The 72,089-nt window shown below is 33.6% G+C and overlaps 2 protein-coding genes across 15 annotated transcripts in view; both read left to right on the top strand.

Annotated features, from left to right (window-relative positions):
- Positions 1-14,318, top strand: part of LOC131928897 (zinc finger protein 346) — a 14,674-nt gene extending 356 nt beyond the window's left edge. For 3 of the 8 annotated variants that reach the window (XM_059285054.1, XM_059285055.1, XM_059285053.1), the window contains exons 2-9: positions 6,151-6,238; positions 6,995-7,143; positions 8,407-8,575; positions 10,102-10,145; positions 10,449-10,542; positions 10,673-11,058; positions 11,609-11,678; positions 12,041-14,318. In XM_059285054.1, coding sequence (XP_059141037.1) covers positions 6,157-6,238; positions 6,995-7,143; positions 8,407-8,575; positions 10,102-10,145; positions 10,449-10,542; positions 10,673-11,058; positions 11,609-11,678; positions 12,041-12,354 — 1,308 coding nt within the window. In that variant the 5' untranslated portion in view covers positions 6,151-6,156 and the 3' untranslated portion in view covers positions 12,355-14,318. Of the gene's footprint in view, positions 1-3,546; positions 3,576-6,150; positions 6,243-6,994; positions 7,144-8,406; positions 8,576-10,101; positions 10,146-10,448; positions 10,543-10,672; positions 11,059-11,608; positions 11,679-12,040 lie in introns of those variants that run through there. The other 5 variants (XM_059285059.1, XM_059285058.1, XM_059285060.1 and 2 more) reach the window with 3 other exon arrangements.
- A 5,673-nt stretch (positions 14,319-19,991) lies between these two features.
- LOC131928898 (SWI/SNF-related matrix-associated actin-dependent regulator of chromatin subfamily E member 1) lies at positions 19,992-47,749 on the top strand. 7 transcript variants are annotated; one of them, XM_059285063.1, is made up of 17 exons: positions 19,992-20,063; positions 31,694-31,811; positions 32,066-32,109; positions 32,211-32,294; positions 32,578-32,598; positions 32,733-32,819; positions 35,495-35,626; positions 35,955-36,024; positions 36,127-36,200; positions 36,397-36,502; positions 36,832-37,004; positions 37,119-37,220; positions 37,881-38,141; positions 38,325-38,369; positions 38,499-38,640; positions 43,730-43,816; positions 44,375-47,749. In XM_059285063.1, exons 2-17 carry the CDS (start codon positions 31,760-31,762, stop codon positions 44,644-44,646), a joined length of 1,752 nt encoding a protein of 583 aa, XP_059141046.1. In that variant the 5' UTR covers positions 19,992-20,063; positions 31,694-31,759; the 3' UTR covers positions 44,647-47,749. The 7 variants fall into 7 exon arrangements, with proteins under 7 accessions (XP_059141046.1, XP_059141048.1, XP_059141051.1 ...); XM_059285065.1 differs by having other exon boundaries at positions 19,994-20,143; positions 32,733-32,807; XM_059285068.1 differs by having other exon boundaries at positions 19,994-20,143; positions 36,448-36,502; positions 43,730-43,810.
- Positions 47,750-72,089: the final 24,340 nt, after the last annotated feature.

The raw sequence follows: 72,089 nt of genomic DNA, 5'->3' as shown, positions 1-72,089 counted from the left end.
TTTAGACCGTAAAAAAAAATAAAAAATAAAAACTTAAGCCTAAAATTAATTTAGAAATTTTATATTTTTAGAATAAATGCTATAAAAGTTGCAAATCCAGAGAACTTGAAAATAATTTGTTGAGTTTAAGGCTACATTTCTATTTATTATTTATTTTCATCAAGCCTAAGTTATAACCGGATGTTTCACTTTCGTAAGACAAATATTGATTGGCTGTACAGTAACTTAGTGATCGATAACTATTTGTTTACAAAACTTTGCAGATCAAGTTTTTAAATAACAATGCAAATTTAAAACCCCATGACCTAGTTTTCTATTTTTAGCTTACAATGTGTACAATAAAATCAATGGCGGCCTATCCAATAGCAGGATGCCATTGTTTATGTCGCCATTACACGTGAAAACCAAATTGTTTTTGCTTTTTTTTAAAATTTTTATTTAGTTACAGAAAATATTATAAACATCAAATACATCCAATCTTTAATAAAGTCCGAAAAAACCAGACAGACAGGATTTTATAACCATATTAATTGTAACTACGCTGTGCATGATTTTTAAATGAATTTATACACCTCTCAAATACCTTTGAGACTTTTCTCGCTGGTGTCCATTTGGTATCGTTTTACAGTTTTAGCGTAATCAATTCGGGTAATCTATCGGTAATCTAATTGTAACTACGCTGTGCATGATTTTTAAATGAATTTATACACCTCTCAAATACCTTTGAGACTTTTCTCACTGGTGTCCATTTGGTATCGTTTTACAGTTTTAGCGTAATCAATTCGGGTAATCTATCGGTAATCTATCGTTTTAGGTACGTAAAATCGCCCGCGACTAGTAATGTGAAAAACAGGTGACTCCTTACATTTTAATAATTATTTCACATTTTGTGGAGGATTTATGTTTTGAAAAATACAAAAATGTTTCCTTGATTCATTTATGTACCTGTTTATAATATAAACTAGTTAATCTCCTTACCAAAACTGGAAGTCAGAGCCTGACCCTGAAACGTCATGCTCTTTTGGTTTTCGCATTTTAAGTGTTTTTTTTTTGGGGGGGGGGGGGGGGGGGGCCTATATACAAAAATGGAAAAACTGCTAATCTAGCAATATCTCATCATTATTTTAATGCGAAATGCTAAAGAAAAATTTGCGAAATATGTAGTTATAATTAATACAAGCATTGCTTGTTGAGCACTCTTAGGAGAAACTGAACTTCAACGAAAAACGACCGACCACCGGGCAACAGCGCTCGACAGCTCCTAGATAAATATATATTTGAGATATTTACCATGATTAATTACATTGATGATGTTTCCCCTTTCCAAAATCCAATTCACCATAGAAATACCATGCCTCTGCTATTTTTAGTTACATTACGTCATTGTTACGCTAGTTGTCAGATAGAAACAACTAATTTTTGTTTTTTGCGGAATGCACTGTTAAGTCTAGTATTTTAATTATAATTCAGTTGTAGCGTGTGTAGAAATTGTGGACATTATTATTGTATTAAAGTATTAGTAATTTTATAAGTATATTGATTTTTTTTCTTCACTGCAAGCCAAGTAGGCCGACTGCACTGTTAGTTTTATTGAACATAATTCGTGACCGGTCGTTAACCTTGTAAATACTAGATCTAAATACTTCGTGGCCTACCCGACTGCATAATTTATATGAAATTATATGTAGTTTTTAATTAGGCCTTAGTATTGTATTTTAAACAATGCTCATTCCGAGCCTTTTTTGTGCTAAATCTAATTAGGCCTACTGGCAATTTTTTATTTATTTTTAGACTTAGTCAACCTCGTTAATGCTGTTGTGTTACTTAAACATATAGGAATTGTGTGTAAAATTTACGCAGTTACTCAGTTACTAGTAGTACGATATCAAAAAATAAAGTAGTATTTATTTCCTTTTAGCAATCTTTTGATACAAAATGTCTAATATTTTATTTTCCAATACATCGTGGTGTGTGGCAGAGTAAACAGAACAGTGCGGTAGGTGACCTAGAATCTCCGAGTTTGAATCCGGAGTAAATCAGTTGTGCTTTATTTTATTGTTTCACATAGGAAATGCCACGAGCGGCTTTATTTTCTTTCTTTTTTAAAAATATTTTTTTGATCGAAATAATATTTTATAAAATAATTATTCAAGATTTTCCAAACATCGTCGCTCGCGAGATCGGCTGCTTACATTTTCTTGTCTGCGGGAGAAAAATGTTGACACGGTCGAGGGTTCACCGTCAGTTCAGCAGGCCTACCATACATACGTCACAGCATTGCTGTTAGAGATCGTCGGTGGGCAATCCCACCCCTTCCCTCATAAAACAAGCAAATTGTAAAACAACTTACGGTCATTTTAAGTTCATGCAAGCTTACACTTACAGGACTATAGATTTACTACGCATAGCTGGTTAAAAAAATAAATAAATAAATAAAATTCGCCTACCTAATGCTACTGCAGAAGAGAAAAATAATTATAGAGTATTTATTTTAAAGTTTTTAAAAAAGTTGATTTATCATCTTACCTAATACTGTATGGTCTTTACAGTTAGAATGCCTAGATCTAGATTTCTGTCAGATCTTTTTTTAGTTTTGGATATTAATTTTATTATCATCTTCATGGGTATTGATTGTTCAATTCATCATGGAAGGCCTAATGTCTTAAATTGTACATTATATATAGAACTTATAATAAATATGTCTGATATTTCTTTAATAAACATAATGAATATAAAGTTTTATTTCCAACAAAATGTTTTGGTTTTTTTTTGTAACTAAAATACCCAATGTTGTCGTAATTGCTATGACATCATGCCACGAATGGAAAACACAAACCAACGTAACTTTTTGAGCTTTTTGATGGCGAAAAAGAGTTTCGCATTTTAAGAAGTTAATTGGTCATTTTGTTTTTGTTTGTTTTCTTGGCCCCTAATTAAGCTAGACCATTAAATTTGGTCTCAAATTAACCAGTAAGTGATATAGTTTGTAATGATATATCATAAGTGACAGACAATTTTAATTAAAGAATTTAATAAGAAAACCTAATATAAACAATTGAATTAAAACTTTTCAGTAATAAATGAACACCAGCGATGTTTCCAACAGATGCAACCATGCTCATTTACTATAGCAGACATCTTGTTAGTTTTATTTTTATAGACTTATAGCGCGAGATTCAGGCCGAAGTCACTCTATTTTACAAATGGCTGCTGTTTATAATATATTATATAGATCTAGTATTTTTTATATAGCAAATCTTGCTTGCAGACACTGCTGTTTAAAGTCAATTTCTGGCCTATATTGATATATTTAGCCATTGATTTAGGTTCATTATTCATTTATCTATAATATTTGACACAAACATATCACAATATACTTCTATTACAGCCTTGATAATGAGGTAACGTTTTTGTACATTAATAGCCGCGGGCGATTTTACGTACCCAAAACAATAGAATAGATTACCAATCTATCTATCGTTTTACAAAATATAACAGATAATTGATTTAAAATAACGGGAGAATGTTTACACCGGTGTCTGATAATGGAATCTCCTTTTAAAAAGGGGTGTTAGGTTACTGGTAGTTAACTAAATAGTTAAGTAAATAAACACATGGCTGGCTAATGTCAATGCTAACCCTGTCCCTAACCCAAACCCTGGTCCAACCATACGCCTAACCCTAATTTCTAACCATAAAATTAGTCGAGATTACAATACTACTAACAACCCAACACCCCTATTTTAAAGATGATTCCATTATCGGACACTGGTATCTATAATCATCCAACAATCAGTAACGAAAACAATTTAAAACAACATGAAACTAACTTTAAACTAGGTGTTTGAGATAAATATTAGTAGAAAAAAACAGCGGCCATCTTTTCAAATAAAATTTAGAGTAGTTTCCCTTGATAAAAATGTCTATTCGTATGTATATTGTGTTGAATTTGTTGTTTAATATACATACCTGTCTTGCTTAATACAAGTAGGACAGAGGGCCGTCTTCTTGTACTTCTTATCTTTAATTTCAAGTGAAATGAAGGCTATGTATGTATGTAAATCCAAGATCTCACAAAATTATGGGAGGTCCAATATTTATTAAACCCTTTTGTACTGATTAACTTGTCAATTATTAGGTCGTCCATATTCCTCATAAATGACGTTGGACTCAAAATATGGACGGTGTAAAATATTTTTTTGAAAATGATGAAGAATATATTCGTTTTCGTTAGAAATTGTGATTAAGGGTTCAGGTATAGTAGAACTGCAATATGATATTAGATCATCATCTTGCTTGTCGTGATGATTGGGGGAGAGGGAAATCATCGGGAAAAGTATGACGTCATTTATGGGTGATCCATTTAATCCTAGTTGTTTATTTTGTCTGTAGACATTAGTCTTAAGCCTAGGGGTCGTCCATAAATGACGTCACACTCGTAGAGGGGAGGGCTCAGATGGTGCGAGGTCACACTTTTGCATAATAAAAAAGCAATGTTAGAAAACGAATTTTAGACGTTATATAGCGTTTTAGAAAACTGATTTAAGAAATTGTAATAGGAATTGATTAAAATACTCTATTTTGACAGATTTTAGAAAAATATCGATGTTTAAAAAAAATTCAACTGCAATTTTGAGGGGGGGGGGGTTGTGGGCTGAGGTGTGACGTCATTTTAGAGGGGGGGTCTGGCTTTTTGTGACAGAGGGGAGGGGGAGGTGAAAATGGTTAAAAAAAACATGAAGTCATGTATGGATGACCCCCCCCCCCCCCCCTTAGACTTTTTCTAAATTAAGATTATTGTGTTTATGAAAATAGGTTTAAATTTTAATTTAGTTGCATTTGAATAACTGTCTTGGACTCTTGTTGAATATTGTTGCCAGGAGCAACTTGGTCTGAGCCTTATTGTCAGAAGTTATTTCATTTGGAGTCAATATAGTGCGGGCCGGCTCGTTACTAAATAATACTCAATTTTAGTGGTAATCTATCGTTTTGGGTACGTAAAATCGCCCGCTGCTATTAATGTACGAAAACGTTACCTCATTGTCAAGGCTGTAATAGAAGTATAATGTATATTCAATATTATGATATGTTTGTGTCAAATATTAGGCCAATAGATAATTGAATAATAAACCTAAATAAATGGAAATATATCAATATAGATCTAGGCAGGAAATTAACTTTAAACAGCAGTGTCTGCAAGCAAGATTTGCTATATAAACAGCAGCCATTTGTAAAATAGAGTGACTTCCCCCTGAATCTCGCGCTATAAGTCTATAAAAATAAAACTTTAACAAGATGGCTGCTATAGTAAATGAGCATGGTTGCATCTGTTGGAAACATCGCTGGTGTTCATTTATTACTGAAAAGTTTTAATTCAATTGTTTAAAAACAGGTACATAAATGAAACATTTGTATTTTTCAAAACACAAATCCTCCTCAAAATGTGAAATAATTATTAAAATGTAAGGAGTCACCTGTTTTTTACATTACAAGTTGCGGGCGATTTTACATACCTAAAACGATAGATTACCATTTTAGTAAATAGCCTACTAAATACTAAATATTTTAAAATATAGAATCTAGATCTAAATCTGTGTATATTTCTAGATTCTATTTCCATATGAATTTTTGGTTTAGTTTGTTTAAATAAATTTTGTCAAAACTTGAGAAAAATCCAAAATTTGGAATATTGAATCATGAATGTGTACAGACAGTTAAGTACAGTACTACAGTACTAGATTTCTAGGTCTATTATTCTAGATCTAGATTTAACTTTTTTCTTGGAAATATGTTCCTGTGAGTTAAGATTTTCATGGCAATGGTCAATGATGGGAAAGTAGAAACGCATAATTGCAAGGCATGATACTAATACTATAAATTTATATTAAATTAACTTACATGAACTCACAATGACCCTAAGCTATGACGAATGTGAACTCACGGTGAAGCCTTGACCATGTAGGGATATTTCTCATGCCGACAATCACACGCTATTTAATTGGAACTGTAATACAGTAATACTAATTTTAATTTATATTTATATTTTTTACCTTTTCTAATTAAAACACATTCTTAATAAAATTAGTAGATCTATATATTATATATATCATCTAATGATTATATAATCCTAGTGTTTTCCTAACATTTTAGTGTGTTATGGTTGTGTTTATAATAAAATACGCTCAAACGGAGGTGAATGTGAAGCAGCGAAAAAAATACGCTAAAATGGAGTTTTACCGTGAGTAGGTATTGTAGTAATATTTTTTTTAATTGTCATCTCGGGGGAATTTTTATACCAGTGTCTGATAATACAATCTTTAAAAAATAGTTGTTAGGTAATTACCGGTAGTTAACTAAATGCACACATGGCTGGCTAATGTCAATGCTAACCCTAACCCCAATCCTAGTCCTACCATACACCTAACTCTAATTTCTAACCATAAAATATGATAAAATTAGTCGAGATTACACAACCCAATTCACATATTTTATGGAAGGGTCTATTATTGGACATCGGTATCTAAAATGATCCTTCATCTCGACTAGTTCTATGGTTAGAAGTCGAAATTATTATGCGTATGGTAGTTATTGTAGGGTTGGGGTTGGATAGGGTTAGTGACGGCTTATTTTAATTTTAGTTAAGTACCAGTAACCTAACACCCCTTTTTTTAAGACGATTCTATTATCTGACACTCTTAACAAATCCCCCAATCTATTTCAATTTTTTACTTCACAAGTTAGACTACTACTACTAGTAGTAACTATCTCACTATGACTGAGTCTATAGGTTAACTACTAACTAGAGTATAGTTATACTCTGTTATACTATAGTAACTATAAGTTCGTTCAATGTATTAGTTGTACTATTTTTATCTAAGGTGATGTATTAAAACCTATTTAATTTAAATTTTCATCGTTATTATTCATTATAATAATCATTAAATTAGCTTATTCAAGGTTATTTTTCTCAAAGCTTAAATATTCAATTCCTCAGTTAAGATGGAGGAAACTGCAGCAGATTTAGCATACAAAGAGTGTCTTGTAAGGAACATCAGAGAACTGTTTATATCATCAATTGTCCCAGAAAATTTTCTTTATAGAGTTCACAAGCACGACAAGAACGTATTAACATCTGATGATATTGTAAGTAATTTTATGTACCTATTGTTTTAGAAAACGTTGCAGGGTTATCAAAACATGTGATAAAAAACACTTGAATGTGTAGTTTTTGTATTAATTTTCTTCTTGGTTGTTATTAATATTTTTGTAACCAAAAAAAAAATAGAAAATCTGTATTCAAAACAAAAACGGTCATGTTGACATTTAATTATATAAATGATAAGGAATTGACAAAAATGCATGCACAGTAGACAGTATTGGTTATTGATTTGTTTGTAAATGTTACACCACCAAAATTTACAGTAATATTAATAGTCTATACTTATAGACCTGGTCGGTTACTTAAAGCTCATGGCTGCTAAACCGAAAAGTCCCAAATTAGAACCCTAGGCAGATGAGGCTGAAGAGCTGGGTACAGCAAGCCATCTAGGAGCAAAAACTCCAATATCAAACAACTGCTACCTTTTAGTTTGATGGATAAAAGTCCAAACAGAATAGCATCTGAAATCAGAGTCAACAGCCCATATGTCGCATAACAAATGCCAGATAACTTAAATTTGTTGGAGAAAATCCTGTCCAAAATTACTATTAAGAACAAAAAAAAAAAGAAAGAAATCTCAATAGCTAACATGTAATATTGAATTGATTTCATGTTTCAATGATAATTCATGTTGAAATGAAAAAATAAACTATATTTTAACATGTAAATTATCTATAGAAAATAATAAAATAGTCAATGGCCTTGTGGTACATAACAGGTTGACACTTATACTTTATTGTATTTGGAAAATTCCCGTCCAACCATTAAAATCAAGAGTGAAGAAGAATAGTCAAAGTTAATCTTATAAAAGTGAAGCATCAGGGTAACATGTCAGGCTGGTAGATCTAGATCTTTATGTAATGAGAAATGTTACTTCAACTTCAAGTCAACAAATATTTACATTATTGTAATCAAGTACACATTTACAATCAGATACATCTAGTCAATGGGTCCACTGTTAATCTGACCAGTCTCTAATTAAGACTAAATTTTCAAGATAAATGCAAATCTTTTAAATAATTATAACATTATTAACTTATTGGACTAACATCCCTTTTTCTTAATCATACCAATGGATGTGAGAGGAAATAGGAAAAAAGCTACAAAAACATGTCTGCACAGAGCTATCAAATCATTTTTAAAAATTCTGCCATCCATTCATTGATCCAAAACAACAGAATCATCAGCTTATATTATATATGAATATCTAAAATTAAAAATTTCTTTATTGTATAAAAAAATTAAAGGCTCGGTTCCTCAAGAAATGTACCAGTGGTCTTTATGAGAAAGACATAAATATGGAGCTACTAGATCGATTGTCAAAGTATGATAATTGGTTTGAATGCATACTGAAGATGCTTCAAGATCCAGAATTAAAGCAAGCACATCTTGTCAAAGGCTTTGAAGAACTAAAAAGTGAGTTGTTTTTATTACAAAATGTTAGTTAAAGTTACCTTATTCTGTTTTATTTAAACCTGAAATGGTATTTAAACGAATGAGAAAACTATTTGGATAATTTATGATAAAGAAGTTGTTATTATTACAAGCAAAGAAACTATTTTACATTTACAGTGCAGTTCTCATATTACAAAAAGACATTCATAATGTTTTTTGACAAAACAGGACAAAGGGTGTATAACTAATATTGAGTGTCACACATTTTATGTTGAATTTTTAAAAAATGTTGCATTTCATATGTTATTAAATTTTGGTTTAGTGTTTTGATGAATTCATTGTGAAAGTGGACACAACACTAAAACAAAATATATAAAAATATTTATAATAACAAGATTTTTTATGGACTAATAAAAGAAATGAACATTCATTTTCTTAAGCTCTAGAGTACTAGTAGTAAAAATACAATTGTTGGTCACTCCAGAAATCCTTTCAATACATTTTATGAACAAAGCTTTTATTATTCCTTTCAACACTAAAGAAAAGGCATTTTTTTATTTTCTTATTTTTAGTGCACTTTAAAGCTTGTCTTCTTCTTAGTTTTTAGTGTTGGAAGGGATTGAGACTCGAGACTTTTTCAAATTTTAACAACCATGAGCTTTTTGCTGACTCGACCATTAAGTATATGTGTCAACTGGTTATGTGCCATTGAGGCATTGACTCTGATTTCAGCCTGCTTTCTTTTTGGATTTGCTTCCATAGCCTTTGTCCAAACAAGAACAAATTACAAGGCAGCAGTTGTTTGATTTTGGAGTTGTCTCTCCTAGAAGAGTGGCTGTCACCAGCTAAGGAGCCTCATTTGCCCAAGGGTTCGAACTTGAGACTTTTCGTTTTAGCAACCATGAGATTTACCGACTCGACCAAGCAGACCCCTTGTTATTTACAATTGTCTTATTTTCTACTTTTTTAGTAATTAGATATTGTTGTAAAGATTTAGGAATAAGTCAATTTTTAAGTTTAAAAAATAGTTAATACATTCTTTTATTCCAATAAGTTCATTCTTCAACACCCCACCTTACTAGCATATTTGCATTAGAGCCCCAGAATTATCTGTCCTTTAGCGTCCTCGTTCTACTATCTGATTTTTAACATCAATGAATACTAACTCACCTAACATATAGAGTGATTGCTATTTCTTAACAATATTAATAATATCTGCCATTTTTTTTTATTTAATGTAGTCATTTTCAAAAATGTATTATTTAAATGATGAATGTAATACCTAATTAGGTTGAAATTAAGATATTTTTGCAATGTCATCAAAACTGAACTTGTCCTGAGTTTGAAAGAAATCACTGCATTAGAAATGGGTAAAAATTGAGCTACAAGATTTGACACACACAGCCCACAGTCAGACATCTAGACATTGATAAAAGCTTGTAAAAAAGTTGAGGTAATAAGATGAAAAGAATGTTTTAGTGAAAGAGTTATTAGACTCAATATAAAAACTAAAAAAATTGTTTTAAAATGGTTTTCATTTCATTAAGGAAAAACAGATTTAGAAATGGGGATACAAGTTGCTCGACCAGAGGTATGTTCTTGAGTAAGCAAACTAAGATAACTGCTTGACATGATCTAGAATGCTTTAGAAACTCAGTTTTTGAAAAAAAAAGTTTCTAAAATTTCTGTGATTATTAAAAGATTGTGCCTGTTCTACTTGTAGTATAACTATTTTTATTTTGGGAGTTGAGAAATAGGTGTTTAAAATGTTAAAAAATATAAAAAAAATAATAATGTTTTAGTCATATTTTATTTTTAAGTAAGAAATAAAGATTTTGAAAAACTTATTTAAAAAATAGCTAAAATGTTGTATTTAACTATTTATAAATCGCAGCAAGAAGTCAATACAAATGACATATTAAACAGACCAGTTAGAAGAAGTGATTTTGAATTGGATGTGCAGTCAGATTCAGTTTCTAAAAGTAAAGGTAATTGTAAAATTATCATCTATTATGTATTTCACAAATGAAATTTCTTTTTTAGTTTATTTATTTAACTGAAGATGTGTTATTAAATATACTATTACTAAATTATTTGTATTTTAAAATATGTTTACAGTTACTTGTGCGATTCCCGAAATGCTAACACAGGATGATGGTACTGGAATGGTTAATGGTGTCCATATGTGCATGGTGTGTAATATAGCCTTGACATCTGCCCAACATAAAGAGCAACACATTTTAGGAAAGCAGCACTTAAAGAAAATAATGGAACGTGCTCAGTCCACACCCAGTGTCACTCCACAGAAAGAATCACCTCAAGTGAAAAGCATGGATAGAGCTGACAACAGTATTGACAGCACAAAATATTGCTATGTGTGCCAGTTGTCTCTTTCCTCAGTTGCTGTTTCAAAACAGCATTATGAAGGAAGGAGCCATAAAAAAAGGGTAGAGGCTCAACAGTTGGAAAATGGCAATACTTCTAACTCTTTGGAAAACAGTCAGGTTTGTGGTGTATTTTTTTTACTCATTTAATACACTGAATTCACAGATTTAGTGTTAAAATAGACAAACTAATATTGCTATGATAATGTTAAAATAATGCTAAACAAGATATTTCATTTTGGATAAGTTATATGATATACGTTATAATAAACAATTTTTCTGTATGTTTAGCACAACCTAGAACTAATGGAGAATTTTTTAGTATAGCTCATGACATTGATATCTGTGAGGTGTCAAACTGTTAGCTGTACCACCACTCTACACTACTTTCCAGCTCCCTAATATTCATTTAGTTTTACCATACAAAACATCATATAGAGTAATTATCATACATATGGTCATGACGTTCACAATTAACTGTCAAAATTTTGCCTTAACATATGCCTTTGCTATCACCACTAGTATTTTATTGTCATTCTTACGCCTTGACAAAGACTACACTAAGTTGTGTTTTAGTTTGTCTATGCTGTTTTACATACTTCAAAAGTTTAATCTAACATTTCATGAAATTCTTAGTTTTATTTAATTGTTTTGTTTTAATCACACACAGGAGCAAACTGATTCTACTGAGGTTGATAACAGCAATAGTTGTAGTCTGCTTACTGATTCCATTTCCAGTAGTAAGTCTTATACAATATTTTATTTTATACATTATACCAGGAGCCAGGTCAATCACAGCCTACATCAAGCTTTGATCTTATGGGCCTGTTTGATTGTGTATTAAGAAACATAAATTTAGATAGAACTACTAGGCTCATAAACCGATACTTGATAAACACAAACAATTAATTAAAATCTACTGACACCTGGAAGTTAAAATAATAAGTAATAGTTGTCATAGAAAAACATAAATATTGGAAATCAAATGTGAGACCCTTTAAATTTACAAACTATTTTTTTACTTTTGTAATTTCACTGACAAATATTTTCATCTGAAACAGAATAATAACCAAATTATTCTTTAATTTTTTAAATTTCACAGTGAGTATATCTGATGCGCCTGCACAGGGTGATGGATGTGGAACTGTTAATGGTAAAAGCTGGTGTCTGGTTTGTAATATTGAACTGACTTCAGAACAACACAAGACCCAGCATGTTGAAGGCAAGGCTCACAAGAAAAAACTTAAAGATTCTGCCCAACTAGAAGCCACTGACGCTACTGCAGCTCATGATGAGAGTATCACCTACTGTTCTGTTTGTAAGATTTCTCTAACTTCTAGAGAGAATGCTACGGAACACTATAAAGGAAAGAACCATAAGAAAAAGCTTGAAGCTGTCAAGGTCAATGCTAAATAGTGCAACTTTTTGTATGTTGTTTATACAGACATCTAAATATACATATTATTGACCATGGTATCTTGTGATAATTAAAACTAGTAGGGCCAAATGACAATTTGATATTAGCCTATAAAGATAGCCATATATTAATGAAACAAAATATTTTAAAATCTCACAAGTCAAGTTTAGAAATAAAATATAAAGAATAGAAAATAATGAATAAATATCATAGATTTTCTATAAAATTTAAATGAATTCTGGTTCAGTTTTTATTGCAGCATTGACTTGTAATTTTAAAAAATTGTAATTTTTTATACATGAGGACACTATCATCTGATATATTAGTAAGCTAGGTTTTTTTTCTTTTTGTTGAACTTTTTTCTGGGAAACCAGAAACACTTATATAACCGGCCAAAGTTTTATGATGAAAACTTGATTTCTCCAGATTGTATTTATTTATGTAAATTGTAATTTTACATTTTTTTTTATTTTAAACTCACTTATAGGCTTTACGTTCAGTATTTTGAAGTAACGTTCAGTATTTTGAAGTAACGCTTGACCTTCTTATTCGCTGTCTTTGTCATTGGTTTGATTTAACTTAAATTTGTTGCAGGTTAACCAGATAACATATTTTAAAAATTGTATAGGCTCTTAAAAATTTAGTTCAAGTAAATGGGTGGTCCAATTCACCGGAATCTACTGTAAATATAAAGGTACCGGGTATTTATTTATGTAAAGTGTGATTTTACATTATTTTTTATTTTAAATGATTTACAAATTCTTGTTACATTTGCTAACATCTTTTCTAATTTGAGACTGTTACAACTTTTTAGATTGATTTAACCTGAATATAATGTTAAAAATAAATTGCAATTATGAAGTTTTAAAATGTAATTTACCATTATGGAATGTATAACATTTTTTAACGTTGTGCAAATGTAAAAACAAATACAATGATATCATTAACACCTTTTTATTTAGAATTCCTTTTTAAACCTTAGCCTCTTGATCACATATCTTAACATACATAAAATTGCTTCTTTCAAATATAACATGTTCAGTGAAATCCAATTCAACTAAAGTTTTTGAACATTGTTTTATTTAAACTGGTAAATATTTTAACTATCAACTTGGTAAAATACTTTTATTTTAGAAGAATCAATTACACACATTCAATACACAATGTCTTTCTAAGATTTTAGTAAGTAAAGTTCCTTTTTCAAACCTGACAGTTGATAGGGCAAGTGAAGTAGAATTCACTTGTTTCTGTGACCTCGGCGTATGAAGAGATAGTGTGGTCAGCACTATGACCAGCCGCCTTTACTTTCCCTAACATGAGTTAGGTACCCATCAGAGTTGGGTGGACTCAGGGACGGTCTACTGACTTGAATCTGGATTTGAACTCGAGACATACTGGTTAGCAGTCCAGCTCTCTACCGCTAGATCACTCCGTCCCTTTCTAAGATTGGTATGCTTAAAACATGCTTTACTTTAATGCATTGGTTTCTTTATAACTGTTTTACACAGGATGTACCATGACATAATATGTGAAATGTTGTAATTAGAATGTTTTGTATTATTTATTGTTATGTTTAGTCATCACTACCTGATCAGTCAAAGGATAGGACCTTTAGATACCATTCTATGATAAATCTCACTGTGGACTATAAGGTGGCAATTAGGTGTTTAGAACCACCCTCTCTCCTCCATAGAGCCTCAAAATGAACGCTGTTTCATGTTAAGTTAGAGTTAGAGCTATTGGTAATAATGCCAATTCTATGCCTAGCTGCCTTTACTTTCCCTAACAGGTGAACTCTACTTGCCCCATGGTCTGTAAGGTTCTAAAAAGTGAACTTTATCATTAGTTGATAGACTTTGCTGAAATAAATATAAAATACCTTTGTGACTTAATTATGTACTCTAAATAAACCCGTGATTAAAATTTGTCAATGACTTAAAACATTAAAGCGCCTATGCATTTTTGTTTTTGTTCTTTTATATTAATTAGTTAATTCTTTTTTGAGATGCTCATTGTACAAATTTAGTTTGATTTATTTTAAGAAAAATTTGTTATTTAGACCTACTCACAAAAAAATTGAACTTTTCAAAAGAGGCCTACTTAACGTTTGCTTGTGATCCAATTCCTTTATAAAAAATCTAGCACTAGTTCCGAGACCTTACTTTCTAAAATTTAGTTATTTGTTAAATGTAGATAATGTCGGCACCATATTTCTTGGATCTTAATTGTTGGTGTACAGGGTTTTTTTTACACTACCTCCCAGATACCCCATGGCATGCTGTATGTAAGCCTTGAGTGTACGTTAGTCACACTCTGTAATAGTGAGGTAGAACAACCCTGAGTGACTACTTGGGTGTCAAGGGCGTATAGAGGCGCCTCTAGAAACAACTGATTACACTACCGCAGGGCAACTGGTTAAAGTAGCCCACCGTTTACAAAGTATATTGCGTAATACTTGCGTCATAATGCTCATGTTGAAACCCGGGTCATGCGATCGCCCGGGGGAGGGGAGCGAATAACGCCCTATGTCATCGATTTTAGTAGTCAGTCGTGTCCCTAATGAATGGCGCTATTCAAATTTAATTTTGACGCCATACTCATTGTGGAGCCCCGGGGTGCTCTGAGCCCCCCCCCCCCCGAGCACTATGGAAATTGTTTTAAAGAGTCCAATACACTAAAGATACGATGGGCTACTATAATCGTTGCCTAAATTGAATAGGGCGCGTTAACCGGTGGCTACCAAAATCGTCCAGCGAATCTCCTGACACCTTGGCGGGCGCAGAGAAAAGTTCTGTTTTACTGTTTCGAAGGGTGATCAACGTACACTCAAGTATTTCATACAGCATGGGCCGGTGGGCGTTGGTGTGGACAAACTCGGGCACCAACATCTAGGATTCAAGAAATATAGCGCCGGTATTATTTACATTGAATTAACTGTTTTGAAAAACGAGGTAACGTGTCTAAAAATACACAATTGGTAACGCATCGATGAAATCCTCTTAAAATGATGCGCCAGCACTTCTTTCTGAGATCGCAGCAACGTGGATGCTAGTTTCTTTATAATAATGGGTAATCTCAAGAAGTTTTTTTTTTTTTTTTACCATGGAGGATAACTAAAAGGGGGTTATTGAGGTGGTAATGGACAAGGATTAATTGATATAGAGGAGGTAGGGGTAATGGCAGTGGGATACTTTACCGGGAAGTAATGTTCTACATCCATTGTCAAACAACGTAATTTAACTGATCTTAAAACCCAATATATTAGAAAGTAGACCTCCCACATAAAAGATAGAAACGCCGATTGAGATTTAGGCCTATATAACTTCATGCAAAGGTTACACTTGTCGTGTTCACCCAACTGGCTATAATAACATTTCGTGAGCAGTAAAACCTTTGTAATGGATTGACGATAGAAGCATGTGGTTGTATATAAAACGTTTATTGGCCTTCAACTACATGATGGTAAAGAGAGAGGGCGGAAGTGACGAGAGACAAAGATATATATACATGTAAGGGACATCACTCAAGATAACAGTATAAATATAATACTAATGCAAGAAGAGTGAGTTAGTTTCTGTAAGTGCTAATGATGTTAGCAAAGTTGTTTGATGATCACATTCTTTCTTACTAATGTATTCTCTTTAAAAGCATTTGAAATTGCCATATCACCATAATCATTTATTAAGTTACAAATACTTTGTTTAGGCAACTCTGACTGATAATGGACTGCATCTTCTCCATCTTTTAGACTTAATTCCATTTTTCTTATTTTATATGGCTTTAAGTCCTCATTCACTGACTCTTCAGGCCAACCATTTTTACAGTACTCATATACTTTTATTAAGCACTCATCTTTTTGTGTTTCTCTTTTAATATCATTCACATTTATATTGGAGTTATCCATGATAGTGAAGAGAACAAATACATCTTCTGGTACATAGCTAAGGCTTTGGTTTTTTAAAGGTAATCTACTAAGACTATCTGCACTATTCTCAGATCCAGGTTTGTATTTCAATTCATAATTGTATGCAGTTAGTGTGATAGCCCATCTTTGAATTCTTGGTGAGGCATGCTCAGGTAGGGTTTTGTTTTCTCCAAATAAACCTAGCAATGGTTTATGATCTGTAAAGATGGTGAACTTCCTACCAAACAGAAACTTATGAAATTTCTTAACACCAAAAATGATGCCTAAGCCTTCCCTATCTAACTGAGAATAATTTTTCTCAGCCTGGTTCAAAGTTCTACTGGCAAAAGCAATGGGTCTGTCACCCTTTTCATCCATGTGGGACAAGACTGCTCCTACACCATCTGGTGAAGCATCACATGTTAATATAAGTCTTTTCCCTGGGTCATAGTGAGTTAGTAAGGTGTCAGAAGACAAAGCTTCTTTTGCTGTATTAAAAGCAGCTTCTTGTTGTTTACCCCAGTGCCAAGTTGCATTTTTCTGTAGCAGCTTGTACAGTGGTGATAGTTTACCAGACAGATTCCCTATGAACTTTGCATAGTAATTTATTAAGCCCAAAAAAGCTCTTAGTTGTTGGGTATTTTCAGGTTTGGGTGCTTCTTTAATGGCTTTTGTTTTCTCAGGTTGAGGTCTGATACCTTGCTTGCTTAATATATAACCAAGAAAACTAATTTCTGTCAGCATGAATTGACATTTATCTTTGTTTATCTTTAAACCTTTTTCACCAACTATTTTCAAGACTTTATCAAGTGTTTTAAGATGTTCAGTGTCATTCTTACCAGTTATGTACACATTGTCAAAGTAAACACAAACATTTGGAATATCCTTAAAAATACTGTCCATGACAGCTTGGAAAATTCCAGGACTAGATGATATGCCAAAACATAGTCTTTCATATTGGTAGAGTCCTTTATGTGTGTTTATTGTCGTATAGACTTTTGAATCTGGATGCAGTTCTAGTTGAGTGTAAGCATGACTAAAGTCTAATTCAGTGAATTTGTCTCCTCCTGCCAAATTCAAAGAAATTTCCTCAATGTTAGGAATAGGGTACCTATTTAGCTCTATTTGCTTATTCAGTGTGGCTTTATAGTCTCCACAAATTCTTACAGAACCATCCTTCTTTAACACTGGCACAATGGGCGTTGCCCAATCGGAATAGTCTACCTTCTTTATGATGCCATTAGATTCCAATCTACTTAGCTCATTTTCAATTTTATTCCTCATTGCATAAGGTGGAACTCTAGCTTTGCAGTATCTTGGATTTGTGTCTTTAATGCTTATCTTCACTGTTCTATCATTTAGTAATCCAGGATTACCAAAAACACATTTATTTTCAGATATAACTTTATCTATTGAAGTAAGACTAGATTCTCTTGCATTGTTCAATGAACATATACTCTCCCAATTTAACTTAAGATCAACTAACCAGTTCCTACCTAGTAATGGTGGTCCATTTCCTTCAACCACAAGAAGAGGAAGTTTAACACTTTGACCATTATAACTTACATGAACCATACACTCTCCTATTACCGGAACATTGTCACCAGTGTATGTTGTTAGACACTTGTGACATGGTTGTAGAGGCACTGATCCTCCTGTGACAGCGTCAAAGTCCTTCTTTGTGATGACTGTTAGAGATGCTCCAGTGTCAAGTTGGAAGCTGATGCTCTTACCGTTGATATAAACTAGTACATTGATGGGAGCATAACTTATTGATTTCACAGAGAATAGGTTGAAATCCGGCTGCGAATCAGTTTGAGCATTTTCACAGGTAGAGTGGTTCATTGGTTGGGTTAGGTAGTCTTGGTGAGAGTTAACATAGTGCTGCCTTTGGTTGCGGTACTGTCTTGACTGGCTAGATTTAGCAACAGACGAAGACTTTGCAAAGCAGGCCTTGGCAATGTGACCTTGCTTACTGCACTTATAACAAGTTGCTGACTTGAACTTGCACCGATGAGATGCATGGGGACCTTTGCATCGATGACATTTTTGATAATTATTACTAGATTTAGATCTAGGCTTTAAACGTGCAGGCTGTTTAGCATAAGTTGGAATGCTCTGATGGGGTTGGTGTTTGTTGACTAACCTGCTGTTTACTGCATGGATCTCTGAAGGTGCTAGAGATCTCGCCGCATCGGATGACTGCTGGAATGAAGTCGCAAGTTGTATTGCTTTTTCCAGTGTTAGATCTGACTCGAGCAGCAACTTTCTTTGAATATCAGGGCTGTTTACACCTGTCACAAACTTTTCACACAGTCTGTCAGACATTGTGTCTCCGAATTCACAAAATTCACTTAAATGACGTAAAGCAGCAACATATTCTGATATTGACTCGTTTGGTTGACGAGTCCTACTGTCAAATCTAGCTCGACATAGAAACTTTGATGGGGTAGGCGCATGGTGGTCTGTTAGCAATTTGCTCAGCTCGTTAAAGCTCTTGGTAGTTAGACTAGCTGGTGCGCATAAGTCCTTTAGTAGCCTAAATTGTTGAGGCCCTATGACTGTTAACAAAACAGCTCTCTTTTTGGCTTCCATCGTCACGTTGTTTGCTTCAAGGTAAAAGCTTAACCTATCTAGATAATCATGAATGATTTCATCATTCGAATCAAATTCTTTTATTAGGCCATACAGCGCCATTATTCTAGAAATACTTAGCCAATATGCTCTAGCAAACCTCTTTTTGAGTAAGTAGGTGCTCTTTCTAGTGGATCATTTATCCTCGTCGCCAGATGTAATGGATTGACGATAGAAGCATGTGGTTGTATATAAAACGTTTATTGGCCTTCAACTACATGATGGTAAAGAGAGAGGGCGGAAGTGACGAGAGACAAAGATATATATACATGTAAGGGACATCACTCAAGATAACAGTATAAATATAATACTAATACAAGAAGAGTGAGTTCCCTTGACTTCACAAGTCTCACTATATTACAACCTTAAGATTCAGGACTAAAAAACTTTATGTAAATTTTATCGTACTAACGTGATTTACAAAAAGTTATGTAACTATAGATCTAGTTCTATGTAGGGTATAGATCTAGTGCAGGGGTCTCCAAACTTTTCAATCCGAGGGCCGCATTAACTATCAAATTTCAGTTCGGGGCCAGTTTCTTTCAGGCATGTCTTTGATTTTTCTGCGCAAAGTTCCTCAGCCATCACCAACAAACGGTTTTTCCGTGGACAAAAAGATCTCCGGGGGCCGGATGAGAAGACATCGCGGGCCGCATCCGGCCCGCGGGCCGTAGTTTGGAGACCCTTGATCTAGTGGTTTATGAATTTTGATTTGACCTATACATTATATAAGGTGTGTGTGTGTGTGGGGGGGGGGGGGGGTGGCAAGGGAGTGTGATCTATCAACTTGGCATACTAATGTTATATAGAGTGGGAATATGGGTAAAAAGTAAAAAATGTGTTCTATAATAACCGTGCACGCGAACCCTGTGTTGAACGTTATGTTAGTGGTGAGAATTAATGACTAGTTAACTTAATAAAATCAAGGATGCAATTAGCCGAAAACCTAGCTTTAATCATACATAATTTATTATTAGTGTCAAGTCGATAGCCTGCATTTGTTAAAAAAACAACAACAATATAACATCAACAAATATGCATATGCCGAGGCCTGTTTTCTTCCTAGGCAAATCCACTAAATATTCATCTGGCAACTCAGCTTTTTCTAAAGGGATTGTGGGATGGCGTTGATCGCCTTTGTTAAATTATAGCCCCTATGCACTTGTTCCAGTGTGTACGATAGATTATTTTAAAAATATTTGGCCTTGTTCTTGAAGGCTATTATTTTGTAGTCTATTTTGATTATGCAGGTAGATCTATATCTATATGTAGTTACAGTTTAAACTAACCAATGTTTTTAGTTTTTAATTAATGGTGTCTGGCCATCGCTCCTCTCACCACACATAACCAAGCCAAAGCCCAGCAGTGCGGAAGTTCATTGTTGCAACGTTGGGGCTTGCGGCTAGACTCACAAGATCTAGATCTAGATCTATGGATACAGATAACTTTGTTAATGTTGTTAATAGCGCAATCTGCTGGGTATTTCAACTGATCTAAGTGAAAGAAGTAAAGGCAGTATGGACATAGATTTAGGCCTAACACAGTGAATAGGCCTAATTTTTGTAAAACTTAACAGTACAGTTCTGAGTTCAGTGTTCAGAATCAAATGTTGACAATCAGGTGTGGGGAAATTGCGAAAAGCGAAATGGCGAGGCGGGAAAATGCGAGAAGGTAATGCGAGACATACCTGCGAAATTAAGGGTAAATAGTAGCGAGGCTCACTAAATCTTAATTTTAATTTTTTATTTTTTTAACCAATACCAATAAAAGCTAGAGATATTTTTCTAACTAACTAGGCACTACATTTGATGATTTTAGCTCATTATGAACTAAAATACATGATTTTAATTATTGGTGCCATACAGCTTAGCTGTGAAAGATTTTTCCATGACAACCAGTCTGAGATCTGATTCCTAAAGTTGACCTGAAAACTACCTAGGAGGTTCGTAAGGATCATGTGTGGGGAGGGGGAAGTGGAGGTATGCTGCAATAAAACGAAATCGAAAGGATACTCGTAACTTGGTTATGTAATCTATTTACTATATTTTTAGCAAACGCCAAATGAATGAATAGCTAGGCCAATGCAAAAATTTAATTTCAGTAAAACAATATAATAGTTACATATTTGGATAGGGGCTGTCAATCTGATTACAGATCAGTTTGAATTTTCAAAATCTGACCATAAACAAAAAAGTTATGAATTTTTTAGTCATTAAAAAACAGCAGTTTTTTCAGACAACCGGGATAGACCCTGAAAGAGGAAAAATACTGGGAGGGTATGGACCAAATTTTTAAGCGTTTTTCACTAAAAGTGGTATAAAAGCCAGAATACTTTATCAATTGATGTAATTTTAAGACATTTTATAGATTTTTGTATGCTGAATCCAATGATGCTATTTTAAAAAGTGTCCTTCGATTACTCAACCTACTAATCTCATAGATTATGTAATACCCCCCTTTAAATTTTTTTTTAAACATCTAATAATCAACGTGATAAGAAGTCATTCTTTAAATGTAACGCTGTTTTAATCTAAAATATGACATTTGTATATGCTCAAGCTAATGGTAGATTTGAAATGGTCCAACATTGTTACATAACTATCAAATTTTAAGGTTATGTAATCCCACCCTTTGCTCAAAATATACCCTGAATTTGTTTTAAAATCACTTTTGCTCATTGTCAGTTAACTTCAAGTTAATAGCCTACTAGAAGAAAATATAACTAATCAAGTTTTTCAATACAAAGAGAAGAATGCTATAGATATCTAGTAAATTTGTGATTAGGTAACTTCTTAAAAGATGTTATGTAATCTATGTGCAATACTATAGGCCTACTCTGTTCCAAAAATAAAGGCCTATCTCATTATAATTATATTTCTTGTTTTTTTTAAATATCTTAATCCTTTTTGCTATAGAATTAGTCTAGTTACAAATGTGTCTGATCAGAATCAGAGTGTGCTTTATGGTAATTACGTAATATTATTACCCATATTAAAGTTAATCATTTTTACAATGTCAATGAAATAAACTTTAGAGGAAAATATTTTTTTTTAAAACTTGCACAAGGTATAGATCTAGTTATAGATACATAACATAAATTTATATTTATGCCCAATGTTTATGCTAGTAGTAAGTATGTTTATGTATTTTGTAAGCCTACCAGTAGGCCTTTTACAATTAAAAACTTTCTTAAGAAAAAAGCACGTGTTTGAGTGCTTGACTGTGTAGATCTAGTAGATTCTAGAAATTGTGTAAGATTACCGTGTTTGGCTATACACAGACACGTGTACCACCACCAGCTTTTGCCTAGATTTAGTTCAATCAGACATGTGGGTAACCAGGTCTTCTGACCAACGAATTTTAATGCCCTATTACGTAAACACGACCGCTGGATAGGCTAGTTGGCCAACCCGATGAACGTGTCAGATGAATATTATGTAATCTCAGAGACAAAAGTCTGGCAAGATTTCCTGATCTATGTCCGAGGGCTAGTAACATCAACTCCACAAAGTGAAGGGGGAGGTAGGTGGGGTATGAAACCACCGTGTACCGTACGGGTGTTATACAACATCAAAAGCGATGCTCGTCGGCTTGTCGCGTCACGGACTAGTGGGGGCGGGGTGAGGCTATGGGTGTTACATACGGTGTAGGATGGTCAGTGGCTACCCCCATCCACCCCACCCCATTTTGGTCGCTTTGGCAAGCTAGTGGTATTAAAATTTGTAGAAAAGAGCCCCGGATATAATTTAATTTATTTTTAAAGCCATTTTTACGAAAATGTAATGTACACAATAATGAAACGTTACACGAATCACATCACAGCATTGTTTGATCGGGCCGAAGCTATTCGGATTAATTTCTAAAGAAGATTAATTTTGACGAATAGTCTTCAGCCGTAAATACTAACAAAACTTTTGTTTGACGTTTCAATGGGTTAAGACAAAGTTATGCAACATGTCTGTGTGCTTATAAATATAAAGTAGCAATAGCCGTCGAGTCAAACACGGGAACACATGTATCTATCTTTAGACATTGTTTATAGTCTCATCCAATCGGATCAAGCGCCTAGCGTCACGTGACCACACACTCGGCTGTGCCACACGATGTGTAGATCACCAATCAGTCGGACGGCAGCCGACGCGTTAATTTTTATTTTCGTTCGGTTTTAAAATGTATGGACGGCTTTATTACGAGGTGCTATATTACATGTCATACATTAAAATAAACGGCGGGATTTCGGGAATACAGCTCAGGGTTCAAATGTAAAATATGTCCAATAATAGACCGGGAAACTTGGTTCAACTTTGCGGTCCGATATCTCCAAAAGTATTTAACTTATTTTGACCACGAACCCTGAGCGTTATACGTCTACATTTAATGTATTCGTCTGCCAAATTTAACTGTTGTAGTACGTAAACTCGATACGTGTATACAAATTTTGTAACGCGTCATCAGTTTAAAGACGGCGATTTGAAGCACAGCAGGGCGGTTCAGTCAGACAGCGGTCGGCGAGTCGTGTTTATATTTTCGGTCCACTTCAAAGTCTATAGACATCCTTATTATAAGGCCTTAAAGGACATATCATACATATTAATAAACGTCGAGATTTCAGGAATACAGCTCAGGGTTCAAATAAAAAATCGGTCCATAAATAGCTCAAATAACTTAGTTTAACTTTGCGGTCTGATATCTCCGAAAGTATTTAACATATTTTAACCAAGAACCCTGAGCGTTATACGTGTACATTTAATCTATTCTTCTACCAAGTTTCACAGTTGTAGTACGAAAACTCACAGAGTCTATAGACTCCAAGTAACACCCCCCTTTTAAAAAGGTGAAAAAGCCTCCCCCCTAATCGGCACGTCGCCGCGGAGGGTAAAAAATGCGATTTAATCGGCGATTTCTTCAACGTCTGAAATAATAGAGAAATCAAACTAATACAGTTAAAAAGGTAATTCAATTACGAACAGAATGATGTATAACATGTTAATATAAACACAATAAAAGCATGCAAAAAACAGAGTTAAACATGCAGGGGGTAGGGAAAAGCCGATTTGTCCGATTTTCTCGGCAGCGGCATTGGCCTAGCTAGAATGAACCAAAAATAATCACGTATAAATGTTTAAAAATATATAGATCTAAACTTTTTAAAGGTATTCATTTTCACGTTTTATTCAGTCTTGATTAATCAGTGTAAATAGGAATGTTTAATTAGGACAATTATGCATAATAATACATAGATTGAGTTAACGGCGGAATCTAACCCTCCTCCCTTATCCAGCATGGAAGCTTTGTCTAGGCTGAGTTTTAAATATTAAAAAAAAGTATATAGGCATAATAAAATATCTGTTTTTATTTTTAAAACTGTCGTTGCATTAAATTTCATCACACTTGAGCGAGAAATGCATTCCAAACATCGCCACTCATAGGCTGTGCGTAGTGACGGCTCGCTCGCGTTGTTTTGTCAACGAGAGAAACATCGCCCGTCCGAAGCTAGAACCAGGTGGAGTTTTAATACTTAAATTTGTATCTAGAGCTGGTGTGTAGATCTAGATAGATCTATTTAAAGATTGTTAGGCTACGCCTATCACATTAACGTTGATCACTTGTGAGTGAAAAATTATGCAAATTCGTCACGAGCCCGCTTGCGTTCTATCGTCACGCGAGCGTGTGCGCAAGTCCCTGTACTGTGTCAACTAGATCTAGATCTAAGAATGCAAACTTTTGTTTATGCAGGCTGTCCTCTAATATGATTATTATAATTTATTAGCCTAGCCCTTCTGGATCTAAATCATAATAATCAATTATATAAAAATGAAAGCAAATGAAAATAATATTAACTAGGCTATAATTCGATCTAGTAGTAATTAGTAATAATAAAATCAAGTAAATAATTTAGCACCTAGACTTTTTCGAGATCGCGTTTCACCACGAGATCACAGGTTTACGGGCTTTTACAGAAATACCAACTAATTCCTATCTTCCCGTGTTCAGATCGAAATACTTAATTAATTTGTCCAGCAATGTAAAAATCAAAATTGGAAAATATTCACTTAACGCTCGTCAACACAAACGTAGTAAAGAGTCGATAGAGCCACCTAGGCGAACGTCTGCCGCCCAATAGCGGTCACGTGGGTTATGGAATTTTTACTTCTGGTGGTGACCGTTTTGGAGAATTTTTAAAAAAATTAGCGCATGTAATATTCGATTTATTTTTACACAGACTGTTAAATCTAATATTGATGTACTTTCGGTTTCCGATCTACATCGTAGTTGCTAATATTTAAAAAGATCTACGAATGTTTGTCGGCACCACTTTTTGAGCTTCGGTCTTCATTATCCAAAGCAATTTATAGCGTTTCTCTGGCATATTTAGCACTGCCAACTATAGTTTGTTTACATTATGTGAAAAAACCGCAATTTTTCACGAGGTAAACATTTTAAAAACGAATTCCTATAAAGTCACTTGGGCAGACAAAAAAAATGTCCGAAACTAAGCGTCCGGTTTAGGACGCCATGTTGTTGTTACAGAGGCGTAGCGACCCTTCCCGGCGCCCGGGGACAAACTTTTCGATTAGCACCCCCCCCCCTCAAACTTTCGATTTGCACCCCCCCTCGAGATTTTGATTTGCACCCCCCCCTCAAACTTTCAATTTGCGCCCCCCTCAACCTTTCAATTTATTTTTCCAACCCATTTTGGCGCCCCCTAAGCTCGGCGCCTGGGGACATGTGTCCCCCCCCCCCCGCTACGCTACTGTGTTGTTAGCAACCAGAGACGCTTTCAAGTTAGTTATCCTTGCTATAATAAGTATGCATCAAATACTCTCACCAATACCAATCTGAAGGGTAGATCGATGTGTTTCGCGGGCTTTTATAGCCTTGTAAGATACCTATCATCACATGGCCAGGTAAAAGATCACTAATGATTCTCAATTAGCCTAATTACGCAGGAAATCAAGGCCAAATTGTGAGCCCATTTGAAATAATATACAACCCTTTTAGCGTCTATTGCGCATACTTCCGTACAGCATCCATCACAATAGCGATGACGTCACAATTAAAAATTACGTGCTTTCAGTGACCTTTTTTGGGCGCCGATTTCTTAAAATGGTTATAAAATAATTACAATATTTTTTCACTAAACGATCAGTCTAATAATAGCCTACCGTACAGTGCCATTTGGACACCTAACAGACCATTATTTAAAGTTTTTAAACAACTCAAACTATACCCATGTTTACGTTTGACCTACATTGTCGGAAGCAAATTTTAATTTTTTTTTCTGGCAAAAATAGCTTTGTCATCTTCAGATAGCTTAAAATACGCAAAAAAACGCCATTTTTCGCGTGATAATTATTTTTAATGTTAATGTTAAGGTGGTCTCTCGAACAAAGCTGAAAAAATTGCCCAATCGTAGGCCAAGGTGTGGTAGCCATGTTCTGGTTAGCAACCAAGGACGCTTTCGAGTTAGTGAGCCTCGCTAGTAAATAGCGAGACACTTTTTGCGAAAAAAGTTTTTTTCTTTTTTTTCCATCTTTATTTATTTAAATTATTTTTTTTTTGTTTTAAAATAAACAAGCATTTAGCCAAGCCCTTTAACACGAGTGTTGTATGTTGTTATTTTTTATCTAGATACTAAGAAGATAGATATACCTAGATCTATCTATTTAAAAATCCTAACATCGTTGCTGTGCTGCTGTCATCGCCTGCTCTTGTTAGCGAGAGGGAAATCCCGTCTCAGTCGGCATTAATTTAAAAATCTAGCCCGCTCATGTTTATACAAACGTGAGCTGTGTCATTGTGAATTGGTATATCTTGTCAGCAGGAGAGATATTTTGCAACATCTATTTATGGATTTTTGTACTTGCAAAAAGTGTAAAAGTATAAACAATTCTAAAAAGTGCAATTTATTTTTTTATTAAGTAGGGCCTAATTTTAATTACAAACAAAATTTACAAACAAAATCTTCCGAAACAGTCCTCAAACACACCTCGTGACACTATCTTTCACACATAGTACACCCAACCCAGTTCATTAGACTCCCATTTATACATTTTTCTTTTGCTACTTCTTCCAATCCACATTCACAACATTTCACATTCTCATCACAGTTGACCTCCTCGTTCATCCCACAAACAACACTGGCACCCATGTTCTCATCATCATCACGCTCAACATCTGTTTTCCGTCTTTTATAATTTGTATTTTTTATCATTTCTGTAATTTTGGCAATGTCTTGCTCATTGTTGTCACCAGCAGTTGAGTTTTTTAAAAACATCGATATTTTCCCAAAATCTTGTCTAATTTCGGTCAAAATAGAGTATTTTAATCAATTCCTATTACAATGTATTAAAACAGTTTTCTAAAACGCGAAAGAACGTCTAAAATTCTTTTTCTAACATTGCTTTTTTATAGTGTGACTTCACATCTAACCCCCCCCCCCTCCTCCCCCTCATGACACATCGTCATAAAATTACAGACCCCCCCCCCCTTACGAGTGTAACGTCATTTATGGAAAACCCCAAATAACACCCACCAAAACAAAAAAATTCAGATAAGTTCAACTTGGTTTTATAAATATCTGAAGTAGGCCCATAGCTTACGATATAGCACGAGCAACTGATAATATCGGTGACGTCACCAGGGGTGCCACTTCTCCGGGATATCCCGGATTTCCGGATTCGAGAATCATATTTTTTTCCCTTTCCGGATTCGCAAGATTTGAGTTTGAAAATTTCCGGGTTTGCAGTTTAAAATTTTTTTTAGATAGTTTTAAGCTTGAAAATTTTGGCATTGTAAAAATCGTTTTTATCGCCAACAGTCCCGCTAATGGCCTTTTCCGAAAAAAAAAATGAATAGTAAATGACGTCAGCAACAATCTCACGCGTGCGCCAAGGACCAACTACTAATCGGCTGTATCAGATGGGTGAGGCTGTAGAAGGAACTTTTTGAAGTCATTCGTGGTGTGGCTATTTATGACGATATGGGTTGGGGTTAAACTCGCATTATTTACGTGATGTCATCAATGGGATACCGCTAGGCTGTGTAATAAAAACAACTAAATCCTACCATTACTAGCATCGCCGATCGTCTTTAAAAAAAAAACAACCGAAAGATTTTGCTCCGATCAACAAAAAAAAATTGTGTATTTGGTATTACCAAAAGAAAAGAAAAAAACTATTTGGAGACTATTTTATGTATGAAATAGAACTGTGCTGTTTTCACTCAACTTTACCGTCACTTTTTACCACCTCTTACCCGCTTCTTCAAGGTCGCGCTGACCGTAAGACCTACGTCACGAGACCACGCAAACACAGTCTGAGTCGTGTCTCTCGGTCAAGGCAGTTCTACAAGTACAAGCGCTGTTTAATTTTAACGTGGTTATTTTTAATAAGGGCCTACTTCTAGATTCAAGAAAAAAAAAACTAGAACTGCATCGTTTTATATCATTAAACAAAATATGTAGGCCTGCTATAATTTAGTTACACAATCTAGCAGGGTCTACATCTAATTGTTTTTGTTTTTTTACTTTGGTAAAACGTCATTGAAATGTTTAAAAAATCTTGAAGTACAGTGTCTGAGAAAATAGCCGCTATCACTGCCCCCTCTGAACCGCTTGTAAAAAAAAATCCGCTTTTCACTTAGTCGGGCGGCTACATCTCTGACTACTATAAGCGAGCAAAAACGTGGGGCGCCGAAGTAAAAGTTATATTACTATTGATTAGATAATACTATTGACTTTTATTAGGGAGCTTGTAGAGAGTCAACAGTATTAGAAACTGTAAGAAAATCACGGCGCCCCACGTTTTTGCTCGCTTATAGTAGAGTGATCGCTTGCATTATTGTGATGTAGGGCCTATAGCATTTATTTTCTACTTTTTAGTTCAATCAGAAAACGTGGGTTTTTTAAAACTTTTTTAATGATTATTATTTTCTACTTTTTAGTCTTTGTCTGTTTGTTTGCATTAAAATCTTGCTATCGATTTTATCTTTTCACTTTTTTTGGGTAAACGAAGACAACTCGTAAAAAGACAACTCGTAAAAAGACAACTCGTAAAAAACACGTTGTTTGAATACGTTACTGACTAGAACACATAGATTTGAACCCGTGTCGAGTGGGATAGCAATCGTGTGCCCAACCACTCGACCATATCGTCTCCCCCAAACTGGCCTACCTCCTGTAAGTTTAAACTCGGTTCAAGCTAAATTCTCTGCCCCTAAGCCTGTGGCGACATGTGATCGTTCGCTTCACTGCGCGCGAGGTACGCGTCGCTGGTTTTTTTTCTAACGCTAGCAGAGGAGAATTATATATATAGATTATATAGCGGTCTAAAATGCTCAATAAAATGTTTCCATTGATCAATTTAGTAATAATAACAATTGAATATTCAATGGTCATCCAAAAGAAAGCTTCCCTGAAAATTTCAGCGCGCTAGCTAACTGGGAAGTGCCAGAAATTTCGATCGCAAGATTTGATTGGAAAGACAAACAAACAGAGAAAGCAAGTTAAAGAAAACGTGGGAAAAAAAATACTATATGTTGACAGAGGTCAGACAAGATTTTTGGCAAAATATCGTATTTTAAGAAAAATTCAACTGCAATTTTTAGGGGGGGGGGGGGGGGGGGTAGGCTGAGGCGTGACGTCATTTTAGAGGGTGGGGTCTGGCTTTTTGTGACGATATGTGACAGAGGGGAGGTGGGAGGTAAAAATCGTCAAAAAAGCGTGACATCATTTATGGATGACCTCATTAGTGTTGACTGGGAAAACAGGGTTTAAGGTTTTTGTTGTGGCTGTTAATAATTAAAGCCTTGAATAGCTACAGTAAGTCAACCCTGTATTTTAATACAGTGACAATCTTATTAGGGGTCTGCATATAGTGGGCCTATTATTCAACAACAAGACATAGAGGTTAGCAAAATATTTGTTACTTAACAGTTGGCTGACTACACACTTTAACTCAAGCTAGGAAGTTCTAAAAAATTAAATAGTTATGTTATAAAAGCTGGCTGGGGGGGGGGGGGGAGTTCTACAATAGCACATTATGGTGTAGGCCTAGAGATGGGACTAACATTGTAAACTAATTTTGTTGTAAGCACAATCCTTTAAAGATTATTTTTTATTTGAAGCTTGTTACAAAGAAAATAAATCCATTTTAAAGGAATGTAAATTGAACATAATATGAATCAAATGTCTCAAAAATAATGAAATATTAGTCCATTTTATTTTGAAATTCCGCGCGGAATTAAGTTTCAGGGTTTCAAACATTTCAAATTTTAGTTTCAGGATTGGTAAAATTTTGGGATTCATTTTCAGGATTCACTTAGAAAATGAGTGGCACCCCTGCGTCACTTTATTTTGTTGTATCCAAATGATGTAGGTATTTCCTTGTGCTTAGATTTATATGGTAAAAAAAGCTAGAAAAAAATCGTAGGCGGCGGCTATAATACAAAATTTCTATGCAACAATAGAAAATATGTTTGCGGCGGCAGCGGATCCAGGCATGGCGATCTTCAAAGACGGTAAGTCAGGCGGCCTCGGCGTTCCACACAAAAGACAGAAGTTGATCTATCGTCGGCGGTATTTCCGTCGGTTTCGAACAAGGTGGTATTCTAAGTAGACACAAAAGACGGGGGGAGTTGACAAATCATCAGTATGTCTAGCGACGGAAAAATCGGAAGTTTTAACAATGTAAACGAAACGTCTTTGAAGTCTGGACCAAATACCACTGAAAATCGGGTGCGGTAAATTTTTCGCAGAAATCTTCGCATTTCAACACCACCCAGCGTAAGTATCGGCTTGTGGTAAAATGCGAGACAAAAAAGTCACGTGACCGACCGTTTTCGCGCCCTTCTCGCATTTTCCCGCCTCGCCATTTCGCTTTTCGCGTCTCGCAATTTCCCCACACCCTTGACAATCAGTTCAGTTATCAGACCAGTCAGGCCTATAGTCTACATTTAACATTTTTATGAGTTACCTCATTAACTGTTAGCTGCATCTATTCCCACCCCGGTCCTTATAATTTATATATACTCTGCCACTATTTTAAATTAAGTGAACCCCACAGTGACCCTTGACCGTGTCTGTATTTTTTCCCTTTGACAAGAAAACGTGAGTTGGAGCAATGATATTTAGAGTTGGCATAATAGGGTATTTAGACATAGGTCCTAACTTTAGCAAATCAACAGAACTGTTTAACACACAAAATAACCACAACATAATACTAGCAAAAGTTGCAAAACCATAGGAAAAATACATCACCATAAAAGTTAGGCCGATGCTAGCCGGAATAAGATACGAATGCGCAATGGAGAGAAACTACGACTTGCCATCGCGGCGATGTTTTCGATGGTACTGCGCATGCGTGTGTTTACAACTGCAGAACCCTAACACCAACCCTAATCCTATCCCTAAACATATGACATATCCCTAATCCTATCCCTAGCCCTAATCCTATCCCTAACCCTAATTCTAGCCCTAACCCTAGCCATAGGTCACTGTGCATGCGCAGAACTATCTTTTACCGACTAAGTGGAGACGTTGGGGAGGAAAAAGTTAGGCCCCTATAATTTTAATACAGGTTATGTGAATGTGTAACCATAGACCAAACTTCTTGCTGGCCCCAGAGCCACTTCCTGTTAACCTACACTTACTGAAAATTACAGTGAAATAAGCCTAAGTGATGAAACTTCAAGAATTTTTAATTAGACTTAGCCTATAGGCCTATTATTATTATTATAGTAAAGCAAAGCTTATTTCACTTGGTTCTTTTATTTGTAAAAATAATGTTTCTTTGATTTAGGAATGTCTTAAGCTACAGTAAATTGAAACACATTGACTTCTGAAAGGTGTTAAAACAAACTGCACAATGGCTCTTCCAAATTTTAGAGGTGGTGCTGTTGTTGCTTCTCCTATTCCTTGTAAGTAACTAATTTTATGTAGGCCTAATCTAGAATTTTAATTTCATATAAATTCACAATTAGACCTGTTTTCCTATTATTACAATAGTTTTGGACATGAATATAGGCTAAACAAATTAATATTTAGATACAAAATAGTTTTATCTGATTAATCATATAGGCCTATCTAGGTCTAGTAGCTCTATACAATTACAGTTGTTACAGTATTATTAGGCCTACTGAAAAATAAATTCTTTTATCTCTTTATGTCACAGTGAAATCTAAGCTTATGCCCAGTACCCCTGGAACATCTGAAAAGGTGATATATTTAACATTTGTCCATCCTCCTTTTTTAAATAAGATTTTAAAAATTCTCCACACTTGTGTGAATGCTGACAATTTTCTTATTGCTTCTTTCAGGATAAAAATAATTCAAGTCCGTTTTTGCCCTCTAGTCATGGGCATCCCAGTTTCAATCCCACAAAAACAAAGGGTGTATCATCTGTAAGAGCTTTTTAATTTTATTGAATAATTTTCTTATTGTGAGATGTAGGCATATTTATTTATAAAATTAACAATTGGTGTTTATATCACTATAAGTAATCCACAATTATACTTTTGACTACTGAATAGAAAATTAACGATTACTTAACTATGGTGATAAAATAGTAAACATCATTAATGATTATAGTCAATGTATTATATTCAAAGTTTGAAAGCATAATTTAAAAAATTACTTGCTATGACCATTTAAAAAAAATAATATTTTTAAAATTTTGTTTCACAGGCTAGTAAAGGCTCAGGAACAGTAAGTTAAATAAAAACAATGCTTTTGAAAAATATCTTAAAAACTTAAGTTAGCCATTGAAATTGAAATTTTATGCAATGTTAATTGTATTTAACTAACATGTGTTATATATTATATAATGTTACTTTTTTCAGTCAGAAGGTCGTGTTCCTAAGCCACCTAAGCCCCCAGATAAGCCACTTATGCCTTACATGCGTTATAGCAGAAAGGTAATAGGAAAGGTTTGTCCACTGAACTTTTTACATCATTGCCATCTTGTTGTTTTTTTGTGTCAGTAGTAGTTGCATCCACTGAAAAAATCAGTGCTTGACATACTAACCTTACCTGTGTTAATAAGCTAATGTAATAAACCATCTGAACTAAAACATTTGATAATTAACAATGCATGTTGAAATACATAACTTGTCAGATTTAATTCTATATTGTTCCTTTAATATTTGCATGCATGAAATAAAAAAGAAAAAGAACAAACTTTTTTACTTGGATTTCAAATATTTAAGAAAAAAAATATTTTCAAAACAATTTTTGTAGACAAAAAAATCTTTTGCTTTATTTGAGTCAGCACTGATTTTTAAAAGAAAATTTGTTTCTAGAAGGTTTAAAAGACATGGGTCATCATTTATTTATTGAGAATTTTTATGATGGTATTTATAAAAAAGAAGAAAAAAAACAGATAACATTAAATATTCTATTGTACCCATGTTTTATATCTTCTTGTAAATTTCACATACAAAATGTTTGTAAATAAAACCTAAAATCAGGACCTGTGTACATCAGTTTCAGTATTGTGGCTTGATGGTGCATGAGCTGTAGAAAGAGAAAAAGTTTTAAAATAGAATCAACCAATCCTTATTATTTCAATTAGATAGATAGTAATCCCTTTAAAAAGACCCTAGATAATTAAACCTGTTTTTAAGATATCCAGAAAGCTTTATATATATTTTTTTAGGCAACTCTGGTTTTATTAAAAATTATTTTGTTTGGATTACCTGCAAAGCAAATAATTTATTTAAAAAAAAATTCAATGTTAATTCTGAACAGTTGAATAAATCACTGCTATTCTATTATGAAAATAACTCTAGATTAAATTAATTTACATTGTTTTAAAATCAAAATGTTCAATGAGAATTTTAGAACAGTTAAATAAATACAAGTGTCAGTACCATTCTAGTCTAAACGTGTGTGTAGATTAAATTATTTCATATAAAAATACATTTCTTTTAGTTGCAATATTAAAACCAAGAGTTATCTAGATCCTTCCCATCAGCAGTAGCTAGATATTATATGTAAAATGTTTACAAATGAGCTTGTCACTAACTATTAAATTGCTAACAAGTTGTTTGTAATTGTTTATCCCAGTGCAGTCTTAAATATATTTTGTGTTGTAATAGTTTTATATTCACTGCCAAGACCCCTTATGTGCTTTTTAACTAGATTTTAATAAGTGATTTTGTATTTTTTGACCCATTGATATATAGATACATATTCTCCAATAACGTAACTTGATTTTGGTGGGTAATTTAAAATTTAGTAAGGAGACTGAATGCTTTTTTTTATATTCAAAACTATGCATTTTCTTCAACTTGCAAAAGAACAAAAGATTTTAGCTAGAATAATTAACCTATCTTACTCTCATTATCAGGTTGATCTTGTTAAAATGCAAATGATTCTACTGTTGTTCAATAAATTTGTGTTTGTCTATAACACTTTCTATTGTTTTATGTGAATTGTTTCAGATTTGAAATGTTATTATTGATGATAAAGAACTTTTAATATAATAATATATATTCTCTCTTGTTATTAATAATGGTGACTTTATGATATTAAAATAAAAATAGGTACTTAGTGTTTGAAAATATTTTTAGTTTTTAAAGAAAGTTTGTTACTGGAATTATAATTTGTATAGAAACTTTGATAAATGCCTCTGCTTGAGATTTTTGTAGAATACTGATGAATTTGCAAGCTTGATCTTCAAACCTATGCTGCATCATGAAAATCCTAGTGTTTTATCTTTTTGTAGACTGGCTCTAATTTAACTCAATTTAATGCTTTCAATTGAAATAGATTTAGATTTAATGATAATTTTTTTTGAGTTGCCCTTTTTTTCACATCATTTTTAAAGATAGGAGCTTCATTTTCAACACTTTTAGAAAGTGGAGATAACAAAAAATTAAGCTTAGTTTCATGCACCAGGTAAAATAAGCCCACTGAAAGATGTACACAGGTTTAGTGTACTGTTTGTATGTGAAGCAACTATATGACAACAAAGGCAAACAAAAGTTAGCAAGATTGAATACAGTGGACAGACTGGCCAGTTTTGTTAAATGATTTTAGTATTCAAATGCTAGCATTTTTATAATTTATTGCTGAATATGGTTCTGGTGCCATCCCATCATTTTCATTTCAAGTTTATTTTATTCATATTTTCACTGTCATTATTATTCAACAATTTAGTCTATTTAGTCAATTTTGTTTCTATTTATCATCAGTAATAGCAAGGCATGATTTAACTATATTGGTGTTTGTTGTTGTAAACATTTGTGTATAAAACTTGATTTAATTATTAAAAGGTTTAAAAATATCTCGCTGGTAGAAAAATGTTTGAAATGTAAAGTCACCTCTTAAAATCACTCATAAAGACCAAGTGCTAAGGTGCAGTTAATAGTTGAGATCAAATATTTTAATAAGAAATGCTGCATGTGTATGAATAGTTTTCCATTCAGTCAGCATGAGTGTTATTTTAGTTATTTTCAATTTATAAAAGCATTATTTACTTAAGTGCATAAGGGTCATTAGTATTTTTAAAAATAATTTTGAGATACATCTTCACTTAAAATGATGGTGAGATGAAAAAATATGTGTATGTGCGGTGTTATTGTGCTTGTGCTCTGTGCAGGTATGGGAGCAAGTGAAGGCTCAAAATCCCGACCTGAAGTTATGGGAAATAGGAAAGATTATTGGCCAGATGTGGAGAGATTTATCTGACCATGACAAGCAAGAATTTCAAGACGAGTATGAAGTTGAAAAGGTTGGATTAATTTTACAGTTGCACCTCCTAAATTATACATGGATTTCAGATAAACACTTTAAGTGTCTGTTTATTGCAGCATATTTGCAGTACTTACTGAAAAAAATGCCTGCCGCTTGTCATGTTTAATTTTTCAGTTTCTTCTCTTAAACTATAATCATTTTCTTGTTTCTTAGCAGGTTCAACCTTCTGCACATGTTGTCTCTTCCTACACTATCTGATAACTACATCTTAAAATATTTTGTAACTATGACCAGCAGTGGCAAAACAATGGGCTGTTACATGTTGTGTGATAAATAACTAACGTCTGGATACTTTATATTTACAGGTTCAGTATACTGAAGCTTTGAAAGCCTATCATAACTCTCCTGCCTATCAAGCCTGGGTGGCTGCTAAAGGTTGGTACATTTTTTTAGAAACTTGTGATAGTTGCTTTCTCTTTGTCGATATTATTTTAATTGAATAACGTATGTTTATTAATTTGTTATTTAAATTTCTAGCGGAGAGAGAAGCTGTTGATGAAGATGAACCAATTTTAAGGCCTGAACGCCCTCCAGCCTCAGCTCAAAAACCTGTAAGTATTTTATATTTATTCCTTGAATTGTTTCTTTGGTTTCTTTAGTAACCCTTTTTTATCAAACAATTCTTTCATTTCACCTGTCAGTTACTGTGTTGTAAATTCTCTTTCAGCTAATGGTTAACAAATAACTGCTTCATTTTTTGCATGTGTAGTTTAGTTCATTTGTCCCACATTGTGATGTTTTTTTCAGAGTACAAAACGAGAAGGCTCGCATTTATACAATGAATTATACGGTTTTCAGAGTTCTAAAGGTGATGGGTCCCGTATTAGTATTCTTCCAACTGAGGATGATGAAGGTGGGTGTTGAATTTATATTCTATATGGTAGCTTTTTTATTGGGATGCTGCACTAAGGTTAGAGAAGTTATCATGCAATTAAACATGTAGTATGAACCTGAGAAGGAAAGTTGTGAGGTGTTTCTTTCTTTGGGTTATATACGCATGTTTCATTGCAGATAGCTTGGTCTTTACTGTTTTTATGTTGTGAAATTCTGTTAAAGATGTCTAAAAATTGCTGCTTTGTTTTGAAATTAAATTGTTTTTTTTTGTTGGCATGGCTAAATTAATTTATATTAGTGAATTTTAAAATCTTCAAGTTTGAAATTAGGTTAAAAAAATATCTACAGATTTAGAAGATGGCTTCACCACTAAGCATATTGCTCAAGCACGTTACCTTCGAAATCACCGCCTGATCAATGAAATCTTCAGTGACACTGTTGTGCCTGATGTTAGAAGTGTAGTTACTGAAGCAAGGATGACAGTACTAAAACGACAGGTCCAATCTCTTACCATGCACCAGGTATACATGCTTCAAAACTGCAGCTAAAAGCACAAAATAGAATTAAAAATCCTTTTGAAATAATGTCTATGTAATTTACTTTGTTAAAATGTTAAAAATTGACTTTGTTTCCAGAAAAAGTTGGAAGGAGAGTTGCATCAAATAGAAGAGAAACATGAACAGAAGAAAAGAAAATTTATGGAATCAAGTGAAACATTCCATCAGGACTTAAAGAAGGTAATTAATTTATGCAAGAGCATTGCGGTTAAAACTTTATTATCTAACATTCATAATTATAATTCATAATTTGTATCTTTTATAATACTAAAACCATATTGGTAAACTTAATCTGAGAGTGGGATATTGTTGTGGTTTGAGAACATCAAATAGTTGCTTCATATTTTAGTACAACTTTTTTGGAATGGGTTCAAGATATTTTTGATAGTGCTGAGCAAGATAGGTAATAACTGGTGAAAAAGTATAGTCCTCTCTAGACCTAGTGACCCAATTGGGTAGATGAAGTATAGTTCCTGTGTTTCTTGACCTCAGCCCATGTAATGGTGTGGTCAGCACTATGCCCAGCCACTTTTATTTTAATGAACATTTGTTCATTTTTAATGGCTAGATGTTCTTGTTTAGTATATCAGCCTCCCAGCAGGTAGACCCTTCTTTCAGACATTGGTAGATGTGGACCAGTGTAGAACGCTGGTTATTGAAATTTTCAATGTAAAAATGTATTTAATATGGGATTCCAGTGACATTTAGCATCAGTAGATGTGGACCAATGTAGAACGCTGGTTATTGAAATTTTCAATGTAAAAATGTATTTAATATGGGATTCCAGTGACATTTTGCATAAGTTAATAAATGTAATAACTGACTGTTTTTTAATTACAGCTGTGTGAAAGTAAGCCCCAGATAACTGATGAGATGTTTAATAACATGGTAGCTAAAGCAATTAAGGAAGAGATGAGAATGCGGATGCAACAGTTGGCTAGCCAGCAACAAGATGAAGAGAGAAAGAGGCAGCAACCAACAGCAGGACATGATGATTTACAAATGGGTGTGGAAAGAGGGCCTGATAATTCTTTAGTTCCAAGTTCAACCCTAATGAATGGCAACCATGAACCAATGGAAGTAGACAAAAATGCAAATCTGGTAAGGGCAGATGTTGGATGTTATCAATATTTTTTTTTCTGGCCTACTAGCGATAAGGCCTTTTTTCTACATGTGTTTTAAGTAAAGTATTTTTATAATCGTAAATTATTTAGTGTTATTGAAGTTGAGACAGATATGAGAAATATTTATATTTACCTATTTAATATAATATTTTCACCTTAGACACAAAGTCAAATGATGATGGGCAAAGAATCTCAAGTTATTATGGTAAGAAGTTTGCTAATTCTGTCTTTTCAGTCTTGATAAAAGCTATATCAGTAGACACCATCTCTAAAGAAGTAATTTTTTTAGCATGGGTATTCATTTGTTGACTAAAACTTAATAATTGTTATTAAGGCCCCTGCCATCGAGCCACACATATCTGATACAGCCACTCCAAGTCCTCCCCCAATGCCAATAAGTGAGGAGATGGGAACAAATACAACTCCTGAAAAAAGTGGCACTGAATCCCCTGGGACTCCTAGTACAGCTGGATCAGGTTAGACACGTTTTGTTTTCATCCTGGTCACCTCAGCCCTAATGCAAGTTTTCTCAAAAGCATCAGAATTTTCTCTCCTTCATTACTCTGTATTTAAAGCAATCATTAACAGTCCATGAGCATTTATTTTACTTGTCAAATCAATAAGGAACTGCAAATACTTAAACTGCAATTAGCGCTGATGGTATCTAAAAGATTGTATTAGAACTGCTTGGTTTTATCACAAGCTTACTTTACAGTCTTTGAAATATCTGGTTTTCAATATTGTGGCATGAGAGAATAATGTAATTTCACTTGAGGCTGAAATCTATGTAAAATTATAAAGTACGTTGTAAAAATTTTATGTTTAATTGTTAATTTTATTATATTTTTAGTATTCTTGTTAAAATATCCTAATTGAGACAAAAACTCCTATTCATTAGATAATAATGATCATCAATATAATTTTTTGGAAGTAAATATTTAATACAAAATACAATTATGATTATCTATAGAGTAAGGAAAAGTGATTTAAGCAGTGTCATTAAAAAAAATTTTTTTACATTAATTTAAGCATAAATAATTTAGTTATCACATCTCATTGTACTTTGTTGTATTTTTATTTTATAACACTTGATTTCTTTTTCGATTTTGCTTCCACTTTGTTTTCGCGCCGTAAATGGTGTCTTCATGTTAGCAATATTCTGTAGCGCTTAATGCGCTTTAAAAAGAAAACAATTCAAAGAATGCAAAGGTCTCCATTGGGTTCAGAACATTTGACTTGTAATCAAAAGTTACTTTGCATTTTTTTTTTACCTGCAGTGATGTTTTTATTTACTGTTTACCTTTTTATTTTTGTACTCTTCATGCTTTTTGTTATGTGTCTTGAATTTTTATGGTAAAAATCTTGCCTTGTAAATCAACAAATCTTCTGAAGCACATCAACTCAAAAATCTTTGCACAAAGGAGCCAGAATTAGCTTGTTATGTTAAACTCTTTTGCTGTAGACTTGTTAGTTTTGTCTAAAAGTAATAACCAATAAGTCACTTATAAGAATACATAGTTAAGAAGCATTAAGCGCAAAACAGAATATTGTATGGAAGATGCCTTTTATGTCTACAATCTGTTCGCATCAATACTTTACAGAAGCAGAATAGATAGTTCACATAAAAAATTTTGATTTGCGATTTGTTCTACATTGCTACAAAAGATATTTTTCAAGCTCTGGCTATGTAATATTATTTGGGCAAGGCAGGCTCCAGAGAAATCACATGAAGTAAGTTGGTGGTGGGTTTGCTTTTCATTATTTTTTTTTGTGTGTGCTTACTGTGGAAAGCGATTAGAAAAAAGTGCCATTATCTGCATGTCCCATGGTTTTTATCTTGTTGTTACATTTTTTTTTTCAACCCACCTACCCTTTCAGTTAAAATTCTGGTAGTGATAGTTTTGAATGATTTACAGAATTTAGTTGTTTCTTTACTTGAGCAGTAAATGTTAACCTAAAAAAGAAGTTCTTGTAGAATTAACTGCTAGATCTCCCAGATATGTTTAGTGTCTAACACAAGTTTTGTCATGCAGCAAAGGAGTTTCTCATAACTTGCTCTACTTTTGTGCAATAACATGATAACAGGCCTAGGTGGAATGAATTATTTGATTTCAAAGAATCAAATACTCTGTAAAAACATTGCAGTGGAATGCTGACTTTGCTTTTGAATGTTTTCTATTATAAAAATTTCTTTATGCATCAGTGATCAGCATGCTTGTGATGTTTGTTTCCTCACTACACATCTTTTGTTGTTTAAAGTTGAAAAGTAACTGTTTTCTAGTAGTAAACTTTTCTCAATCAATTTTTTTTAACATCCTAATATAAATTTAAGTAATGAAAATATGTCAATATCAAAATATTTTGATTGAGGCTGATTTTTAAAATTATCTGATTTTTAAAATACTCATAATTTTCCATTACCTTCAAGTCTTTTCTTTCTGCAATAAATTATTGCATGTTAATATTTTAATAATAAAGTTAAACAGTGATTTTTCAAAGTAAGAATTTTGTGTCTGGAAGGTATAGTTAACTTAAAATTAATTTATGCACCTTTACAAAAGTCTCTTAAAAATCCAGTTTACCTTTTGTTTTTAATTTCCTAGCTAAAGATGGCACACCTGAATCATCAACAAACACCAATGGTGCATGCTCTACAGTGGGAGAGGATGATGAAGATGCTCATATAGACAGTGTTACTGACAATGGGAGATCAAAGCCATAGTTTTTTTTAAAATACTTGTATTATTAAAATATTTGATGTATTGCTTTGTGTAAGAAAATCGGAAATGTTATCCACTTTCATTTCAGTTCAAAATATCTTGTAGCATAAAAACACTTCAGAGAAACAATTCTTTTGAGTATATAGCTTTCCATTACTTTGCCTTGGTGATTTTATGGATTCCAGAAAAAGTGGGTGCAAAGGGAATTTTAGAATAGCAAGCACAAAGTATATAGAAACCTATTTTACATAGATCAGAATCTAAACATTCAGTTTCCTCATTAATAACAATAGTTGGTATAAAAAAAATAACAATCTTGATTTATCATTAAAATCCATGAAAATATTTAACCTTTTTCAGAAACATTTAAGTAACTTTATATTATAAACCAGCCAAATAAATTTGGAGTTGTTGGGGGACAATTCTTTTCGTCTATAAAACTTAATTGTGATGCTGCAGCACTTGATTTTTATTTTGATTATACTCTTATGTGTCTAATAATTTAAAATCAGTTTCATGAGGAAAAGCTTTCTTACAATATTCATTTCCTAATATTTGGTACCATTATTAAGGTTAAGCTATTAATTTCTGACAAATAGCATTCTGTTAATTGCTTCAGTTCACCCATTTTGTTTACTGTTATTGGTCCTACAATTGTTGAATATACAAGTATTATTTAAAATAACTCAAAAATCCCATGGAAAGAAAATTTGGCTAAAATTTTCATTTTTTGTTTGTTTCTTGAGGTTAGTTTAGTGTTTCATATATTTTGGAAAAAAATTTCTTGAAACTTCTATACCAATTTTAGCATGGTGAAAAACCAGCCCCGCCCCTCATCCTTTGATAATGTAAATATTTTATTAAAAGTACACCACATAGTCTATTAATTAACTCAAGTCCCATTTTTATTGAACTCTTGTGGTCTTGTATCTTTTGTTTTGCCTGGCAAAGGATAATATGCAAGAGTTTTCACTGGAAATCCATTTTATTGTTTGTAATTTATGTTTTGAGTGAAATTTAAACATCTTGTGTTCATTGTGTTTTTTTAAGTACTGTTTTCACAATTCTGGTGTTTGCATTGATAATGTATCTAGAAGTCAAGTTAGGGTTAGTATTTAGTTATCTTCTTGAATTAGGATCTTAAAACACATGTTCTTATTAACGTATTAAACATTTCTTATTGAAGAAAAGTGTTCCTTAAAATGGTATACACCACATTCAATCTTGACTAGTATTTTTAGTCCTGAGCTACAAATCTTTTCTAAACAATTTTAGTTTACTTAATGTGAGCTAACATAGCCTTCTACTGTAAGTGTATTAGAATTTCTCTTATATAGCTTGTACAAAAAAGAGGTACTTGAACAATGGTGATTGTATGTGGGAAGTGTTTATTTTAACTTTTCTTTTACAAGTATTGTACCAATTTAAAAGTGTTCAGTTTAATTTTCTTCCACCAAAAGTTCATTTTATAAATAATTAACCATTGTCTGTGAATATTTTTTCCAAAATTGGTATACATTTTTTTACTTATGTTTTGTGTATGCATTCCAAAATGAAACATTTTACATTCATAACCTGTTGTGTTGGCAAATTTTAACATTCATCATTGTTTGATTTGTGGTGAGACTTTCTTGATACCTGCACTTTTTTTAAAGTATATGTTTGTATAGTTTTCTGTGCATCTGGAAACTTGTTTTTCCATTGGACAAGAATAATGAATTCCACAAATTTGTTCATGTCAAACACTTTACTATCATACATAAATAAAAGACAGTATTGGAGAATATATCATTTAATTACTTAGCTTGTTTGCATTTGAAACTAAAGTAATTGCAAACTATAAAACTTAAGTCTCAATAGTTTTTCTCCTACAAATATTTGCAATGGTTGTATTTTTTTAATCTTATTTTTTTGGTGTAAGTTTCCGACATCAGACACTGTAGTCCCCTTTGTTAAACAGAGTCCTTGTATACTTTAATCATTAGCATGTTTCAGTTGAACAATGTATTCTCTATATATTGTGGAATGTTAATAAAATGACGTGTTTTCAAACCAGTATTTATTTCATTATTAAATTGTCGTCATTTAGTCTCTTTAAAGTTATACTGCTTATTGTGTCAGATATATGTAGGATTAACAGTTTTTCCTAATATGGATCATTTTTAAAAGTATTTCAAGAAAACTGCATATAAATGTAATAAAATGTGTTTAAAAGTAGACTATTTGAATAATCATGTGAATTATATAGGCTTAGGAAAGCTAATGAAACTAAATGCAGTTTTATCTTTTACTTATAATACTAGTTTAGCAGCAATTAAAATAAATTTAAGTTATTGCCAGGTAATGTAAAAATGGAAGTGAAATTGAATGTGTACTAAATTTGGAAAATAGGTTGTGATAGTTACATCTTTAATTTATACTTGTATCTGGTAGGTAGATTTATAAATACAATTATAAATTAATCAGATCTCTTGTTTAAATGGGAGTAAAAATTTTACCAATGTTATTTACCTTAAATTATTATTACACAATTCCATTCAAAAAATTATTTTTATTCATTTCCTAAATTATAAAACTTTAAGAAAGAAATTAGGGCTCCCTTTTATAACATTAAAGACACTGTGTTTGAATGTTCATTTTTGTATCATAACATTTTTATAATTATCTCATGATTCAAAGTTAGTTTGAAACATTTAATTTAAATCTTTTTTAGCCCAATACAATAAGCATTCTGCAAAATAACCACTGAACATAAAATTAATTTGAACAGCTTTTACTGATAAATGACAAAAACTATTATAGAACTATTTTAGAGCTTTAAATAACTTTTTTTTTGTACATCCAGAAAGGGAAATCACTGGTGAGAAGGAAATGTGGCAGCAGAAGACAAAGTCTGGAAAAGTGAAGAAAGTGAAGACCTCAGGAGGTGAGTGTAAGGAAACTTTTTATAACTTTTCTCTATATTATTTTATAAGTAATTAAAATGTTCGGAAAAAGCCTAACATCACATTTACACTTGCGACATGTATACTATAACTTAACACATCTAGAAAAATAGATTGCCATAAGTTAATTTTATCAGAACATGTATAGAGGTAGCCTACTCACTTATTGCGAAGTTTTTTTTCTATACATGTCACAAGTTTGAAAAAGGATTAATCAGAAACTTTTAGTACCTATAGAACCAGACAGCCCATGGACCTGACTTCACTTATTTCTGGAATATTATGGGATAGTTTGTCAACACTATGCCCAGCCGCCTTTACTTTCCCTAATGCGAGTCAGGTACCCATTAGAGCTGGGGGGGGGGGGGGCTCATGGACACTCTACAGATCCTGGGATCAGAAAGTTATTAAATACTGTTTTGTTTATTTTAAAAAGTAAGACTTGTAATAGCTTGTCATCCATGGTGGTGTCTTACCCAAGCCCTGTTCAAACCTGCTTAGAATGTTTCACTGATTAGATTTTATTGTTACACCTGTTACCACAGCTTCCCCTGGCAAGAGAGAGAAGGCAGACAAAGGGGACAAAAATTCCCGCAAGTTCCTCTGTGATGTTTGCAACAAGGCTTTCAAACAGAGACATCACCTCACCGAGCACAAACGCCTTCACAGCGGCGAAAAGCCATTTCGCTGTACCTACTGCGACAAACGGTTCTCCCATTCTGGCTCCTACAGTCAGCACATGAAGTACAGGTGCAAGGTGATTGAAGCGCTCACACCCAAGGATGATGATGATGGCACAGGGGACCAGAGCCCATAGAGATGTTGCGACCATAATTGAAATACTGGACCCTGTTGGGTGTTATGTTGCATTTTAAAAATTTTAATATTGTTTATTTATAACTGTGACATGTCGTATCTTAGTGTTTTTATTATGACACACACACAGTGCCTTTTTAATCTGACAAAAATTGTATATTTACTTAAATAGATAGTGTATAACAACTACAATTGATAATTTAGGAGTTGCATATTTGTACAGCATTTTTAGCATGTTAAAATAAAATGATGGGAAAGCCACATACAACAGTCTGTAAGCTAAATCTTGAATCTGTCCATGCGACAATTACAGTGATTTTAGACAGTTTTATTAATGTACAACAAAATACTTTTGTGTTGAACTAAGCAGTACTGCATTGATTTTATGATTATGGAAAAGTCATTTTTTGTACTAATTTGGTAGCATAATAAACTAAATCTTTTAAGGTCGAAAAAGAAAGAAGTATTTTTTTCTTCACTTATACTAGATAAAAATCAATCATCTTATAAAGTACTAAGTTTTAAATGTAGAAATTAATTCTAGTCATTTAAAATCTAAACTACAATCTCAATATTTGCATAATTGTCTTAAACATTTTTCATCAATATTTGCTTTTTGTAGTAAACAATAAAACTAATTATATTGTAGTATCAATTTCATAACTTCGGTTTAAGGTTGTTTTTTATATGAATCTCAATGATAGTTTGTTTTACAGCGTGGTTGTGTATATTAATTTATTATTCATAATATCAGTCATCATGCTTATAAACCATTGTTATTGAACAGTAGATCTTATAATGACTAATCTTATGAACGGGTTCGGAGTACAAGATCACACTGCCCATTTATTTTGCTGTTTGTGCCTTATAATATGTCTAGTTTTTATTTTATTTTTATAATTGTGTTTAAAAATTATGAAAAAAAATGTCAAACCGTTGTAAAATGACTCTGGTTTTTTTTATGAGTAGTTACCTGTACAATCGATTTAAGATTATTTCAACCTGTTTTACTTTGAATATTTGTCATCTAGTCCAAAGAAATATTTTCCTTTTATTTACCTTTAAAGAAAATTAGTTATATTTTTTTTTTCATTTTATTTATTCATATTTCCTTTTTGTGTTTATTACCACAATTTCTTTTGTGCATTTACCTTTCATCTCTCATTTGATCTCATGATGGGGTTCGGCTACAATCATTAAGTTTTGATTCTTTTAATTTAATAAAAACTTAATAAAATTTAAAAACAAATCTCTCTGCCCAAATTGTTAATCTCAGACAAAAAAAAAAGTGTTATTGCTGTTATGCAAATTTTCTTTGTAAAAATGTAAATTGTAGCTTTAGTTGTTTTTTTTTGTATCTTAGAACCTTATTTTTTGATGGAAAATAATAAGTTTTAAAGAGCATTTCTTGTCTGTAGTATTAGTTTAGCAATAACTATTCATTTTATTAAAATGAAATGCTTTTTTAAAATTTGCTGCATTGAACAAATTACATTCATTTTTTCATTTAAATTTCTTTTTTTTTTCTTTTTTAAAAAAAATGTATTTATTTTATTTTTTTTAAATATATATAAATACATGTGGTTGTACATCATTTAGTAATGGAGACTATTGTCATACTTGTAACATGTTGCAGCAGTGATAAATTGCATTAATAAGATGAAATTGGACCTTTTTTTTTCATGAAACTGATGATGGTGCTAAAAGATATATCAATATGCACACCACAAACCTGTTTATATTTTATTAAACCACATTTTATATTGAAACTGCTATGAAAGAAATATTCTGTTATTCTATTACACTGCTGAAAACTGCAAATACAATATTAGTAGTACAAAATGTAGTTATTGATTTTTCAATAGCTGCATGTAAGTTGTTACTGACTTTTTATTAAAACCATTTTTAAATGATTAATTGTCCATAATATTACTTATCTTTTAAAAGGTTGAAATTTAAACTAAATGTACAATTTTACATGTACACATTCATCTTTAGAAACATATCGTAATGATTTGAATACTTAAAAATTTCATTTCAATCAAATTATGGACACTTTTTGTGTGAAATGTAAATATTTTTTATGAACAAAGGCATGCCTTGTGCAATTGTACTTAAATTGTAATAACCTGCTACTTTATTGTTTCACAACTTGTTCTGAATAGTTTTACTTTGCTTATGAAGTGTTTTTTGAAAAGGGTTGTGTTGGGTCAGTGCCTTATTCAAATGGCTCATATGTTATTTGTACTTAATTTAGTAGTCCATCAGGGCTTAGTGAAATATATATTTCTTATAATGCATACTTAAATTGTTAATAATGAAATGTTAACCAAACTCTTTTTTACATTCTATAAAATTCTAGTGTTTAAATTATCCAATTTTAGATTTCCCCTAGCACATTCAGTTTCTTTCTGCGTGAAAAGTTAAAATAAAAATAGAGATTATCAAGTTTAACTTAAAAATACATCAGCAGTTTATCTCAAATCCAACAGTTTTTATTTGTGAAATTTGACCATGAACCCATCTCAGGTATTTTATTTTTAAGTCAAGATGGTCTTTTTGTATTTCTAACATTGTTTGTCTAATTGCTTGAGCTTTTAATGTACTTATGTTACAACCACATGACTTGTACTGAAATACAGTATAACTAAGGAAATGGTTTATAAAAGATGGAATGCTTAGCTTAACTATGCCAGACTGAAGTAGTTTAAGGTTTCAAATATAAGCTCAGAATAGTCATTTTTAATATGCATCCCTGTTGAATAGCATTTTTTAATCATTTACCACAAAAACATGAGATTTATTACAGTGAAAAGTTTAAAAACTTGAATGAATGTGCTATAGCCATCATTAGACATCCTGTCTATGAATCATGTTTGCTTGTGTTAATATATTAATGGTCTGCTTGTGTTGATATTGAGTTACATTAATGGTCTGTCATCTTATGTGCTGTCTAGTCGTGAGTAAATCTCTACATAGAGTATATCTCATACAATTATTTTGCTATCAAACATAATTTTTTATTTTATCATGCAAAACTTCTTAAGTACATACATATTTTTATTAATAAATTTTTTTTTTAAAACTTTAACTTTTTGTTAAATTTTAAATTATAGTTTAAATACTGTAGTAAGTTTTGTGAGTTGTTTACGAGGCACAGTAAAAGTATGTTAGTTTTTTTGTCTGTTTGAAAATACATTTGTGTTGAGTATTAAGTGTTCAATTAGGTCTATATTGCAAGGGGAAATGTTTTTTGCTAGAGTTCTTATAAAACACATTAATTTTGCTTTGCTTACACTTTATGGACTACAAATAAACCAATTTGTATATGACACAAGCCGACCTGCGACGCCGCTATTTAGTTGTTTTATTTTCTACTTTTCAGTAATTCATAATTTGTAAATTCGACACTACCCTCCCCCTGTGAAAGCAGCCGTCCGTGACCATAGTTTACAGACAATGAAAAGATCAAGCAGAAATTCTTACCTCCCCTTAGTTATATCATTTAAAAGTTAAATTATCTGCCCCCAATAGGCGACACTAATTCGACCCGACTCTACGATTGTAAACATTCAGGGAGAACCACAGCAAAATGGTCTGATGCGCAAGGGGGTGGGAGGAGGGTTAGATAGTCGGCTTGTGTCCTCTTGTCCATGAAGAGAATTATCTATTGTATAGATATAACTGTAAAATCGTCAATTACAACAGCAGTTGATCAAGTGAAACGCTTATTTAGACCTAATCAAGCAAAAAAGAATATGAAACAAGTTGCTCCATTGATGAAGAGGCTTTAAAATGGTGGTTTGTGTGTGTGTGTATGTAAAATAAGCTAAAGGGATAGATTATCTATTAACTTACACTAATAAGGGAAGTCACAATCTATTAACTTAAACTGAAAGTTTAGTAACTACAGAACCTATTCTAATCTTTACCGAAGTAAATTTCAGCACCGTTTCTTTATGAGTGCCACACTTGATCTCTATTTGATGCTCCATAATTTGTATATCCTGAAACTACATTGACTCAATAGCAAGAAAATCACAGTACGGCTTCCCCCTACCAAAATGATCCTAGTGGATCTCTAAGTTAAATGAAAAATCATACATTGATTTTTCATTCAGAGTTCGGGAAGAACAGAAGCCTAGTCACTACAAGCTTTTATTTAACTTGCTTTCTGTCTGCTTTGTTGTTCCTTGTCATGGATTGAAACTGGCAAGCGAAATTTTAACCACTTCTAACTTTCCAAATTTCTTTGAAACTTCGCGTGTAGTTGAAGGACAGATGACAATGCAATGTGACATCAAATTAGACTTTGGATGCTTAACCCTTGATATCTTATGAATTAGTTTTTGATATAAAATAATATTTTTCAAGCTATTATTAAGTATTATACACCAGAGGCGTAGTGACCCTTCCCGGCGCCCGGGGACAAACTTTCGATTTGCACCCCACCCTCGAACTTTTCATTTGCACCCCCACTCAAACTTTCTATTTGGCGCCCCCCCCCCCCCCCAAGGTCGGCGCCCGGGGACATATGTCCCACCCCCTTCTCGCTACGCCTCTGTTATACACACATTGCAATTATTTTTAGTCATACAATGCTGTGGTATTAAAATCTTTAAGTAATGAAAAAAAATTCATAAAACAGCTTTTTAATAACAAGCTTTTGTATAATTATGCACTAAAATGGAGAAAATAAATGAATTAAAATTATATAATAATGTACCACTATTTAAAAAACTAAAAAGAAAAACCTGGGTCGCTATATTTATATGTATTGAATAGGCCTACTACGTTTTCTAGTATTTATGAAGCGATACACTCTTGTCTTTTTACAAATTTAATAAGTACTTCAAAAGGAAAGTCCGAAAGTACTATGGAGAAAAAAAATGAAAAGCGGACGGTCATATGAGCAACGGCTATAAGAATTTGCATATTTCCTGAATTAAAAAAAAAAAAAAACCACTGTTACAATGCATAGAACACTCGTTATCGACCAATGAAAAAAAAAAAAACCAACCGGAAAATGACTCCTAATTCCGCAGTTATGTCTCACGTTTTCTTCTCGCATTTTACCCAGCACCGTTAAACGTGAATCCATTTCCAAAAGATAAGTACAGGTGATAAATATACATATGATTTTCTAAAATAAAAATAAAAACTCAATTGAATGCTACAGTGCTTGTGCAGTAGATGTTATATAATCTAATTGAGGTATTTGCTTATTCACGTATTACAAAAATCGATAATCTATCGTTTTGGGTACGTAAAATCGCCCGCGGCTATTAATGTACGAAAACGTTACCTCATTGTCAAGGCTGTAATAGAAGTATATTGTGATATGTTTGTGTCAAATATTATAGATAAATGAATAATAAACCTAAATCAATGGCTAAATATATCAATATAGGCCAGAAATTAACTTTAAACAGAGATGGCTGCTATAGTTAATGAGCATGGTTGCATCTGTTGGAAACATCGCTGGTGTTCATTTATTACTGAAAAGTTTTAATTCAATTGTTTAAAAACAGGTACATAAATGAAACAAGGAAACATTTTTGTATTTTTCAAAACATAAATCCTCCTCAAAATGTGAAATAATATTAAAATGCAAGGAGTCACCTGTTTTTCACATTACTAGTCGCGGGCGATTTTACGTACCCAAAACGATAGATTACCCAAAAATCATTTGGCTTCTTTATTGCTAGAAATCTGGTTAAAAGACTCTAAGGGGATGCTACTCTAGTTGCAACTTAAATACAACAAAGTAGTGGGAAGAGCGTCTAACATTTAATTTTTATTCTCAAGTCATAGATTCTAGGTATTTATTTTCACAACTCTGAATGTTCATTTCAACTCAAGAAGTTTATTTTAAAAAATAATTTATCTTTCAAAATGTCTGTTTCTATTCGGCGTTCTCAAAAAATCTCCGAAAAGGCTGAAGCTTGCCCCAATGACAACTTCAGTTGTTGGTACTGTGATTTTAAATCTAACTCAAAAACAGCCATCGACAGCCACTTGTCAACACACGTCTTTCAGAAACCTATGCATTATTGCCCTGAGTGTGATTTTTCTGCTGATCGCCCTAGTTCTGTGGTTAATCATATTATAAAAATTCATGCAGATACAACAAATAATTTATCTGGAAAATCTATGAATTGTTCAAAGTCTACTGCCAGTATGAGTATTGCTAGCCCTCTTTTACAGTGCAAACCTAATGATTTTGAGGAGCCAACAGTATTAGCTGCCAACAATGAGCAGATTGCTGTTAAACAAATAAATAACAATGGGACTTCAAAATATACGCCTAAAATTAAATCAATCAAAAGCCGTGTCCTTTCATTTGATATAAAAGAGTCCCAAGAGAAGTCTGTGAATTTAGTTGCAAGAGTAAGAAATAGAGGTACTCTCAAATGTCCAATCTGTGAAAAAAACTTTCTTAACAAATTTACCCTGAAGCATCATGTTCATCTTCATAAAATTAATGAAAGGAAATGCAACTTATGCAATTTTACTTGTGATAGAAAAAAGCTAATGAGAATGCACATGGAAATGCATTTAAAAAAAGGCTTCTTATGTGATCATTGTAGTGAGATGTTTATTTCATCCCAAGATAAAATCAAACATATGCAGGTGAGCCACAAAGATTCAGTGAAACCATTTTCATGTACTTTATGTTCATTTTCTTGTGACTTTGAGCGCAGCTTGTTTATGCACAACTTACGATCACACAGAGAAGCCTTAAAACTTAACACACCAGAAGGCAAGCCACCAAAAAACCACAAGAACAAAAATCCATTCATTTGTGATGTGTGCAATTACTCTACCCATTACAAGACAAATTTTATGCAACATTACAGGATACACACGGGAGAAAAGCCTTTTAAATGTAGTTACTGCCCATATTCTGCTATACAGAGGTCTAGTTTGATGGCCCATTTAACTAGGCACACCCTTGAACACAAATTTCAATGTACTAAGTGTTATTCAAAGTTTCGATTATCTGGGCACCTAAAAAGACATATGGAGAAGCATTCTGCACGAAAGTCCTTTTTTTGTGATGTGTGCGATAAGTCATTTAAATCAAAGAACAATATGGAGAGCCATAAAAAATTGCATTCTGTTGAGAAGCACTGTGTAACTTGCAATAGATACTTTCTCTATTCTCGTGCTTTTAAAGTTCATATGAAAAGCCATGCTAACCCTAATAAAAGAAAGAAGAAATTCCCTCTTAAGTGCAAGACTCAAAGTAATTTCATCAATTTAAAATCAACAAAACTGGTTTCTAAAAATTGTCGTAGAAAATCGCAGGAATCAACAAAAACTGAAACGCAAGACAGCTCTGCTGAATCTGCAGTTAGGGGAAATATTTTTGATATATTTTCTTCTTACATTAATGTTCCACAAGGTTCTTATAAAAAAAGTCCTGAGGATAAAGCATTAGTTGATTCACCTATGGATACTGAAAACAACTTTGTTGTAAGGGATGGTATTTTTGGTAATGTTGCTTATGATAAGAACTCTGTAAGTCTACCAATCAAAGATCCACTAGAGTCCAACCAAACTCTGGAAAGTGTAAAGCAAAAATGCGTCACCAGTTTTTCAGTAACAAGTATTAATCATGTGATTATAAATTTAAAGAGGCAGCATACTAAAAATGAGAAAACCCTGGAGAAAAAATGTTGTAAACGTAAGTCAGAAAAACAAATGGTGTGGAGCAATATTAAACAGACAAAAATACAAAACCTGGAAAAAAGTACAGGTGACTTACAGACAACAAAAAGCAGTAGTTCGCAGTCACCGGTCAGCACAATGGAAACCTCAGGTGTTCATAATAAAGATAAATACATTAATTTAGATTCAAATTCATTAGTTGTTAAAAAAAAGCGAGGCCGACCACCAGGCAAATTGTCCCTTAACACACCAAAAATGAACACAGAGAAATCTTCTGACACTGAAATGTTGCAGCTTGATAATTGTACTTCCAGTACCAAGCCTGTGTGTGCTTCAAACAACTTTACAACCATGCTAGCTTACAGCCCTTGTAAAGAAAAAGGTGTCTTAGATAGCAGTTCAGAATTAAGCGTCTCAGTGGTTTGCAAAAGACGAGGCAGGCCACCTCGCAGTCAGTTTCCCCATCAGAATTGTAACACACCAAAAAGTGATGCAAAGAATGCTGCTGATGTTAATTCCCAAATGATGTCGCTTCCTAATTGTACCTCAAGTAAAGATCTGTTAAGTGCTACAAACAGTTCAGTAAACAAAGCTCATTCAGAGGATCCAAATTCATTAGTAGTTCATAAAAAGCGAGGCAGGCCACCCCGCAAACTGTCTTCTAATCAGGATTTTAACCCACCAATACCCAATGCAAAGAAAACTTCTGATAGTGGAATGCTGCCGCCTTCTAATTACATGAATTATACTACAAATATGGAACCAGCTAATACCCGTGTAGACATACACGTTGGTGCTAATGGTTTAGAAATTACTGAACTGAATAAGAAAAAAAGTGGCAAAAGAAGAAAGAAGGAAGAAGACATACATTTTCATAAAAACAACCATAAGGACTCTAAGCTCCCTAGCATGGTTGAGCATGACTTGGCATCTGATTATGAAACAGGTGATGAAAATTCAAGTGTCAATACATCTAAATTGCACATTAAATTGCCTTTAAACACAAATTGTACTAATTCTATTTCTGAGAATGAAGTTAAAGAATGCACGTTTTGTACTGTGAAATTTGATAGCAGAAAGGCTCTTAGAAGTCACATGAAGGTTCATAGAGAGCTTTCCTCCTACACTTGTAAGGTATGTGGTGAGTCCTTCCCCTTCAGAGCCTCACTAAAATTACATTCAAAAGACAACCACAGCAATGAGCTGGCTAACATGACTAAAACAGATCATCCACAGACATCACACCTAGTTACATCTAATCCCACCAACCCACAAATACCACTAAATATTGAAATTATCGACAGTCTTCTGTGTGATCTACTTCAGCCTTTGAAGGAAAGCTACTCAGCTTCACAAAAGTTAGCAAATAAAAATGCCATATTAAATGCTATTGTTGGAGAAGAAAATGAGCCTATGAATAAACTAACATCTTTGATAACATCCAATAAATACAATTTCTTAGAAGTAAATCATAAGTTTTGTGTTAGCGAAAACATCAAAAGCAATGTAAATATGGAGAAACATTGTGCAGCAGAAAACAGTCGTGTAATTGATAGATTAAATAGTGAGGATGTTTTGAAACAACATAAATCTGGTCCGAACATGGACATGTTAAACTCAGTCAAAATAAACTCTAGTGAACTGGATAAAGGAAATAAACAATGCCTTTTTGAAAGAAATCAGTGGTGTATAAACAATGTAAATGGAACAGCAGCTGAAGACGCAAGCCCAGTGGGTGATGCCATGTGCAGCATTGGGGGAAGGGATCAACAAATAGATGAAAGTAGTGGAGAAATGGTGCAAGTATCTGTAGGACAGGAAAGTTTGAGTGATAGAGAAATGGTGCAGACAGCTGTAGGAGATGATGAATGTGTGAGTAATGAAGAAATAGTGCAGACGGCTGTAGGAGATGATGAAACTGTGAGTAATGAAATGGTGCAGACAGCTGTAGGAGATGATGAAACTGTGAGTAATGAAGAGATGGTGCAGACAGCTGTAGGAGATGATGAAACTGTGAGTAATGGAGAGATGGTGCAGACAGCTGTAGGAGATGATGAAACTGTGAGTAATGAAGAGATTGTGCAGACAGCTGTAGGAGATGATGAAACTGTGAGTAATGAAGAGATGGTGCAGACAGCTGTAGGAGATGATGAAACTGTGAATAATGAAGAGATGGTGCAGACAGCTGTAGGAGATGATGAAACTGTGAGTAATGAAGAGATGGTGCAGACAGCTGTAGGAGATGATGAAACTGTGAATAATGAAGAGATGGTGCAGACAGCTGTAGGAGATGATGAAAGTGTGAGTAATGAAGAATTGGTGCAGGATGAATTAGTAGAAAATCAACAGAGCAAAGAACCAATATCTTACATTGATTTAATTCGACCTTACATGAGAATTTACTCCCAAGAAGAACTTGAGATGCTGTCCTCTCTAAATGAGTAGGCTAATTGTTATTTTATCTGCCTGAATTGTTTTTATGTAAATATTAAAGATTGACCAATATTGCAAGCATATATGCCTTTTTAATAATACTTAATACTAATTTTAACCTTTGTTTCATGCAATTTTTTTGTCATATTTTTATTTTACATATTCTGAATTGTAGGATTTTAAAACTTTTGTTTACTATTTTAGATTGTTTTTTTGTGTTGTACATTTTAGTAAGTTAAGTGACAATTACTTCTAGTTAAGTCTTTGTTTGTTTGTTAGAAGCTGCCATCTTGTCAATGGCATACAGAACTTCAACACAAATTTTAGAAATTTAACTTTTAATTATTATGATATTATCGTCATCATATTTTTGTTTTAGTTCATCTTCTACATTTTAAATTTTTTAGTTAATTTTCTTAAATGTATATATTGCACTATCAGTTAAAGCTAAATTAATGTATATTACAATAATGTATCATTCTATTCATAATTATTGGGTTTACTGGCATTGTTAATATATAAACTTTGCGTGTTTATTTTCGTATACATATGTATGTGTATGTCAATTTATATAAAATAAAGATCAACATAAGTAAACATAAATTTACCTTTAAAACTAATTTTGACAAGCTTTTTTGAAACTGACCTTTTTGACAATTTAAAATAAATATTTTAAAAACATTATAATTTTATAGCAACTTAAAATTCAAGTACTTAATACAATTATGTAGCCATGCATTAAAATTCCCCATAGATATTCCTTATTGTATATCCTATGCTTCTAGTTTCTGTTGAAATAAAAATCTAGCACCAGCAGGTTCTTAGGGTTTTTTTTATCTTTTTAAATCTACTAGTTTTGTAAATCAAAGTTTGAGTTATTTAAATAAACATATTCTAGATCCTAGACCATGCTATACATATTTTTCTATATCAATTATCACACAATAAGTCTATTTCTTTTTATATTATAAGAGGTACAAACCTGTTTCAATTTGTAAACATTTACCTTTGGTGTTATGTTTTATACCAGTGTCTGATAATGCTATAATGATTGAATCTTTAAAAAAAAAAGGGTATGCAGAGTTTCTTCCAGGCATCCCCCCCCCCCAAAAAAAAATATTCTACAGTGTCCACCCCCCCTCCCCCCAAAGAAAGTCTACCCCCCCCCCCCCCCCCGAAGAAAAAAAAGTCTGGAAGAAACAAGAGACACTGAGGGTATAGGTAGGTTACCAAAAGTTAATTGAAAACAAATTTATTTACTAATGTCAAACCTTAACCAAGTCCTAATTCTGACCATAACCCTAAACCTGAGATTACAATACTACAAACAAACAAACATACTACCCTAACATGCTTAATCTCAGGAGAGATCATGGTATGACAACTGTAATGAAAAACTTCAGTTTTCAGTTAAAAATCTTTAAATTATTTTTTTAAAAATTGAATCAGCACCACTGTTGCCTCAAGTGGAGCTGAAATAAATTTGTGATTAAAGAAAAATAATATACATATTTATATAAAAAAATTCATAAAAACGTTTAAATATCAAGCTTTTATGTAATAATGCACTAAAAGGTAGAAAATAAATTATACAGTACTATTTAATGAAGAAAAGCGTGGGTACCTTTAGTACCTAGATCTATACTATTGGATACTTTTACTTTACCCATGTACTAACTATGAACCAAATCTATCAGAAATACCCGTAATTTCGTAATTGAGAAAATAAATTATAAATTAGTATCTATTGGATACCTTTACTAATATTCAGGAAGAGATCCACGCTTTTCTTTATAGTTATTTAAATAAGAGTCTATAATTTATTTTCTCCTTTTTAGTGTATTATAACATAAAAGCTTGTTATTAAAACGTTTTTTATGATTTTTTTTTAGTACTTTACATGTGTTATTAACACTAGCGTTACATGACTAAAAAACATTGCGCACCTATTGAACGTGAAGACGCCCTATTGAACAGCCTACTAATTTGGACACAATTTTAATTAATTTATAAAAAAATTAATTAGGCAACCAATTAAGTCAAATTTAATGTCATGTTGCATTGTCTTCATGTCTCGACGTACCAACTACGAATCGTATCTGTCAGTTAGAACTGCCTGCAATTTTGATCGGGCGTTTCGATCTAGACAGACTGACGACAGGAAGTGAGTTAAATAAAAGCTTGTAAAATATTTTACATTTCCCAAATATTTTAACACGTTTTTCTTAACTCAGCTTCGCGTTTGTTTGTTTGTTTGGATGTTTGTTGTTAAAATTGACATCGAAAATTAGCCCACTTCTGATTGCTCTATAGACCTGAAATTTGGCATGCATGCTACTTTCGCCTAACAATTTCAGATGCAATCATAAAAACTAGCAATTAGTGACCGTAATTAGCTTAATTTAATTACGCCCCAAGGACCATAAAATTGAGGACATGATTTCTAAAGATACCGACAAGACTTGAAGCCTATTGACACAGTTACTTCGGCCCCAATCGATGTGAGCGCGCTGGCCGTGATCGTATAGTGGTTAGTACTTCGCGTTGTGGCCGCGACAACCCAGGTTCGAATCCTGGTCGCTCAAGATTTTTAGTCCGTGTATTTATAAACACTTTTTTAAAAACCACGTTTTTCATGTGTAGCAACGGACTAAAAAGGAGAAAATAAAATACTTAAAAAAAACTTTTTAAAAAACCACGTTTTTCTTGTGGACTAAAAAGTAGAAAATAAAATTTTCTTTTGTGCTTCCTCGAGCTGTGCAGGTTCTTGTGATGACTGACAAAAAACGTGGGTCGGGCAGATGGGTCGGGAAATTTGATGGTGAACGTACCCACGTTTTTTGTCAGTCATCACAAGAACCTGCACAGCTCGAGGAAGCACAAAAGAAAATTTTATTTTCTACTTTTTAGTCCACAAGAAAAACGTGGTTTTTTAAAAAGTTTTTTTTAAGTATTTTATTTGCTGATTTGAACTAAAATTAATTACTCCATAATATTAATTGTATTAATATAGTTCAGAGCAAATCATCATAGAAATCGTCCATCTTCTACAATTGTAAGAAAATAAAGGACTGCCACAAGTAAATTGGTTATCACATTTACATGACAAAAAACAAAACAAAAACCTATAAGTATAACCAGCTGATTCCTATATTTTATTGTTTTCATACCATGTACTGAGTACCAGGTAACGTTTTACTTTTCCGAAACTTTTTTTAGATGATTAGAACTTCTGGTATTGCTTTCTCTAACGTCCGCTCACAATGCACAAATATTTTGCGCGCCATCTTCACATCTTCACATGCAAGCGCGCTTGTACATGTGATGGTGTATGTAGGCCTACATCTGCTTCTGCAGGTGTATGTGCATCTTCACATGCAAGCGCGCGCTTGTACATGTGTTGGTGGTATGTACATCTGCTTGTGCAGGTGTATGTGCATCTTCACATGCAAGTGCGGGCTTGTACATGTGTTGGTGGTATGTACATCTGCTTGTGCAGGTGTATGTGCATCTTCACATGCAAGTGCGGGCTTGTACATGTGTTGGTGGTATGTACATCTGCTTGTGCAGGTGTATGTGCATCTTCACATGCAAGTGCGAGCTTGTACATGTGTTGGTGGTATGTACATCTGCTTGTGCAGGTGTATGTGCATCTTCACATGCAAGTGCGGGCTTGTACATGTGTTGGTGGTATGTACATCTGCTTGTGCAGGTGTATGTGCATCTTCACATGCAAGTGCGGGCTTGTACATGTGTTGGTGGTATGTACATCTGCTTGTGCAGGTGTATGTGCATCTTCACATGCAAGTGCGGGCTTGTACATGTGTTGGTGTATGTACATCTGCTTAAGCTGGGTAGGTGGATTTTTTAACATGGGCACTAGCCACACATTATTTCTACCTTTCAAAAGGACTTTGGATCATTGGGATTAAAAAAAAAATATTTTTACTTTCTAATATACGAAGTATGGAAAGAAAGTCTTGTAATCGTGCTAAAAAACAGAGATTTTTGCAAATCTCGACGTTTTACAACTCCCTGAGTCGGAAAAACATAGTTTTGCAATGTTGTCCGTATGTTTATGTGTGTTTGTACACACGATAACTTGAGTAACGTTGCAGCTAGGTTGATGAAATTTCATATATTAGTATTGTATCAAATGTGTAGATCTGTATCAACTTTTCAGCGATTTCCGATAAACGGAAATTTTTCTACTTTCAATTTTTCAAAAGCCTATAACACTTTGTGACCGTATACCACTCTACCTATGTTAACATTTAGGGGTCATCCATAAATGACTTCACACGTTTTTGACAACTCCCCACTCCCTCACCATCGTCACAAAAATCCAGACCTACAAAAAACGACATTACACTTCAACCGACTACAGCCCCCCCCCCCTTCTAAATTGCAGCTTTTTTAAAAAAGAAATTTTTTTTATTTCTAAAAAATGAAATAAGCTCATACAACATTATTAATTTCTGTTACAATAAAACAAAAAATGGCTTTCTAAATCACGAATTAACGGCTAAAATTCAGCTTCTACTTTAAAAAAATGCGGCCCGCGAAGTCCTCTCATCCGGCCCGCTGAGATCTTTTTGTCCAAGAAAAATCGTTTGTTGGTGATGGCTGGGGAACTTTGCCCAGAAAAATCAAAGACATGCCCTCGGACTGAAAAGTTTGGAGACCCCTGCCTTAAATCGTCACAATATTGATGACCCTTCCCTCTTCCCCTATGAGTGTGCCGTCATTGATAGGCGAACTCTCGGGACCGGTAATTATAGCCTCAGTGCGTTGACGTTTCAACTTTCAAGGGTGTTTGGTTCTTGAAAGCTGACAAATTATTGATAAAATATGGGTAGAGGGTGACACATAACTTTGGAACCTCTGATAGCTACGTGCACCTGAGGCCAGAGTGGTGCCGCTTCAATAAAAATAAAAACCTTTTAAAAATATGAAATAGTAGAAACATGACTAAAGCAGTATTTTTCATTTTTTTTCTTTGCATTCGGGGATTATTTCCCCTGAATCATTATTTTTTTTTTTCTCTTTCAATTTGAACAGTGGTAATGTGACATAAGGTGAAGTTTTTATTCGAGCATTATGTCCCCTGATTTATTCGTTTTTTTTAATGAATCAATAAAAGTATTAAAAGCATGACAACTGAGGTTTATTTGCTAACTGCTATCACATTTTGTGGACGTGCAGTTAGCCACATTCATTTGCTGGAAAGTTATGTAATTAGGTTAATAGGTAGATAAATATTTGAAATTTAATACAAAATCATTAGCATTTGGATTAGTGGCGTAGCAAGGTCGGGTGTAACCGGTGCGGCACCTATTGGCGTCAGCCCCCCCCCCGTAAGAAAAAAAATCGATATATGTATATATATATACCATATACCATATACATTTGCAAGTATACACTTGTAGGGCCTGTATGTTTTTAAAAAAAAAATTCTTCTGGATGTATTTAAAGTTTTTACCCCCTCCCATACATGGATTAACACATAGGTTATTACGATTTCCAACCAAACCGTTTTCCTCAGGCATATATAATTGCAACGTTGAGTCGATGTAACTCCCCCCCCCCTACATCACCCCACGGTGATTGCTTTAAACTGTTCTCAGATAATGCTAACGATTTGTATCTATTTTCGGTTATAAATTCAGCTGGATGTTACATGTTTTCTTTATCATTAGCAAGTTTACGTCATGGTGTCAAACCCTCCCCCCCTCCATCCGTGTCGGGCTTTGTCTCTATATATTTTGCTATTTTTTGCCTTGGTGTCACCCCCCCCCCCCCCTAAATGGTGTATTCTGGTGCGGTCCGCACCTCCCCCCCCCCCCACCCCGCTTCGCCTCTGATTTAGAGGCTGCTTTAACGAACATTGCGTAAAAAAAAAGAAAAATCAACGAACTATCGTGCAACAACGAACTATCGTGCAGTTTTTTTGGTTTGTTTTGTTAGATCAAATCACGTTCTCCATATTTTAAAAACTGTTTAACTCTTTCATTAGAATTTTTTTGTAGACGCAGTCAGATCATGTTACACTGATTGTTCAAATAATGGTCGATTAAATCAAGCGACCTTTGTTTGAATCAAGCGACCATTGATTGAATCAAGCGACCATTGATTGAATCAAGCGACCATTGATTGAATCAAGCGACCATTGATTGAATCAAGCGACCATTGATTGAATCAATCGACCATTGTTTGAATCAAGCGACCATTGATTGAATCAAGCGACCATTGATTGAATCAATCGACCATTGATTGAATCAAGCAACCTTCGCATGAATCAAGCGACCTTCGCACGAATGAAGCGACCTTCGCATGAATGAAGCCATTGTTTGAATCAAGCGACCATTGTTTGAATCAAGCGACCATTGATTGAATCAAGCGACCATTGATTGAATCAAGCGACCATTGATTGAATCAAGCGACCATTGTTTGAATCAAGCGACCATTGTTTGAATCGAGCGACCATTGTTTGAATCAAGCGACCATTGATTGAATCAAGCGACCATTGATTGAATCAAACGACCATTGAATCAAGCGACCTTCGCATGAACGAAGCGACCATCGCATGCATGAAGCCACTATTGTTTGAATCAAGCGACCATTGAATCAAGCGACCATTGTTTGAATCAAACGACCATTGAATCAAGCGACCATCGCATGAATGAAGAGACTATTGTTTGAATCAAGCGACCATTGATTGAATCAATCGAACATTGATTGAATCAAGCGACCACTGATTGAATCAAGCGACCTTCGATTGAATCAATCGACAATCGACTGAATGAAGCGACTATTGTTCGATTGAATCAAGCGACCATTGATTGAATCAAGCGACCATTGATTGAATCAAGGGACCATTGTTCGAGGGAAAGTAAAGGTGCTGAGCATAGTGCTGACCACACCATCCCTTCTTATGCCTAGGTCAAGAAACGTATGAGCTCTACATCCTTTCAAAATTTCATCTGCCCAACGGATCTCTAGGTGAATCTTTAGTTTTACTGGACACAATATTTTAACTTTATGTATGTGTTTATATAAATAAATAAATAATAAATATATCATAATAAATATATAATACTAGCTGCATACCCGTTCTCCGCCACGGTGAATCATTTTATTCCTTCAGCGCACTACGCTGTGCGTATGCCCGTGCTTCGCCACAGTGTGGATACGGATATAACCTCGGATGGCGGTCCTCGCTTAGGGTGGATATTTTTTTAGCGCACCTATAGCGATGACGGACTGACACACTACCAGCCCGCTTATATTATAGATACTCTATCCCCATAGTCACGGTAGTCTTAGTCTATTAGCGATAATACAATTTTATAAAATCATGACATAATTGATTACGGTAAAAAAATAATTAAGAGCCAATGCTCTCACGAACATCCTCCTTGACATCACTCCTCCCCCAACCCAAGGCGTCATCCAAACCACCGCCAAACAACACATTTAACCGGGCGTCTGCGCCCAGCGAAAGACTTCCACATGGTTAAAAAATCTATAGCAATGACGGACTGACACATTACCTAGCCGTTTATATTATAGATATGGGCCGTGTGAGTTCCTAAAACAAAATATTTTGACTTTTGCAAGACCCCTCTCCCCCTCTTCAACGTATAATAGTTGTCATAAATACTGACTTTCAAATGTTTAAAAAAATAGACATTTTTTTAAACATTTGAAGGAAAAAAAAAATCAACAAAATGAAGTCAATTGTACGGCAGCATAATTAGTTTATAATTAGTTTACAATCCTGCACAAGCAAATGATTTTTCTTAAAACACACAAGGGAGACTATATTTTCACAGTTGATATTTGTTTCAGAGTTATCACGCTTGACATTAAGTTATCTGATCACTAGGCCTACACGATAACTCAATCATTATGCAAAATCTCAGCTAAATATTCGCAGCAATAATGTCACTATGTCTGTTGTTCCTCTCTTTACGATTGTGTTCATGGAATACTTTGATAGAAAAAAAAACAGTACGTTAGGTATTTAGTGGGTTAACTTATATAATTATAGTATATATAAAAGTTTTTGAACAGGTACAAAATAAAATCTACACAAATTACAAAACATTACCACTGTCCTAGATCGCCAGGCATTTCGAAGGTTTGTTAAATAATTGTTGTCGAAGATCACACCTTCACCGTTGAAGAGTCGACCATCACGACCACAACCAAGTACCTAAAAGATCAAGATCACAAAATTAACCAGGGCCCACAACCAAGAACCTAAAAGATCAAGATCACAAAATTAACCAGTGCCCAAAACCATGCTAGCATACAGCCCTTGTAAAGAAAAAGGTGTCTTAGATAGCAGTTCAGAATTAAGCGTCTCAGTGGTTTGCAAAAGACGAGGCAGGCCACCTCGCAGTCAGTTTCCCCATCAGAATTGTAACACACCAAAAAGTGATGCAAAGAATGCTGCTGATGTTAATTCCCAAATGATGTCGCTTCCTAATTGTACCTCAAGTAAAGATCTGTTAAGTGCTACAAACAGTTCAGTAAACAAAGCTCATTCAGAGGATCCAAATTCATTAGTAGTTCATAAAAAGCGAGGCAGGCCACCCCGCAAACTGTCTTCTAATCAGGATTTTAACCCACCAATACCCAATGCAAAGAAAACTTCTGATAGTGGAATGCTGCAGCCTTCTAATTACATGAATTATACTACAAATATGGAGCCAGCTAATACCCGTGTAGACATACACGTTGGTGCTAATGGTTTAGAAATTACTGAACTGAATAAGAAAAAAGTGGCAAAAGAAGAAAGAAGGAAGAAGACATACATTTTCATAAAAACAACCATAAGGACTCTAAGCTCCCTAGCATGGTTGAGCATGACTTGGCATCTGATTATGAAACAGGTGATGAAAATTCAAGTGTCAATACATCTAAATTGCACATTAAATTGCCTTTAAACACAAATTGTACTAATTCTATTTCTGAGAATGAAGTTAAAGAATGCACGTTTTGTACTGTGAAATTTGATAGCAGAAAGGCTCTTAGAAGTCACATGAAGGTTCATAGAGAGCTCTCCTCCTACACTTGTAAGGTATGTGGTGAGTCCTTCCCCTTCAGAGCATCACTAAAATTACATTCAAAAGACAACCACAGCAATGAGCTGGCTAACAAGACTAAAACAGATCATCCACAGACATCACACCTAGTTACATCTAATCCCACCAACCCACAAACATCACTAAATATTGAAATTATCGACAGTCTACTGTGTGATCTACTTCAGCCTTTGAAGGAAAGCTACTCAGCTTCACAAAAGTTAGCAAATAAAAATGCCATACTAAATGCTATTGTTGGAGAAGAAAATGAGCCTATGAATAAACTAACATCTTTGATAACATCCAATAAATACAATTTCTTAGAAGTAAATCATAAGTTTTGTGTTAGCGAAAACATCAAAAGCAATGTAAATATGGAGAAACATTGTGCAGCAGAAAACAGTCGTGTAATTGATAGATTAAATAGTGAGGATGTTTTGAAACAACATTGAGGTAGATTAGGAATACACAACGGAGACAGAAGCCATCAGCATGTAGCCATCTTTATTTGGTAAACGGAAGAGGAACAATGATAGATAAATACAAGGGACATCACTCAATAACAACATTATAAATATAACTAATACAAGAAGAGTGAGTTCCCCTGACCTCACAAATCCCAATATGTTACATCCCTTTACCCTTAGTAAACACAACACATCTCTCAATAGAACAATTTACAGTATCCTAAAATCACCAATTATATTGTAACATGAACACTATGGTAGATTACATCCTTACAAACAATGCACAATATGTTACAACACAATTAAAATACAAACAATGATGTCAAAGTCCTTTTGACCTTTAAAATCATAGGTCTAACTTATTTGGGACTTTGATTGTCCTGTTTGACCTTCTCAGTGGCTTTTGATTTGGTGACTCAATATTCTGACCATTTGGATTCTCTATCTCAGGAGGTCTAGGATTTAAATCATTAACTCCAGAATTTACATTTTCTGACTCTAGACAACTTGGTTCACTCATATCAACAGAACTTGGTTGTGGAACAAAATGAGTTGGTGTGAACTGTTCAGATTTGGTTGGATTGCTAGATTCACACTTATTATCTGCACAAGTTATTTTTAACTGGTCTACGGACAATAAGTCCATCATTTGTTTTTACTTTATAAGACACAGGTCCTGTACATTGAACAATTTGACCTGGTATCCATTTTTCCTTTCTCCCATAGTTTCTTAGATACACATTCTCATTATATCCAAATTCTCTTCAATGGATGTTTTGTCATGATTTACTTTTTGTGTATGTTGATGTTGGGAAACAGACCTTTGAACAGTTGGATGTAGTAGGTCAAGATGAGTTTTAATTTTCCTACCACATAGCAATTCGCATGGTGCAAACTCTGTTGTTATATGAGGAGTTGTGCGGTATTTGGCTAATAACCTGTTTACTCTTTCATTGTCACATTTAGCTTCTTCTGTTTGGTATTTACTTTTGATGTTACCCTTTTAGTTTCTTTTAGTTTCTGTAAGTGCTAATGATGTTAGCAAAGTTGTTTGATGATCACATTCCTTCTTACTTAAAGCATTTGAAATTGCCATATCACCATAATCATTTATTAAGTTACAAATACTTTGTTTAGGCAACTCTGACTGATAATGGACTGCATCTTCTCCATCTTTTATATTATCTTCACAAAGGTTTTTATTTCTTATTTAATATGGCCTTAAGTCATCATTCATAGACTCTTCAGGCCAACCATTCTTACAGTACTCATATACTTTTATTAAGCACTCATCTTTTTGTGTTTCTCTTTTAATATCATTCACATTTATATTGGAGTTATCCATGATAGTGAAGAGAACAAATACATCTTCTGGTACATAACTAAGGCTTTGGTTTTTTAAAGGTAATCTACTAAGACTATCTGCACTATTCTCAGATCCAGGTTTGTATTTCAATTCATAATTGTATGCAGTTAGTGTGATAGTCCATCTTTGAATTCTTGGTGAGGCATGCTCAGGTAGGGTTTTGTTTTCTCCAAATAAACCTAGCAATGGTTTATGATCTGTAAAGATGGTGAACTTCCTACCAAACAGAAACTTATGAAATTTCTTAACACCAAAAATGATGCCTAAGCCTTCCCTATCTAACTGAGAATAATTTTTCTCAGCCTGGTTCAAAGATCTACTGGCAAAAGCAATGGGTCTGTCACCCTTCTCATCCATGTGGGACAAGACTGCTCCTACACCATCTGGTGAAGCATCACATGTTAATATAAGTCTTTTCCCTGGGTCATAGTGAGTTAGTAAGGTGTTAGAAGACAAAGCCTCTTTTGCTGTATTAAAAGCAGTATCTTGTTGTTTACCCCAGTGCCAAGTTGCATTTTTCTGTAGCAGCTTGTACAGTGGTGATAGTTTACCAGACAGATTCCCTATGAACTTTGCATAGTAATTTATCAAGCCCAAAAAAGCTCTTAGTTGTTGGGTATTTTCAGGTTTGGGTGCTTCTTTAATGGCTTTTGTTTTCTCAGGTTGAGGTCTGATGCCTTGTTTGCTCAATATATAACCAAGAAAACTAATTTCTGTCAACATGAATTGACATTTATCTTTGTTTATCTTTAAACCTTTTTCACCAACTATTTTTAAGACTTTATCAAGTGTTTTAAGATGTTCAGTGTCATTCTTACCAGTTATGTACACATCCTTCTTTAACACTGGCACAATGGGCGTTGCCCAATCGGAATAGTCTACCTTCTTTATGATGCCATTAGATTCCAATCTACTTAGCTCATTTTCAATTTTATTCCTCATTGCATAAGGTGGAACTCTAGCTTTGCAGTATCTTGGATTTGTGTCTTTAATGCTTAACTTCACTGTTCTATCATTTAGTAATCCAGGATTACCAAAAACACATTTATTTTCAGATATAACTTTATCTAGTGAAGTAAGACTAGATTCTTTTGCATTGACCACTGAACATATACGCTCCCAATTTAACTTAAGATTACTTAACCAGTTCCTACCTAGTAATGGTGGTCCATTTCCTTCAACCACAAGAAGAGGAAGTTTAACACTTTGACCATTATAACTTACATGAACCATACACTCTCCTATTACCGGAACATTGTCACCAGTGTATGTTGTTAGACACTTGTGACATGGTTGTAGAGGCACTGATCCTCCTGTGACAGCGTCAAAATCTTTCTTTGTTATGACTGTTAGAGATGCTTCAGTGTCAAGTTGGAAGCTGATGCTCTTACCGTTGATATTAACTAGTACATTGATGGGAGCATGACTTATTGATTTCACAGAGAATAGGTTGAAATCCGGCTGCGAATCAGTTTGAGCATTTTCACAGGTAGAGTGGTTCATTGGTTGGGTTAGGTAGTCTTGGTGAGAGTTAACATAGTGCTGCTTTTGGTTGCGGTACTGTCTTGACTGGCTAGATTTAGCAACAGACGAAGACTTTGCAAAGCAGGCCTTGGCAATGTGACCTTGCTTACTGCACTTATAACAAGTTGCAGACTTGAACTTGCACCGATGAGATGCATGGGGACCTTTGCATCGATGACATTTTTGATAATTATTACTAGATTTAGATCTAGGATTTGAACGTGCAGGCTGTTTAGCATAAGTTGAAATGCTCTGATGGGGTTGGTGTTTGTTGACTAACCTGCTGTTTACTGCATGGATCTCTGAAGGTGCTAGAGATCTCGCCGCATCGGATGACTGCTGGAATGAAGTTGCTAGTTGTATTGCTTTTTCCAAATGTTAGATCTGACTCGAGCAGCAACTTTCTTTGAACATCAGGGCTATTTACACCTGTCACAAACTTTTCACATAGTCTGTCAGACAGCGTGTCTCCGAATTCAGAAAATTCACTTAAATGACGTAAAGCAGCAACATATTCTGATATTGACTCGTTTGGTTGACGAGTCCTACTGTCAAATCTAGCTCGACATAGAAACTTTGATGGGGTAGGCGCATGGTGGTCTGTTAGCAATTTGCTCAGCTCGTTAAAGCTCTTGGTAGTTAGACTAGCTGGTGCGCATAAGTCCTTTAGTAGCCTAAATTGTTGAGGCCCTATGACTGTTAACAAAACAGCTCTCTTTTTGGCTTCTATCGTCACGTTGTTTGCTTCAAGGTAAAAGCTTAACCTATCTAGATAATCTTGAATGATTTTATCATTCGAATCAAATTCTTTTATTTGGCCATACAGCGCCATTATTCTAGAAATACTTAGCCAATATGCTCTAGCAAACCTCTTTTTGCGTAAGTAGGTGCTCTTTCTAGTGGATTATTTATCCTTCGTCGCCAGTTGAGGTAGATTAGGAATACACAACGGAGATAGAAGCCATCGGCGTGTAGCCATGTTTATTCGTAAACGGAAGAGGAACAATGATAGATAAATACAAGGGACATCACTCAATAACAACATTATAAATATAACTAATACAAGAAGAGTGAGTTCCCCTGACCTCACAAATCCCAATATGTTACAAACATAAATCTGGTCCGAACATGGACATGTTAAACTCAGTCAAAATAAACTCTAGTGAACTGGATAAAGGAAATAAACAATGCCTTTTTGAAAGAAATCAGTGGTGTATAAACAATGTAAATGGAACAGCAGCTGAAGACGCAAGCCCAGTGGGTGATGCCATGTGCAGCATTGGGGGAAGGGATCAACAAATAGATGAAAGTAGTGGAGAAATGGTGCAAGTATCTGTAGGACAGGAAAGTTTGAGTGATAGAGAAATGGTGCAGACAGCTGTAGGAGATGATGAAAGTGTGAGTAATGAAGAAATAGTGCAGACCACTGTAGGAGATGATGAAAGTGTGAGTAATGAAGAAATGGTGCAGACAGCTGTAGGAGATGATGAAACTGTGAGTAATGAAATGGTGCAAACAGCTGTAGGAGATGATGAAAGTGTGAGTAATGAAGAAATAGTGCAGACAGCTGTAGGAGATGATGAAAGTGTGAGTAATGAAGAAATGGTGCAGACAGCTGTAGGAGATGATGAAAGTGTGAGTAATGAAGAATTGGTGCAGGATGAATTAGTAGAAAATCAACAGAGCAAAGAACCAATATCTTACATTGATTTAATTCGACCTTACATGAGAATTTACTCCCAAGAAGAACTTGAGATGCTGTCCTCTCTAAATGAGTAGGCTAATTGTTATTTTATCTGCCTGAATTGTTTTTACAAGCTTTTATTTAACTCACTTCCTCGTCAGTCGTCAGTCTAGACCGAAACGCAGGAGTGAAATTCGGAAACTTCTACTTGACCGATACGATTCACACTTGGCACGTGGGTCAAGACATGAAGACAATGCAATCTGAAATCAAATTTGACTTAATTGGATGCCTAATTAATTTTTTAATGAATTAATGAAAATTTGGACCGAATTAGTAGGCATGTCAATCCAACCACACCACACGCGTCATCACTTTCAATAGCTGCGCCATCAGGTTTAATAGCTGCGCCATCACGTTCAATAGACGCGCAATGTTTTTTAGTCATGTAACACTATTGTAAATAAAACATGTAAAGTACTGAAAATTTTTTTTCATAAAAAACGTTTTAATAACAAGCTTTTATGTAATGATGCACTAAAAAGTAGAAAATAAATTATACACTACTATTTAAATTACTATAAAGAAAAGCGTGGGTCTCTTCTCAAATATTAGTAAAGGTATCCAATAGGTACTAAAGTACTAAAGTGAGTCAGTGACCCACGCTTTTCTTAATAGTAATTTAAATAGTAGTGTATAATTTATTTTCTACTTTTTAGTGCATCATTACATAAAAGCTTGTTATTAAAACGTTTTTTATGAAATTTTTTTACAAGCTTTTATTTAACTCACTTCCTCGTCAGTCGTCAGTCGTCAGTCTAGACGGAAACGCAGGAGTGAAAATTCGGAAACTTCTACTTGACCGATACGATTCACACTTGGCACGTGGGTCAAGACATGAAGACTATGCAATCTGAAACTAAATTTGACTTAATTGGATGCCTAATTGATTTTTTATTAATTAATTAAAATTTGGACCGAATTAGTAGGCATGTCTAGCCAACCACACCACACGCGTCATCACCTTCAATAGCTGCGCCATCACGTAATGGCTGCGTTCAAAAACCATTGCGCGCCTACTGAAAGTGATGTTCAGTAGACGCGCAATGGTTTTTAGTCATGTAACTCTATTGTAAATAAAACATGTAAAGTACTGAAAAAAAAATTCATAAAAAACGTTTTAATAACAAGCTTTTATGTAATGATGCACTAAAAAGCAGAAAATAAATTATAGACTACTATTTAAATAACTATAAAGAAAAGCGTGGTTGTCTTCCTTAACATTAGTAAAGGTATCCAATAGATACTAAAGTGACCCACGCTTTTCTTTATAGTTATTTAAATAGTTGTCTATAATTTATTTTCTACTTTTTAGTGCATCATTACATAAAAGCTTGTTATTAAAACGTTTTTTATGAATTTTATGTAAATATTAAAGATTAACCAATATTGCAAGCATATATGCCTTTTTAATAATACTTAATACTAATTTTAACCTTTGTTTCATGCAATTTTTTTGAGCCATATTTTTATTTTACATATTCTGAATTGTAGGATTTTATAACTTTTGTTTACTATTTTAGGTTGTTTTTTTGTATTGTACATTTTAGTAAGTTAAGTGACAATTACTTCTAGTTAAGTCTTTGTTTGTTTGTTAGAAGCTGCCATCTTGTCAATGGCATACAGAACTTCAACACAAATTTTAGAAATTTAACTTTTAATTATTATGATATTATCGTCATCATATTTTTGTTTTAGTTCATCTTCTACATTTTAAATTTTTTAGTTAATTTTCTTAAATGTATATATTGCACTATCAGTTAAAGCTAAATTAATGTATATTACAATAATGTATCATTCTATTCATAATTATTGGGTTTACTGGCATTGTTAATATATAAACTTTGCGTATTTATTTTCGTATACATATGTATGTGTATGTCAATTTATATAAAATAAAGATCAACATAAGTAAACATAAATTTACCTTTAAAACTAATTTTGACAAGCTTTTTTGAAACTGACCTTTTTGACAATTTAAAATAAATATTTTAAAAACATTATAATTTTATAGCAACTTAAAATTAAAGTACTTAATACAATTATGTAGCCATGCATTAAAATTCCCCATAGATATTCCTTATTGTATGTCCTATGCTTCTAGTTTCTGTTGAAATAAAAATCTAGCACCAGCAGGTTCTTAGGTTTTTTTTTTCTTTTTAAATCTACTAGTTTTGTAAATCAAAGTTTGAGTTATTTAAATAAACATATTCTAGATCCTAGACCATGCTATACATATTTTTCTATATCAATTATCACACAATAAGTCTATTTCTTTTTATATTATAAGAGGTACAAACCTGTTTCAATTTGTAAACATTTACCTTTGGTGTTATGTTTTATACCAGTGTCTGATAATGCTATAATGATTGAATCTTAAAAAAAAAATAAAGGGTATGCAGAGTTTCTTCCAGGCATCCCCCCCAAAAAAAAAATTCTACAGTGTCCACCCCCCCCCCAAAGAAAGTCTACCCCCCCCCCCCCCCGAAGAAAAAAAAGAAAAAAAAGTCTGGAAGAAACAAGAGACACTGAGGGTATAGGTAGGTTACCAAAAGTTAATTGAAAACAAATTTATTTACTAATGTCAAACCTTATCCAAGTCCTAATTCTGACCATAACCCTAAACCTGAGATTACAATACTACAAACAAACAAACATACTACCCTAACATGCTTAATCTCAGGAGAGATCATGGTATGACAACTGTAATGAAAAACTTCAGTTTTCAGTCTAGAATCTTTAAATTATTTTTTAAAAAATTGAATCAGCACCACTGTTGCCTCAAGTGGAGCTGAAATAAATTTGTGATTAAAGAAAAATAATATACATATTTATATAAAAAAATTCATAAAAACGTTTAAATATCAAGCTTTTATGTAATAATGCACTAAAAGGTAGAAAATAAATTATACAGTACTATTTAATGAAGAAAAGCGTGGGTACCTTTAGTACCTAGATCTATACTATTGGATACTTTTACTTGACCCATGTACTAACTATGAACCAAATCTATCAGAAATACCCGTAATTTCGTAATTGAGAAAATAAATTATAAATTAGTATCTATTGGATACCTTTACTAATATTTAGGAAGAGACCCGCGCTTTTCTTTATAGTTATTTAAATAAGAGTCTATAATTTACT

This window comes from Physella acuta, unplaced genomic scaffold (genome assembly GCF_028476545.2).
Source record: "Physella acuta isolate Inbredline_101_S28 unplaced genomic scaffold, ASM2847654v3 ptg001562l, whole genome shotgun sequence".
Taxonomy (NCBI): domain Eukaryota; kingdom Metazoa; phylum Mollusca; class Gastropoda; family Physidae; genus Physella; species Physella acuta.
The sequence above is the reverse complement of the archived record's forward strand: the minus strand, read 5'-3'. Positions and strand labels throughout refer to the sequence as shown.

What these genes read in the sequence shown, in the direction of transcription:
- LOC131928898 (XM_059285063.1), top strand. Translation starts at nt 31,760, where the DNA reads ATGGCTCTTCCAAATTTTAGAGGTGGTGCTGTTGTTGCTTCTCCTATT. An exon ending in ACGAGTATGAAGTTGAAAAG is followed by an intron (nt 35,627 to 35,954) that starts GTTGGATTAATT and finishes TTATATTTACAG; the next exon opens with GTTCAGTATACTGAAGCTTT. An exon ending in TCCAACTGAGGATGATGAAG is followed by an intron (nt 36,503 to 36,831) that starts GTGGGTGTTGAA and finishes AAATATCTACAG; the next exon opens with ATTTAGAAGATGGCTTCACC.